Source organism: Micromys minutus (genome assembly GCF_963924665.1).
Source record: "Micromys minutus genome assembly, chromosome: 1".
Taxonomy (NCBI): domain Eukaryota; kingdom Metazoa; phylum Chordata; class Mammalia; order Rodentia; family Muridae; genus Micromys; species Micromys minutus.
The window spans coordinates 62,357,154-62,429,242 of NC_137969.1; the positions used below are offsets into that span (position 1 = coordinate 62,357,154).

The following is a 72,089-nucleotide window of genomic DNA, read 5'->3' on the forward strand; positions in this document are numbered from 1 at the left end:
GTTGCCTTGGCCATGCGTTGTATCATAGAATCGTAACTGACAGCCCTTTCTGTATCTTCAGCACGTTTCCCTCAAAAAATTTCTAGAACTTTCTTTGTAGGTCATGCTGGCCTCAAACTCAGAGATCTACCTGCCTCTGCCTCCTAAGCACTGGGATTAAAGGTGTGCACTACCCGCACATGCAACTCTCTAAACAACCTTGTAAATTACTCTTTGAATTTCCCTTAAAAACAAACACCAATAACAACTGAAGCGCCTACATTTAGCCGATGCAAAAAACTCCTATGCACAATTCTCCCATGAAAAAGCCAAGAAGCCCATACTCACCCTTGGGTCTTATTTTGTTCTTTCTCTGAGCACCTCTCTATTAACCACTGTCCTTAAGAGTGTTAAAACTATCTTTTAATACATTCCAATTCTGCTTCATACTGGTTTGTTCTGAAATTATTGTCTGCCACAAAGCCACGAATCTTGTTTTTTCCTGAAAAGACTTTTCTAAGAGGAAAAGTTCATAGGCTGTAGACCGAGTTCCACACTATCCTGAGTTTACAGTGTGAGATTCCGTCTCAAAACAGGAAAAAAAAAAAAAAAAAAAAAACAAAATCCGCGAACACGTGTGGTTCCCAGCCTGGACTGTGACAAACCCAAACTTTTTTGTTTTGAGACAGCCTCTTACTGCTTGTCGCTGCTGCCTTTGAACTCTTCAGCAATCTCCCTTGCCCCGACTTTCCGAATAATGAAATTTCAAGTCCCACCCCAACCCCGCTGTCCCTGTCTTGGCATCAAGTTTAATGCTTCCTTGTGAGAGTCTGCGCAGCCTCAAAGAATGGAGTCCGTGTCTGTTTGCTCAGTTGGGAACCAATAAAGTTGAATGTCTTCAAAGTGGGCCTAACCGCTTAGGCACTGCTGAGCAATCCTGAAAAAGAACCAGACTAGAAACTCCCGCTCACTTCCAGGTCTTCCCGAACTCCTTCGAAGCACGGACCTCCTTATTGGCGGAGCTTTCCTGCTGAGGCAAAGTTGTGGAGGGCACTTCCGGTGCCGAGGGACCACGTGTGGGCGGAGCTTCCGGTGCGGCCGAGAAGGCGGCCGTGCCAATCTTCCCGGGTAAAGTGACGCACCTGTGCCTGGCAGCAGCAGCATGAAACCCAGACCCGCGGTTTTCGTAGACAGGAAACTGAAGCAACGGGTCATTCAGGTGCGTGTGTGTCTGAAAACACTGCGTCTCCATTTTCACGTGGCTGCGTGACCTGGCGCCTCAGGGTGCCGCTAGGTTCCGGCATGGTCTGTGGATGTTTTCACTGTGGAGGCCACAGCAGCTCAACAGCTTTTATTTTCATAACTAGGAAGCACGGTGTGGTGGATGCCTTCAGTGGAGCAGTCAGAATATGAATTAAAGGGAAGGAGAGATTTAGATTTTCTTTTTCCGTCGTCTTACTGTGTAGCCCTGCCTAGCCTGGAACTCGCAGTATGGACCAGGCTAGTTTTGAGTTCAGAGACCCATCTATCTGCCTCTGCTTCAGTGCTGGGTTAAAGGCTCCACCAACCAAGCCCCCCTCCCACCCGCCCCGGGCAAGGCATTGGTATTTGTTCCCCATTTTTCACTGGTGGGGTTGCAGAATGTTCCAAATTGGAGTTTTCAAGAACTTAGCTTGTTTTTCCGTTACCTGCCGCCCTTGGGTCTTTTGGGGGGTCCGAAAGTTCTCTAAATTCTCAATCCCCTGTGCTTCTGTCTCCTTTTTTTTTTTCCATTCTTCTCTCTTACCTCCATATTTTTTACTGGATCTCATTCACCCTAACACCTTTGAGTATGAGCTATATACTCTGTGACCCAAATTTGTATTTGCTTGGTTTTGTTGTTGGTTTTGTTTTCTTTTTGTTTTCCGAGTCAGTTTCTCTGTGTTGCCCAAGCTATTGTGGGACTCACTGTAGAACAGTTTGGCCTCTGCCTTCCTTTGCCTTCCTAGTTTTGGAATTAAAGGTGTGGGCCACCACCAACCGGCCTTAGAGTTATTCTTTACCCAAAGAATGTACTCACCTATTTTTGTTACTGTGTTGAGGCAGGGTCTCTTGGATTCTTTATATCCAGCTTCCTAGTTACCTCTCCTCTGTTCAATGACTAGTAGCTATCTCCAGCCCCAAATTTTGCCTTCTTTTTAAAAAGACAAAGTCTTTTTATTTTATTAGCATTATATTTTATATGCTTTGATGCTTTACTTGCATGTACGTCTGTGTGAGGGTGTCAGATCCACTGGAGCTGGAGCTATGGACAGTTGTAAGCTGCCATAAGGGTGCTGGGAATTTACACCATCTTCCATCCAATTGTTAAAGCGTAAAAAGCTTGATTGTGTTGGGGTCCAGGAGTCACCCCACAAACTACACAAACACCACTCTCAGTCAGTTAGAGAGGTTTATTGAACATGGTCCTGGCTGTCCTGAAAATCTTTTTGTAGACCAAACAGCCTCAGACTCAGAGGTCTGACTTCACTGCCTTTGCTTCCTGAGTGCTTGGACGAAAGGTGTGTGCTGCCCTACCCAGGCCTGGCAGATGTGTCATTAAAAAAAGTGATGTTCATGATAGGCTTTTTTATTTTGTGGCATACTTTATTACTGAAGAATTTATATTGAAGTATGTGTTGGAATAACTTAACCTCTTATTTCCTGATTGAAATGTCTAAGTTAATTGTCATATTTTCTCTTTTAGTACCTCACTAGTAATAGATGTGGCAAATATGTGGACACTGGAATCTTAGCATCCGACTTGCAAAAAATGTACAGGTAAAGAAGTGTACTCCTAAATCATTTTTTTAGAGCTTCCCTTTACTTTTAAATATTCCATCTTCCTTAATTTTTAGTTGATGTCAATGGCTGCTGGCATTATCTTACCAATTCATAAACCTGGATCTTAAGTCAGTTATACAAACATCTATAATCACCTATTATATACAGTGTTAAGAGGTATATATATACATATATATATACATATATATGTATATATATACACACACACACACATATATATATATAGGAGTATACCTTAGCTGTCTCCAGACACATCAGAAGAGGGCATCAGATCTCATTACAGATGGTTGTGAGTCACCACATGGTTGCTGGGAATTGAACTCAGGACCTCTGGAAGAGCAGTCAGTGCTCCTAACTGCTCAGCCATCTCTTTAGCCCAGGAAATGGCTTATTTTTATCCTTTAATACCTCTTCGATTGGCCAGGAGATAGAGCTACTGCTGTAGTACTTCCTTTTCTGTTTCATCAGAAAATTAAAAAATCAAGCATTTCTTCCTTAATATTCAGACTCTTTCAAGGAATGTGAGTCAGGCCTGGTAGCCATATCTAATCCCATCACCTAGAAAACTGAGGAAGATTTCAGGTTGAATAAAAAACAATAGTGAAATCTCTCAATTTGTAAAGTAATTGTATTCAGTTCTGAGCTTTCTTTCTTCCTTCTTGTTTTTTGAAATAGAATCTCACTGTGTTGCCTTAACTAAGCTGGGACTCACTTTGTAGACCTGCCTGGCTTTCATTCTTACTGATCTGCCTGCTTCTGCCTCCAGCTTTTTGTGTTGTTGTTAAGAGCAGGTCTCAAACTGCCCAAGTTGTCCTTCAAACTTGTAGCGCCCAGGGAGACTTGGAATGGTCTTGACTTTATCTCAGGTGCTGGAATTACAGGCATATGTCACCGTGCCTGATTTTTTTTTTTTTTTTTTTTTTTTTAATGTTTGAAATTGAACTCACTAGGCAAGCAAGCATTCTCCCAACTAAACTACATCTCTAATCCTCAACTGCTTCCCTGTAGAAGCGTAGAAGTTTCATGTTTTCCTGTGTCTAGCAGGCTTCTTAATAGTGACCAAGATTAATTCTGGTGAGATGTATTGAGGATTTATTTTGTTGATACACTTTTATTATAGTTGAGGCACATAACGGCCTCAGACTTGCTCTCTGTACTCAAGATTGGCAACATGTGTCTGGTGCACTCTTGGTTGCAGAGAGAGCATCAGATATCATATAAAGAAAGGACAGGTAGTTGTGAGCTGCCGTGAGGGTGCTGGAGACAAAATCTGGGTCCTCTGCAAGAACAGCCTGTGGTTTTTAACTGCACAGTCATTTCTCAGCCCCCAAATGCTATGCTTTTTTTAATTTATATATAGTCTTAGGTCTTTAAAAAATTAGATTTGTCATTGTGTTTAGTCTTACTTTGATAGTTGTGTAATTGGAGTTTAAGGGTAAAAACCTGCCTTCAGCCAGTCCTGCATGCTAGGCTCTTCCTAGTCCACACCAGATAAAGATGGGGAATAAGAGAAGTAAAGAAAGGAGACTTAATTAGCACACTGAGAAGAGGAACAAACAAAAGGGTCCAGTGCCCCTGTTTGTCTTCAGGATACTGAATGAAGCGTTAGGACAGTAGAGCAAGATATATGAATAATTAAGCAATTCTAGTCAGGATGTCACTAGTTAATCATTATCTCAATTCTTGCTCCATGAGTGTCTGAAATTGGCTCTGTCATCTTTTGAAGGAATTAATCTGGTTCCTGTTAGATGATTACTCTCCAGAGTATAGTCTGAACCATCATAAATAATTATTTTTATTTGGGGTTTAGTTTGTGCTGCCAGCCTTTGCCATTCCTGGAATCAAAGATGATTATAGATTAAAAACACCATTTTGTGTTTTAGCCTTGTATATGCTTTTCTCAGGGAGTGGCACTATTTGGAGGTTTGGCCTTGTTGGAGTAGATGTGTCACTGTGGGTCTGGGCTTTAAGACCCTCATCCTAGCTTCCTGGAAGTTAGTATTCTGCTAGCAACCTTCAGATGAAGATGTAGATCTCTCAGCTCTGCCTGCACCATGTTTGCCTGGAAGCTGCTGTGTTCCCACCTTAATGATGGTGGACTGACCCTCTAGACTTGTAAGCCAGCCCCAATTAAATGTTGTTTTTATAAGACTTACCTTGGTCATGGTGTCTGTTCACAGCAGAAAAACCCTAACAAAGACATAGAGGCCTGAGAAAGATCACTGTATCACTGATGTTTAGACAGACACTCCTTGAGTGATTATTGTCCTCATGGTAGGAGTTTGTCTGATACAAGTAAACCTAAGAGCAGAAATGCCAGCTTTTATCATACTCTTAGTTAATAATGTGGGTCAGAGTCTCAACGCCTTTAAGCCAAAACAGCATTTTAAGCTACCAGTGTGCTCTTGGTGTGTGTGTGTGTGTGTGTGTGTGTGTGTGTGTGTGTGTGTGTGTGTGCGTGCATCTACCAAATCATGTACATCTACCAAATCATGCATGTGCAAGTCAGAGGACAGTTTGGTGAAGTTGTCTCCTTCCACTTTTACGTGGGTTTCAGAGATTAGACTCGGTGGTTGGGCTTGCTTGGCAAACAGCTCTACCCGCTGCACATCTCACTGCCTTCGGTTATACTTGTGGCTGTGTTTTGTGTTTTTTAGTCAATCATTTTCTAATTCGTCTTTTCTTTGTAACACAGTCTTCAAACTCATTTCTCCTGCTTTAGCTTCCAGAGTACAGGAGGTGTGTTCTGTCAGGCTTGATTTTTTTAATGTTCTTTAGCTGTTTTGACTGAGTTAACTAAGCATAGTTTAGGAAAGAATTATTCTTGAGTTGGTAATGTTGTCTAGTTGGGGGCATGACTGTTCAGGATAAACAAAGCCTGGGTCCTGTCCATAACACCACAGCTTTAAAAAAATGAGGCTGATGGTGAATGCCTGTAATTCCAGTGTCCAGGGGGTGACAGCAGAAACTCAAGTTGATAGCAAGTCAGGGGCCAATCTTGGCTAAATAAGCTTGTCCATTTAGGAGAGGTTAGGGTTAGTGAGGTGAGTGTGATTTCGTGTAGGCGATTCTTGCTGGTTAACTTTACTTACTTGTCTTGGATGTTGTGCTCTGTTGTTTTTTCACTTGAATATGACTGGTTAATAATGATGTCACAGCTTCGTGGTGTCCATTTAACATAATTAAGTACTGTTTTGTTTTTTTCTCCCAGTTTGTGTGTACATGTTCACATGTGTCATGTGTGCGCACATCTTGGCATTCCTCTGCCTTGTTCAAGTCGAGCTGTCTTTTTTTGTTGTTGTTCATTTGCACTTTGTCACTCCCCACCTCCAAGTCTTATCCTATCCCATACTGTGTTTTCCTCTTGCAACCTCCCACCCCCACAGTTTCTCTGTAGTCCTTGCTGTCCTGGAACTCTGTAGACCAGGCTGTCCTACTCAGAGATCTGCCTGCCTCTGTCTCCTGAGTAATGGGTTTAAAGGCGGGCACCACCACACCTAGCTTTGTTTTTATCTTTTAAATGTATTTATCTTATGTGTTGTATGTACTTGTGTGTATTTTAGTTTATGTCTATGTACCACATGTGTGGTGTTAGGCACCAAGTGTGTGATGTCAGATCTCTTGGAACTGAATAGATAGTTGTGAGGTGCCACGTGGGTGCTGGAATTTGAACCTAGGTCCTGTGGAAGCACAGACAATGCTATAAAACTGCTGAGACATCTCTCCAACACTACGTTCTTTTATTTTTATACTCCAGGCTACCTGGCCTCCAGTTTCTGGGAATCGAGTCACTACCTTGTCTTCCTTTCCCTGTCTTGAAGTCTGACTCAGGACCTCACACTTGCACAACACCTACTTTATCTGCTGATCCATCTTCTTAGCCCAAAGTATCTCATCTTTAGCATACAAACTATATTTGAACTCAAATTTAATAAAGAAGAAATGTGAAATAAATCTAGGTAAGGAGTATTTAAGAAGTTAGCTGACCTATTTCCTTCTAAAATGTCAGTGTCAGATAGACATAGTGGCCTACGCCTATAATCTCAGCACTTTCTTGGAATCATGAATTTGAGTCTAGCCTGAACTGCTTAGCAACATTGTCTCAAACATCAAAAACAAAACAAAAAAGTCAGTGTAACTGGGCTATAGAACCATTTAATCCTAGCACTCTAGAAGCAGATACATTTCTTAGCAAATTTCAGGTTAGCCAGTGTTAGAAGATTCTGTCTTGAGTCTGAGACTAGGTGCCCCATCTTGGTCTGAGAGTAGCACATGACAGTTTGCCAATATAACCAGTAATATTTAGTAGAAAATATTTGTGAAAACTGCTAAAATTATTTTTTTTCCAGTGTAGATTATGGCCGAAGAAAAAGAAATGCTTTTAGAATTCAAGTAGAAAAAGGTGAGTCTTTCATTGAGCACAATTATCCACAGTCAAAGAAATGATTGTTTTAACTCTTGGCATTTTATTGTTTACTTGTTTCAGTATTTAACATAATTAGTAGTGAGAAAGAACTTAAGAATCTTAAAGAACTAGAAGATGGACATCTGGCAAAAAGAGCAAGACAAGATGAAGAGGATGAGTAAGTACTGCAGAGCAAGCATCTTTCCTAAACTTCCACATTCATACTTAGAAAACGTTGTGCTGAACATTTCCTACCTCACATTCTGTTTCTTTCAGCCATATTGATTGTTCTGTGGCCCCTAAAGCATTTTATCAGTGCTCTTCAGTAACTTGAGTATTCATTTCTTTTTCACAAATCCTACTCAGCCATGTGAAAAAGTCAGCGAAGATGTCCATCTTTCTTGCTCCTTCTTAGCCCCCTTTCGAGTGTCTTCTTAGGATCTGTTATAGAGATTTACTGTAATCTTTTTATTATGTGGCACTGAAATTATGTACTATATTGTATTACCAAATGTACTTGTCTCATCTTTCTCAATCTTTGCTTTAATATAATACGAGATATATTAAAAGATGGCCGTACATTTTGATGTTTAAATATATTATGGGTGAAACACTCATGTTAAGTGTGAAAACATTTCTAGAGCTGGAGCAATAACTCAGTTCTTCCAGAGGAAGCACATCCCAGTACCTACATGGCACCTCAGGCATCCATACCTGCCTGGCCTCTTGCTGCTCTGCACACACGGTGCTTATGCATACATTCAGGCAAAACACCTATACACATTAAAAGCAACAAAATACTTAATAAGTCATTCCTTTTTATTTGGTAGATAAAAAAGCTGACACTTTGAGGCATTGAGCACAGGTTTTATCTGGTTAAAATGGATTTCTAGTTTAGTTTTTTAAATTATTTATTTATTTTAATATATATTAGTACACTGTAGATATCTTCAGACACACGAGAAGAGGGTTGTCAGCCACCATGTGGTTGCTGGGAATTGAGCTCAGGACCTCTGGAAGAGCAGTCAGTTCTCTGAACTGCTGAGCCATCTCTCTCCAGCCCTCTAGTTTAGTTCTGAGTGTACAGGAGCTCTCTGTGTAGTCCTGGCTATCCTTGAAACTATGTAGAGACCAGGGAGGCCTCAATTCATAGAGATCAGCCTTCTTCTGCTTCCCAGGTGCTGAGAACAAGGCTTATACAACCATGCCTGGCTGTTGAAAATAGATTTTCAAAATCCAACTTCTTTGATGATAATACCTTTTTTTCTTAAGATTTATTTTTACTATTTACTCTGCTTTTTAATTTCAAAAACTTTAATGCAATGTTTTTTAATCATATTTTTCCCTTTCTCCAGTTTTTCCTAGATTCTCCCTACCTCCTTACCACTCAGCTTCATGTTTCTTTTCTTTCTCCCTCCGAAACATAAAATGAAAAAAAAAAATTAAAAGCCACAAAGAAACCTTGGGGTTCGTTTTGTTTTAGCCACCTGACTAGTCCTAAACATGGGGCTTTCTTTGGAATATGGTTAATCTGCCCAGTGGTACTCCACTGGAGAATTTTTTTTTTCCTCCAAAGAGAGAAGATGTTTTCTTTTTTCTAGTAGATACCAACTGGAATTAATGGCTCTTGTTCAGGTCCCCATTTTAGTGGTGGGATTTGGTCTGGTTTGAACCTGTGCAGGTCTTGTGCGTGTTGCCATAGTCTCTGTGAGTTCATATGTGCATCAGTCCTGTTGTGTTTGGAAGACACTTTTTACTTGGAGTCATCCCCTACCTCTGGCTCTTGGAGTCTTTCTGCCTCCCCTTCTATATAGATTGCTGAGTCTTGAGGGAGAGATTTGGTGGAGACAATGCATTTGAAACTGAGTGCTCCAAAGTCTATCACACTGCACATGATGCTTTTATGAGTCTCAGATTGATTCCCATTTACTATAGGAAGGAGCTTCTCTGATGATGGCTGAGTACACTGAGTACACTGACCTGAGGGGTTTTCTTTCTTTTTTTTAAATTATTTATAGTAGTGAGTGTGCCTGTGTTAATGAATGCCATATGAGTGTGGGTGCTCGAGGAGGTGTGAGCTGGAGTTAGAGGTCATTGTGATAGGAACCAAGTCTGCTCTTATGTAAGAGCACTGAGTTCTATTAGCTGTTGCAGTATCTATCTAGCTCTCAACCCTTGGATTCATAACCAATGTTTTACCTTAATAATATTGACTTCTTTGGTATAGTAATTTTTTAGGTTGTTAGAGAAAGGACTTCAAAACAATTTTTTCTTTCTTTGTCTCTCTCTTTTTTTTTTTAATTTTGAGGTACACTGAAAGCTATTCTGATGATGATTCAAACATGGAAGATTATCCAGATCCACAGGTAAGACAAACATTCAACAAACCCACTTCGATGTCTTTCTTCTTTTTTTTTTTAAATTTTATTTATTTTACATATATGAGTACACTGTAGCTGTCTTCAAACACACCAGAAGAGGGCATCTGATTCCATTACAGATGGTTGTGAGCCACCATGTGGTTGCTGGAAATTGAACTCAGGACCTCGGAAAGAGTAATTGGTGTTCTTAACTTCTGAGCCATCTCTCCAGCTCTGATTTCTTTCCCTTTAAAAGAATTACTTGTTTTTATTTTATATGTATGACTATTTTACCTGCATGTATATCTGTGCACCATGTGGACATCTGGTGCCTGAGGTCAGAAGAGGGCATGCCCTTGAACTGGGGTTGGGAGCTACCATGTGGGTCCTAGAAACTGAGCTTCAGTTTTCTGTAAGAGAAGCCAGCGTTCTTAATTGCTGAGCCATCTCCTCAGCCCCAATTTTTTCTTACTCTTTAAGATCCTCTTTTAGGGAAAAAAAGCAAAAAAAATAGAAGAACCTCGTCCATTTGTATCAGTACATAATTGAATGCTTCCTATGCAAACCATTGATGATTTAATCATTCTTCCAGTACTGACATTTGTATAATTAGCAGGAAAAATAATGGCCAAAACTTAAGACCAATTAGAACATTAAGGGAGATAATAATAATAAAAAAACCTCAACAGGTTTGTGTGGAACTTTAATATCAGCACTTGGGAGGCAGAAGCGGGAGGATCTCTGAGTACTAGGCCAACCTGTTCTATGTAGCAAGTTCTAGGTCAGCCATTCCTATGTAATGGATTTGTTTCAAAAACAAAAAAATAAGGAAATGGTCATACTTTCTGCCAGAGAGGCAGCATTACTAATGACAGGCCTAACTAAACAGATACATCAAAAATGTGCCAGGTAGTTTATAAGTAGCTTCTTAGTTTTTCCTCCTTGGTAAATGAGGCTTTGAATTATTAACAAAGTGATTACAGTACTCTATTATATTTGATCCAGTATTAAATTGGGATAGTAGTGACTCACTGATAACCAGTTCATTTTCATACCTCTTGATTTTATTTGATGACCATGTATGGTGGCCTGGTTCTCTGTTAGCCAAGAGTGGTTATAGTAGTTTCAGATGGTAAAAGTTTGTTTGGGGGTTATCTAACTGACAACCTATGTATTCTGAATATAAATGTGAGATAAGCTGTTTAAAGGGAAATGCACAAAGCTTTTGCATTTAGGTACTGGAGCTTTAAGACTTCTTGAGTAACTTACACTGAAACCATGTTTCTGTCAGTCAGCAAATCACATGAACAGTTCCCTGCTCTCTTTGTATCGGAAAGGGAACTCTGATTCTGTTTCAAGCACTTCTAAGTTGGAACAGAGAGAAGCTGCCACGTCAACACCATTGCTGACTTGTAAAACAAACGCCATGCCATTGAAGACCCCTGCCCGAGAATCTGAGGGAGGATGGTTCATTGACAAAACCCCAGGTGGAAAGAAAGAAAGTCTTTCCTTGGATCTATCGGATGACCAAAGCAACTACAAAAAGCAGGATTCTGAGATTCAGGTATTTTACACTGAAAGTTCCGTGTAGTTGGGGTGTATTGCAATCATCACTGAATGTAGTATCAAGTAGATACTTATACTCTGTTTTTAAAACATCACAAATACACAGAAAACGTCATCACTGTTGACACTTCTGTCATCATTACCGTAGTCCAGCATCTTTACTGCCTTAACTGTTGAGTAGATTTCCAGGAGGGATCTGTATCTTGTTCCTCTCGTTTTTCACATGTGGATACCTTTTCCTGACTTACTGCATCACTGCCATTCCTGTCAGACTTACAGGCAGTGGGACATGCCTGAGAAACAGTTTAAAGGAGGAAGGACCTATTGGCTGACTTAGTGCTGCTCCTTGCCCTGAGAAGTGGTGGTGAAAAGAGCTTCTTAGAGCAGAGATACTCACCTCAACAAACCAGAAAATGGTGAGAAGGGACCATAGTTTAGGATTTGCTTCAGTAACATCTGCTACTCTTTAGTGACCCTTTCCTGCTATTTTGATTACATCCCCTAATAACTGTTCAGCTATGAATTCATAAGTGGATCAGTCCATTGATGAATCTAGTACCCTCATGATCCAGTCATCACCTGGGGACCAATCTTCCACATATGAGCTGAGGGGTACTTCATATCCAAACCACAATACCACCCAAATATTTCAGTTCTTTGGTGGCTTCATTTAGTCACACATCAAAAGCCTGCTGGTTCTTGGTGTCATTGTTTGCCCTCCTCCACCTCCCTATACACACAGTTCCTCACTGACAGTAAGTTCTTTATATCTAGAACACTAAGCTAGCTAGCTAGTCTGTCTTTGCTTCCCCCCCCCCCAACAGTTCTAGTTAGAACACTTTCTCCAGACTCCTTTACATCCCTTTCTTTTGTAATCTTTTTAGAGACCATTTTGCACCCTGCTGTTTCCCTAGGTCTTCTCTCACCTTCTTGTTTTTGTGGTCACCCAGCTTTTTGGGAATCGTTTCTCTGTCTCAAAACTAACTGTTTCCTTCATTAAAATGGAAGCACCAGGAGAGCCAGCACTTTGTTTTGTTGAGTAGTGTGTTCCTGGCTGAAGGTGTCTAGCACAGTGTTGAATTTGTAGTGCCAGATGAACTTGTGGAGACACAGTGACTTAGGAGTTTAAGAACTATCCTCTTTGGGGATAGAATTAATAGATTCAGTCCTTGAGGAAGGAAGCTGTTAAAACAGCTTTGTGTCCAGTTTAGAATAATACCTTAAGAAACAAAATGTATAGAACACGCAAATACCTATAAAAAACAGATTTTTAAAAAAACTTTTAAAATTGAACCTAGGTGTTTGCTGCAAAACAGTAGTCTCTGTACTTGAGATTACAGTATAAATATAGAGGCAGGGGCTTAGGGACTCAAGGTTATCTACTTCTGTTAGCAAGTCTAAGGCTGCTTGAGCTGTATGGGACCCTGTCTCAAGTCAAAAATGGTTAATTTAGTAAAGTGCTCATCGTGCAGTCATAGAGACATGGAGTTTACTTTCTACAACTCCTACAGGAGCTGGGTGCCATACCACATGTCTTTCTTTATACCCAGCACTGGGAAATCGAGGCAGGAAGGACTCTAGCCAAACGGGCCAGCTACAGGCTAATGAGAGATCCTGTCTCAAAAAATAAGGTGGAGTGAGGTTCAGTGGCTGGCACACATCTTTAATCTCAGCAGAAGCCAGTGGGTTTCTATGAGGTCAAGGCTCACATAGTCTACATGGAGATTTCCCAGACAGCCAGTTCTTCATAGAGAGATTCTGCCTCAAAAAATAAAGAAGTGGGAAACAATTGAAGAAGACACTAGATGTTGACCGTTGGTCTGATCCCTGGTTTCAGAGTGAATTCCAGGATAACCAGGGCTACCCAGAGAAATGCTGTTATTACAATAGAATAAACCTAAAACATATGGAGATGGGGCTGTCTGTGATCTCAAAATATCTCACTAAATGTGAGCCTTTCTGGTTCTGCTGTGCTGGCTAACCAGCAAGCTAGAGGCATCCTCTTGTCTTAGCCTTGCTAGCACTGGCATTGCAGACCCACCCCATTGCACACAGCTTATCTGTAGGTGGGGAGGGGTCTGAATTCAGACCTCATGATTTTATGATACTTTACAGACTGAGACCTGTTTATTTTCATTTTGGGTTTTGAAATAGGGTTTTTTGTAGCCTAGTCTAACTTTGAAGTTGTTATGTAGATAAAAATGCTCTTAATTTCTCATTCTTTTGTTTTTTACTCCAAGGTGTTGGGGTTACAGGTTTTCCTTTTACACTGTTAGTGGGCCATTCCCCCCAATATCTTGGCTTTAAGCTGTAAGTATTCAACTATCAAGAGCATTATAATTGATAAGAACCTGATGTTTATTGCACTAAGCCTTTAGAATAGATTAGCTGGCAGAGCAGAGAAAAAAAAGTTATCAAATAAACAATTTAAGCTTCTAAGTCTCTGAAAGAAGGCAGCATGTTTGAGCAAAGAGATTGCGAGCAGCCAGCAGTGCTGTAGCGCAAATGGATATGGCTATGTTTGAAACCGTCTGGTAGCATTTTGATTTGAAGTATAGAATTTTTGTATTTTCTCCTCAGAATTTAAAAGATTCTTCTCTTCTGGAAAGTGATAAGAAAAGGAAAAGTAGGGCGAAAGGCAAAGGAAACAGGAGAAAGACAGAGGATCTTCAAGAAGTAGATGGAGAAGTAGAAGCTATTCTGCAAAAGAAAGGTGAGCTGTAGATAGCAGTGGTGTGTTTGCTTTGAGAGAGGGGGTCACTATTTTGAGTTGTTTTGTTTGAGAACTATCTGTGTGTGGAAAAACCTAGTTGAAAAGCATTTTTTATCTAATGGTGCTTTAGTTGTATGTTCGTCTAATCACTAATCTTTTCACGTTTTTTGTTTTTTGACAGCTAAAGCAAGGAGTACAGAGTTGCAGATTTCCAGTGTGAAGTTTGAAGATGTTGGAGGCAACGATGCGACATTAAAAGTCAGTACCAAGTGAGGAATGGCATACATGAGATGTGTATATTGGTAAACATTTACACTAACAAAGCCTGCCTATCTTTAATTTTAACTAAAACAATTATTTTATGCATTTGGTGTTCTGCTTGCATGTATGTTTGTGTACCCGTTGCATGCCTGGTGCCCTCAGAGATTAGAAAGGGTTGTCAGATTCACTGGAACTGGTGTTAACAGATGGTTGTGAGCCACTATGTAAATGTTAGGAGATGGACCCAGAGTCTCTGCAAGAGCAGCCAGTACTCTCCACCCATAGCCACCTCTCCAGTCCTTTGGTTTCTAATGTGAAGTAAGTACAGATAGAAAGACTGGGAAGGTGAGGTGAGCAAACCTAACCCTTTAGGGTACCAAGAGAAAATGAAGCTTTCTGCCTTCACATCTTTAGTTCTAGTTTATGTGAAGTCTGTGCTTTATAAGTTACAGTGTTCTGACAGCACTGTCATTAATGACATTAATGATGATGATAGCAGCTTTCTGGTGTCTTCTCTGTTACAGTCACTGTTAGTTACTTTTTGTGGCACTTTATAAAAGATATTTTTATAGCTTAGGAAACAGAAGCAAGGAGATGTCATGGAAGTTATTTACATAGTAACAACACTGGGATTCGGCTAAATTTGAAGCCTAAAGCCTGTTGGTCTTCTGTCTAGTATATTTTGGTGTTCCAAAAAAGAGGGGTGTTTCATTCTACTTTGACTCTTTCTTTCTTGGGCTGAAGAAGACATCTTTTATGCTTATTCCTTGACAGGAAGTCTGCAAGATGCTCATACACATGCGTCATCCAGAGGTATACCAGCACCTTGGTGTTGTGCCCCCTCGTGGAGTTCTCCTGCATGGGCCACCAGGCTGTGGGAAGACATTACTTGCACATGCAATAGCTGGGGTGAGGATAGCTGCTGCAGGATTTCTGTTTGTTGTTGTTGTTTGTTTGCTTGTTTTTCTCTTTGGTCACTTCCAGTTAGATTTGGTATCTCTTTAGGAAGCAAATTTAATTAGTAAGAGATTCCCCTTCTTCTTCCTCTCCCTCTTTCTTCTCCCCCATTATCTTCCTCATTGTCTTTTTGTTGTTTTGGGACAAGGGTTTTTGTTTGAACCTGCATCACACTTGATTTGGCTAGACCTACCTAGCAAACTCCAGGGGCCATCTTTCACCCTGCCATGCTGGGGTTACAGATGTGGAGCTCACTGCCTGGCTTTACATCAGTACTGTGTAGTTCCAGACACAGGTTCTCATGCTGCCAAGCACATTGTACAGACTGAGCTGTCCCAGCCCAACCTTTTCCTTCATTTACCTTTTCATGCTGCTGCTTATGCTGGTTTGTTGTTGTTTTTAATGAATGCAATTATTGTGTCTGTGACAAAAACTGAGTAGGAAGCAAAACAGCATAACTGTAAAAACTAAACATTAAAATCAGCAAAATAATGGTTTTTCTCTTGGAGCTAAATTTATTTAAAATTTCCACTGTTTTAATGCCCTTCTAAAATAGTTTTTTAAAAATCAGTTAGGCTTGTAGTGCACACCTGAAAGTTCATTATTGCTTGGACTAAGGCAGGATTGTAAGTTTAAAGCTATTCTGGGCTTTAAACTTTGTGTATTTCTTCTTGTATCAACCACGCCTACCTCTGTACCCACAAACACAAAAGACACTCATTTTGTAAAATAAAGAGCTAATAGTTCTGATTTTGTCCTATCAATGTTTTTGCAAGCTTATTCCATGATAAAGTGCAGAGTAGTCCAAGGAACTTTAACTAGCAGAATAGCTAGTTATTCTAGTCATTAATAGAACTGATTAACTTTTGGCAACCTGACTTTCCTTTTGTAAAAATGTTTTGTGGTAAAAATTTAAAAATAATTTTGTCTTATGACCACTGCATAGCAGGCCATAAATACTGCAGTTGTATTTTTGTGCTTGAGTAAATCACTGGGTTTCTTTAAAAGGCAGGGTCTCACCCTGTTTGCCCAGCCAACCTTGAACTCAAAGCTTTCATCTCCCAAGTGCTGATATTATAGGTATAAGCCATTACAATCAGTGAATAAATCCAGAAGCATGCTTGTATGTTTGTTTGAGACAGGGTTTTTTCCTGTAGCCCTGGCTGTCCTGGAACTCACTCTTTAGACTATGCCAGCCTCAAACTCAGATCCGACTGCCTCTGCCTCCCAAGTGTGGCAGGGAGGGGATCTAAGTTGTGTGCCACTACCACTCGGCTGATTTTCTTTTCTTTCTTTGAAAGATTACTCACTGTACTATATTTGTGAATATTTTGCATGTGTGTCTGTCACCATGTGCATATCTGGTGTTTATTGAAGTCAGAAGAGAGGATAGGATTCCCTGGAGCTGGAGTTATGGACCATTCTAAGCTGCCATGTAGCTGCTCTTAACGGCTGAGGCATCTCTCTGTATTTTTAGGTAGTGTTTGTCATTGGACTCACATATAGAGATGCAATTTTATAGGAACTTGTAGAGGCTAGAAAGATGGCTCAGTGGATAAACGTGCTTTCCACCATGCTTGATGACCCTAGGTTGAGACAGGAAACAAGCAAGGTGGAAAGAGAGACCCAACTTTGACAGGTTGTCCTCTGTTTGTACACAGTGGTATAACCATGTCTGCATACATACATGAGTGGATGCACAATAAACAATAAATGTTTTTTAAAAACTTAAAAAACAATCTTCCTAATTTTGGTGGGACAGATTGGATAAGAAGAATGTGGGGAAATTAAATTTTATTTAACCTTTGGTCATTCTTTTCTGTATTGTGCACAGGAACTCGACTTGCCGATTCTGAAAGTGGCTGCTCCAGAGATTGTGTCAGGAGTTTCTGGAGAGTCTGAGCAAAAACTTAGAGATTTATTTGACCAGGCTGTGGTGAGTCAGCGATTGCTTATGCCAGCTTGTTACCCGCTGCAAGCTTTCAGTAGAGGCTGCTTTTCTGATGCTAGAATTTTTATCTCGCCTACTGACTTTCCTTTTATAAAAATGTTTTGTGGTAAAAATTTAAAGTGAATTTAATGGTATAGACTCTTGGCTATGTAATTTTTCATATGAATTAAAGTGTAGAGGTGACAAGCATATACTCACAAGCTTTGGTCTGTTGCACCGAGAGTTCAGTGTTCAGAACATTCTGTCCTGAAGATACTTCCTTCACTTTGTTTCCCTGGCTTATGTCTGACTGAACAGCTCGCAGACACCTTAAAAATTATTATACTGAGGAGTATGCAAGCTCTGTAAGACTCAGTATAAATGCTATTTATATGACTATAGAGAGATTATACCTGACTATAGGTTCTGTTATAAAATTTATAAAATTTTTAACTAGATATTGGGATCCACTTAAAGTTATTGTCTTCAGCATACTATGGTAGCTAAATGTCTGCCGCCTTATTGAGAAAGATGAAGACCAGTTTAGTGTTGTCACATAACGTGATGGGAAGAGATTTTTTACCCTCTATTTTGTAGCAGTAACCTGGGATGATAAAATACCCAATTTTCATAGGGTCACTGAGCATTTAAATCAGAAGATTCTTTTTTTTTCCCCCAGATGGTATGTTGCTATGTTGTCTAGTCTGCCTTAAATTTCTGACCAACCAACTTTCTAGCCTCAGTCTCTCAATGCTGTGATTATAAGTATGTACCACCATGCCCAATTTAACCTTTAACATTGTGTGTAGTACGTAGCAAGAGTCCTGTTAATCATGACATTTGCACTTGAGCACACATGAATCATCACTGTGACCAAAACTAAAAAATGAGGAAAAGTTTTTGTGTCACGTTTTCTTCCTTACCCACCCCTTTCAGACAGGGTTTTATGTAACCCAGTCTGGACTTTTTGTATTGCTGAGGATGACTTTGAACTGCTGATCCTCCTATTTCTTTCCAAGTGTTGAAATTCCAGTTGTGTATCACCACTTGGGGTTTAATTTTATATCTTTATTTACATCTAAAGCACACAGTTGCTCATAAACATAACCAGTGTAACTACCCGAAACTGATGTGAAATTAGAAATGTATTTTAGCATCAATATTAATAAGTAACTATACACGTATAAGTATACGTTATAAGAGCAATTGAGTAATGTTTGAAAGAAAGTCTCACTGTTTAACCCTTGCTAGTCTAGAACACATTGTGTGGATCAGGCTGATCTGAAACTTATGAGTCTACCTCTGCCATGCTGTGTTGTGTCACTATGCCCAGCAAGAAGAATACTTTTAAGATGGGGAGAAGTAGAGGCCAGCGGCTAGGTTGTTACGTCACTGACAGTGAGAGGCGTGGATGGTACCAGGACGGTTGAGAGGACAGATGTAACTGGTGCAGACAGTTACATATCTTCGCTGCTTTTCTGTGGCTGTGAGAAGACACCATTACCAAGGCAACTTACAGAAGAAAGTTTATTTGGGGCCTAAAATATCAGAGGGTTAAAGTTCATGCCTGTCATGCAGCAGGTTGGTAGGCCTGGCTCTGGAGCAGGAGCCGAGAGCTTGCATCTTAATCTGCAAGCATGACGTAGAGAAAGAAAGCTAACTGAGAATGACTAAGGCTTTCGATACTTCAAAATTTGCCACAGTTGACACACTCTAATAAGGCCACACTTCGTAATCCTCAAGCAGTTCTACCAACTGGGGACCAAGTATTCACATATATGAGCCTGAGTGTGTTTGTGGGGAGTTGGGCACCGGGGACTTTCTCATTCAGACCACTGTGAAAACGTTTGTATGTATGGTAAACACAGCAAACATGGATGCAAAAATAAGTGGCATATTTAGGTCATGAATTCTTATCACATCTCCCTGTAAAGCAATATTGAGCAAGTACAGTGCCTGATGCAGATGTTGAGTAAGCATGTGGTTTCGAACCCTCATTATCTGCCACTCACTCCCCAGTCCAAGTGGATGAGGGAACCTTGTCAAGCAAGGTAGTTGTTTTCTAAAGTTAGCCCTCCCATAGACTAAGTTCTGATTATCATCACTTATTTTGTTCCATTGAGTATTCTAGGTCACTGACAAAAATATCAGGGTTACTTTCTGAGACTCTTAATCTACCTATGATCTAGAAATCATAGGTGCTCTAAAGGCAGACATTGTCAAAGATTGGCAAAGAAATCCAGTAATGATGGGCCAAGTATGTATTACTTGGTGTCATTTTGAACTGACAGTGTGTGACTTTTAGCAGAGTAAATGTTACTATTTTAACTATGGAGTGACTAAGAAAGATTGAGATTGTAAGCCTAGGTTTTTGTTTTTCACTTAATCATTATTGTGTGTGTGCACGCGCATGTAACATTAGTTAATTTTAGTTAGAGTTTCAGTCTATATTCTAGGCTGCCCTCAGACTCTTAGCAATCCTCCTGCCTTAGTCAGTGCTGGGATTACCAGCACAAAGCACTAATTTGCCCATTTTATCCATTTTAAGGAGTACCATTCAGTAACATTAAAGACTTTTTTTTGTAAGTTTATTACATTTATTTATGAGGTGAAGTGTGTGTGAAGAGAGGCACATACATGTGTTGAAGCACATGTAGCAAGTAGAAGTTGGGAGGACAACTCCTACCTTGTGGACACCAGGGATCGCACTCTGGTCATCCTTAGTGGCAAGCACCCTTCTTTACCCACTGGGATATCTCATCAGCCCTAGACTTACCATTTTTGTGTGACAGTCACCACCACCCACCTCTAGGACTCTTGAATCTTCTCCAGTCGAAACTGTAGCTGACACACAGGAATTCTCCCTTCTACCCTCCTCCAGTCACTAGCAACCATTATTCTCTATGGCCCAGTGGATTTAACTAGAATAAGTAGCTAATCTTTTTTAGCATATTCTGTCTAAACTCTATTATGTAATTTATTTATTTTTTACATATTAAATAAAGATCTAGGGGCTAGAGAGATAATTCAGGGTCACGGGCATTTATTGCTCTTTTAGAGCCCTAGGTTTTGTTTCTAGCATCCACACGGTTGTTCGAGACCATCTTTAACTCCAGTTCTAGGGTATCGCACGCACTCTTCTTGCCTCTGCTAACACCAGGTGTCCACAAAACACTCAAACACTTTAAAATATTTTTTAAATAACCTACATTTTTAAAACCTGAGAAAACAAAAACACCCACAAAGATCTAATCATGTGTTAACTGATACAGTGAAACTTGCACACGCGCATGCACACATACATACATACACACACAGAGTTGTGAAGGTAGGTAGTGGTGATTACACAATAGTGTAAATGCATGGAACGGCACTGAATTATACTTAAAACTAGATAAAATGGTAAGTTTCATAGAAAAATTTTTTAAAAACAAAAAGCAAAACTTGTGCTTCTTAAGATCTTCTTATAGCTGAATGAAAAATTTGGACATTTTTGAATTAGAGAAAAATTCATGCCATTTGAACAAATTTGGATTTTTCTAGTTTGAAACTTATTTTTATTTTGGCTTTGTGAAATGTGATCTTGCCTAGCCAGTCTGGCTTGGAACTAGAAATGTTGCCTAGAATGTCATTGAAGTGTTGATCTTTCCAAGTGCCAGAATTCTGAGTGCAAGCTACTATGCTTAGTTGAGAACTTTTATATTCTGTAGCATACAAATATTCCTAACTATAGAACAATTTCAGAAGATTATTTCATGAACAACAATCCATTCTGTTTAAGCCTCTGGTTCTCTGAGATCATTCAGAAGCGTTATTGTGAACAATCAGAAGCATTATTGTCAACTGCCTTGTTCCTGGCTATTCTTTTGGTGACTAAACCTTTTAGTTTTAAAAATAGAAAGAAAAAATAAATGTTATACACCAATATAGGGAATTTATTTTATAGTTATATATGTATGTATATTTTGGTATTTTTATTCCTAGTCAAATGCACCGTGTATTGTTTTCATTGATGAAATTGATGCAATTACCCCCAAAAGAGAAGTTGCTTCAAAAGATATGGAACGAAGAATCGTAGCTCAGCTTCTAACCTGCATGGATGGTAAATAATGAGTTCCTTTTCAGATAATAGATAGTTTAAAGTAAGTCATACATATGTATGTATGAACCACTTATACAGTAAATCCTATAAAACAGGATCTTTTTTTGGTAAAAGGTTTTTCATTCATTTCAAATTGTGCTGTGTGTGTGTGTGTGTGTGTGTGTGTGTGTGTGTGTGTATACATGTGTATGTGGGAAGGGAGGCCAGAGATGAATCTCAGATAGCATTGACTTGGCTTGGTGCTTACTTACTAAATATGTTAGGTTAGCTGACCAGTGAGCCTCAGGGATCTGCCTGTCTCCACTTCCCCAGCACTGGGATTACAAGTCTGCCATGCTGAATGCATTGGTATTGTTGTTGTTGTTGTTATTGTTGTTTTATTGTGGGTTCTGGGATTAAAATCAGGACCTCACACTTGTATATCAAACACTTTTCTACCTGAGCTGTGTCCTATGTTATAATAATTAAATATGTGTGTAGTCATATATTAGTTTACTTTTGTTGTGTGTTTTTCAGGGTTGCATAGTACTTACTGTTGGCCTTTAGGAAATGTTGAAATTTAATGCGATTATATTTACCTTTTAAGAAAATATTTTTACTTGTAGCCTGATATGGTGCCTTTAATCCCAGCACTCAGAAGGCAGAGGTAGACAGTGAGTTCAGGTCTAGCCTGATCTACATAGTGAGCTCCAGGCCAGCCAGAGCTACAAAGTGAATTTCTGTCTCTATCCCCCTTCCCCCCAAGAAATTATTTTAAGTATGTGTATGTGTGTGGGTGGGGTATATGAATGCAGGGTCTGCGGAGGCCTTAAGATCCCTCATGATTACAGGTCATTTTGAGCCTTTAGGCCTGGGTATTTGAAATCAAAGAAGGGTACTCTGTACTAATAATATGAGCTCTTAACTGCTGAGTTTACCTCTGTTTTACTGTTAATAATATTCTTAAAATTTACTATGCAGACTTAACATTTAGCATTTCCATTATATGGAAACATTTCTATCAGTGTTTTCCCTGTAGAGTTTGAGGCCAACCTGGGCTGTATAGTGAGTTATAGGCCAGCCAGAATATGTCATGAAACCAAAAACAAAAGAGAGAGAGAGAGAGAGAGAGAGAGAGAGAGAGAGAGAGAGAGAGAGAGAGAGAGAGAGAAAGAACTAGCACATGTTGTATTGTCATATTCCTGTAATGTATTATCCAGATACATAGGCTGGAACAGGATAATTAACATAAATTATAGCTAGACTGGGTTACATAGTGAATTTCAGGCCCAGCCTGGTCCACAGAGTGAGAACTTGTCTCAAAATAAAAAAAGCAAAGTTAATTTGAAATATTATATAACTCTCTACAGACACACAACACACACACATGTATGGCAAGTTTCTTACAGCTCCCAATTGTAAACTACTTGTATTTAACCTTTTGTGCCAGGGATTGAACCTGAGTCCTAATGTGAGCTCTGCAAGCTGTCTGTTACTGGATCACACCCCCAGTGCCCTATCCTATTTCGTTTTTACCTCTTTTTTTCTGTCGTGTTTTGAGGCCTATATTCTAGAAAAGCTTTTCATAGATTCTTCCTACCAGATAATATGCCTATTATTTACATTGTACTTAGCATTTGAATACCATGTTATTCCTATGAGGCAGTATAACCTAGACGCCTGTTTAATTCTAGTTCAGCTGATAGAACATTTACATTTACAAAAGATAAAACTAACAGAATATTTGTGAAAGACTCTGTATTCTGCTCATTTCTTTTTTTTAATTAAACAACTTTATTTTAAAAAACAAATGTACAGATTTTAAAAGCATATTTGCATAAAACCATATGAATATATTTTTGTCAGTACTTGATTTTTTTTTTAGAGGTTTGGTAGTATGCATTGAAATCTTACTAGCTACAATGAGCATAAAGTGCATGTAAAACAAAATGTAACATGGAAATAGTCAAAGTTTTCTTGGTGTGTAAAGATTAAACATAATGACCAAGAATTGCCACAAGGCTACATTCTTAGCTCTTGAATTATTAATGATTTAAGATCTAGGTGTACCCCACTCTGAGAGGGTACGATATACTTTTTTTTTTCTAAGAAGGACTGAGGCTTCCACTTTTTGGCCTTTCTCTTTTTGAGCTTCATATGGTCTGTGAGTTGTTTCTTGGGTATTCAGAGCTTTCTGGGGTTAGTATCCAGTTATCAGTGACTGCATATTATGTCTGTTCTTTTGTGACTGGGTTACCTCACTAAAGATGATATTCTCTAGATACATCTATTTTCCTAGGAATTTCTTAAAGTCATTGTTTCTAATAGCCGAGTAGTACTCCATTGTGTAAATGTACCACAATTTCTGTATCCATTCGTCTACTGAAAGACATCTGGGTTCTTTCCAGCTTCTGGCTATTATAAATAAGGCTGCTATGAACATGGTGGAGCATGTGTCCTTATTTTATGTTGGAGCATCTTTGGGGTATATGCCCAGAAGTGGAATAACTGAGTTTTTCTGCTCATTTCTAAAACTATTTCTAAAGTAAGCAGTAAGCCAGGACCTCTGGAAGAGCAGTCAGTGCTGTTAGCCGCTGAGCCATCTCTGCAGTACTTGGGCTGTTCTTTTCTCCCACTGTGGGCCGTTCACATTGTCTGGGCACGCCTTGCATGTGCCCTTGTGCGTTGTCCCTCATGATGCTGCTCTCTGTAGAATTTGGCTAACTTTTGCCTCTGCTCTCGGAAACCATGTTAACTAACCCTTTAGGTTTCTTGAGTGCTTTCTCCTGTAAAGCCACCGTTGTTCCCTCTCTTGCTCTGTTACAGTACTTAGTTTATCCTAATTGTTATTAAATGTCTTGAAATATGTCTTACACTATGTTTCTTTATTTATACAATTTATTCCTCAGTAGATTGTAAATTGCTGATAAGAAAATCAGTCTTCATCTTTACACTTATTATGTAAACAATAAATGTTTGTAAATATTTATATATAAAATCCAACAAATTTTCTTCAGCTTTTAAATCATTTGTGTAAACATTGTTATTCTCAAATGTCAGCTATCTTGTTCTCTATCTTCTACATCTGGTTCTTAGATCTGAATAACGTGGCAACTACAGCTCGGGTCCTAGTTATTGGAGCTACTAACCGGCCAGACTCATTGGATCCTGCTTTGAGACGTGCAGGAAGGTTTGACCGAGAAATTTGCTTGGGTATCCCAGATGAAGTATCCAGAGAAAGGTATGTTCTTATAGAATGATGTTGTTTGTGTACCATTGTGTGAGCTAATAGCATGTTTTGAAAATAAGTGCTAAGAAATACCATGTATTTGATATTTGCTCTGTCTCTTGTTTTATCATCGGTGTGTGTGTGTGTGTGTGTGTGTGTTGGTGTATGTGTTGGTGTGTTTGGAATTGAACAAAAGACCTCAAATATGTTGGTAAACAACTTACCCTGACCTCTTTCCCTTTTCTTTTTCAAATGGATTTGGAAAGGAAACTATAAAACAGTATTTAAAAAAATAACTCAGTAGGACATTTGTTTTAGTTTGTTCAGTGATGATAACCATTGTTGATTGATAACTGACTGTCTGATACTCTTAACGCATTCTGTGTTGATTGGCTTATCAGCTTAAGGGACAGTGTCTGTCCATGTGGAGTAGTATTGTGCCATCTAGTCCATATTCTAGTTAAGTCTGAGTACCAATGCACTAGTCTGCCAAGGCTGAGGGTCTCTTAGTGATCCGTGTAGGAAGAGCACAGAGCTGTGTACTCAGAACATCTTAGGATATAGTAGAGGGGAAATCTCGTGAATTAATGTTGTGAACTACCACATTTTTAATCTTTTTGAGATGGTTGTGATACTAACATAACATAATCACTAGGCACTAGGATGAGTGATGAATAATGAAAGGAAACAATTGCCTTAGAGGGAGGGAAGAGGTGATGTTGGGTGGAGGGTATGGTCAGCACTGTGTGTGAAAGGTTCAGCTTTAGTCCTGTGCCATCACTTTCTTCCCAGTGTTTGATGTCACCTCATTTTTCTAAAAAAAAGAAAAAAAAAGAAAGAAAGAAAAAGAAATGACCATTATTTGACATTAGTTATGAAGTATAGAGCAGCTTAGCGAAGTGGTCCATGTCTGCAGTCTTAGCTGCAGTGCAGAAGTTACCCCAGCTTTGCCTCATGTGTCATTGTGCCAAGCTTTAGCTTTACATAAAGACAACTTAAAAGGTAACTTTATATTTATCTGTACATTTTTTTAAAGGATTATTTATTTTGTCTTCAGACACACAAGAAGAGGGCATCAGATTCCATTACAGGTGGTTGTAAGAATTGAACTCAGGATCTCTAGAAGAGCAGTTAGAGCTCTTAACCACTGAGCCATTTCTCCAGCCTCCTTATGTGTAAAATATTAATAATGCTTTAACTTTTAAGACTTGTGAAGATTAAGTTAATGCAACTTAGCACTGTGCTGGGTTGCACCCAGAGTCTTGCACTGTGCTAGACGAGTAACTTCTTTTTCACTGAACTTTGCCCCAGCCCTAGAAAAGAAGTTTTAAGATAACTAGATAGTTTATTTTTTCTTAAAAATCTTATTTTAGAAAGAATTCATTTAATGTGTATGAGTGTTTTGCCTGCACGTATGTCTGTGCATCATCTGCATGCCTGATACCCGTGGAGATCAGAAGAAGATAATAGATCCACTGGAGTGTGGAGTAAGAATTGCCGTTGGATGCTGGGAATCAAACCCGGGCTGTCTGCAAAATATAGTTAAGTGCTTTAAAGCACTGAGCCGTCTCTCCATAGTTACCCCTATCTCTGCTTTTGCTTTACAAGACATTTCTGTCATACATGAAAAAGACCTTTTTAAAAAAGATTTATTTATTATTTATTACATAGAAGTACACTGTAGCTGTCTTTAGACACACCAGAAGAGGGCATCAGATCCCTTTACAGATGGTTGTGAGCCACCATGTGGTTGCTGGGAGTTGAACTCAGGACCTCTGGAAGAGCAGTCAGTGTTCCTAACCACTGAGCCGTATCTCCAACCCAAAAAGGCCTATTTTAATTAAGTTATTTGAGAAGTTCATTCATGGGTACTAACCAAAATACACTTTGTTTTGATCATATTTACCTCCCACTCCTAGCTCAGACTCTGCATATAAACCCCTTACTGCCCCATTTCCTTCCAAGTTCATGTTCTCTGTTTTGTTTTTTTTCGTATTTAAATAATCCAGAGTCTGTGCTTCCCATGTATTCAAGCATTGGGACCATTCACTAGAGCAGTGTCAACCTAGTATTGGCCATACATACCCTTAAAAGAAAGCCAACTCCTTCCTTCAAGAACCTATCAATTGTCAGCACTTTCCCATCATTGTTACAAAACAAACCACCTTAAAACTCCATGCCCTAAAACAATTCACTTTATTGTTACTCATCATTTCTGTGAATTAACAGTTTAGAAAGGTCTGAGTGAGCCAGGTGGTTCTGTCTCTTGGTGCCATGTAGCTTCAGTAGCTGAAGTAAGAACACAAGGCAGGAGGTTGGCTTAGGTTATATGTGTGTGGGGGGGGGTGTAATTCATTTCCTTCTTGTCTTCTTCAATTTTTCTTGTCTGAGCTTCTTTCTTTACTCCTAATTCTTTTTATTTACTCTCTAGTTATGAAGAGAGCAGTTTTGCTGGACCACATACCCCAACTGTGATTGGCTGTTCTTTCTTCCTATGAGGGGCCTAAAAATAATGTAAATATCTGGTTATGTTCCAGAGAATCCAAAACTGAGCCCAAATCTACCTTTTTTCTTTATTAGCTGTTTGTCTTAGGTCTTACTAGAGTGGTGGAAGGCTGGCTAGCACACTCTAGGCTCCATTTTTTCCATCTGTGTCCACTGAGAAAGTTTTTCTGATAAAGCATTGTCCTACCAACTCTGAGGTGTATTGTCTTTTTAGACTCTCCTTTTAATAGAATCTTTATTTTTTTTCTGGCTCATTTGTCCAGATCTTATTTTTCAGTTATTAGAAGTGATATATAAGGATCAAATAACAGCTCTTTGGTGCCTAAAAGTGTCTTTATCTCTATGCCAGTCTTTAAGAAACAAAACAACAAAGGTATGGATAATGATAGAAATAGAGGCAGTTTGTTAAGCAGGAAAGAGGTAATCCCAAGAGAGGAAGTGGCTGTTGCTTTGGAAACCATGCCCTTCTGACATCCCATGCTGCCACAGTTAAAAGTGAAAGCAAAGCTCCTTGTCAGCATTAACTCTAGGTAAGGTGACTTTATTTTGGAAGTTTGTCACTTTTTATTTCCTAAGGGTGTGTGTGTGTGTGTGTGTGTATGTGTGTGTGTGTGTGTGTGTGTGTGTGTGTGTGTGTGTGTGTGTGTGTGTTTTGGTCCTTATTGTATTATGTATCTGAGAAACTGGAAGGTAAATGCAAAATAGCAGTACTTGCATGTAGTTAAGTCTGATTGAGAGCGATTAGGGTTTTTGTCATTTCTTCCTCCTCTTTCTTCTTCCATCCCTTCTTTTCACTTTTTTTTATAGGTTAAGTGTGTGTGCATGTGTGTGCGTGTGTGTGCGTGTGCGTGCTCGAGCGTGAGTGTGCCTGTCTGTGTGTATCTGTGTGTTGAGTCTGTTTGGAGTTTTCAGAAGTGGATCTTGAGATAATACTGTGGTGCTGTAGTAGAAGTCTGTCTGACAAGCTGAGCAGGCGGAAGAATTACGTACACTACATATATAGACAGCTAAACCTTGGTTGGTTTCTTCAGAGAGTACATTCCTGGAGTTCTGGTTGACAGGGTGGAGTACATGCCCACCCCACATGTTCTTACTATATTACACAGATTTTTCAGGTGTTTTTTGTTTGGTTTGGTTTGATTTGGTTTGGGTTTTGATGCTATGCTTCTGGCTCAACATCTTTTAATAACTTCAATTTTACGCCTTTGATTCTTTGATGCTCCAGCAAAAAAAATTACCGTGCTTTTCATTATTATATCTCTTTGGGAAGAAGAGCTGTTATTATTTTGTGTTCTACTGGATTGTTTACACTTCCCATTCATCCTCTTTCTTCATAAATTGTGAAAGGATCACATATAATCACATGCTTATTAATATATACTGCATACACAAGTGCATACTTGTTAAATGAATAGTTAAGAATATAGCATAATTGGAAGGGGGCAGACAGACACCTGTAAGTTTAAGCCTAGTCTGAGCTAGTTCTAGGTCAACCAGGCTTAGAGTGAGACCCTGTCTCCAAGTACACAGGCAAAGACAAGAACAATAAATTCTGTAGATATATCACCATTAATACTGTTAACATGCTACCACTCAGTGATGATCTCTTTCTTTCTAAAAAGTGTGTGGTTCAAGAGTATTGAGGGCAAGAATAACTGTATAATGGAAAACTTACATATTGCCTTAAACAGAATCAGCAGCCAGCTCCAAGTCCACAGTGCCGCATTGTCAGTATATCCTCCATGTCATATGTTGAGAGTGACACAGCCTCTGTGGTCTTCCTACCCATTCTGGACATGAGAAAAAATACCAGACAAACCCCAGTTGGGAGCATCTTGTAAAAAAACTGGACCAGACCTAAAAACTGTTCTCAATAGCATGAAATGAGCTGGGATATACAGAGTTCTCTGCACTGACTTTGCAGCATTCTGTAGAACTAAGATTGTTCTAAAAATAAAAGGATGTATGTTTTAATCTCAGAACTTGGGAGGCAGAGGCAGGTGGATCTCTGAAGTCCAAGAACAGCCAGGGCTTTGTAGAAAAACCATGTCTCAAAAAAAGAAGACGTGTTTTTTAGAGCGTTCGTTAAAATTTTAGGTAGGACAAAGAGTAGTAGTTGTGGTTGCCTATAATCTGATCACCTAGGAGGTGACAGCAGGTAGATGGCAGGTGAAGAATTCAAGGCTAACCTGAGCTATATAATAAGTACGGAGCCAGCCTGCATTATATGAAATCCTGTCTCCAAAAACTACAACAAAGCCAAACCTGTTAAAACTTACCCATTATCTAACAAATGAATTGTTAATACTTGTACTGTTTATTCTGGGAACTCCTAATAGTTTGCATCTTCATAAGACTTTTCAAAAAGTCAATCAGTTAGTTTACATGGAAAGACCCAAATTGGATAACCTTTTTTTTTTTTTTTGCAAGTAAAATATACATATATTAGGATTCTCAAAAATGTTCTTTTTTTGACATGTATGAATGCCTTTTTGTATATAATTCACCTGAAGCCTATAGGCGTAGGAAATGGTTGTCCCTTAAAGACTTTAAAACTAAAGTCTAATTCCATTTGAATGTCATCTTTAAAAAATTGAAAAAACACAGATTAAAAGCTGGGTATGGTATCATGTACTGAATGTAGTTTCTTACACTTAGGAAACTGAGTCAGAGAGATCAGTTGAGCCAAGAACTTAGAATTAGCCAGGGCAACATATGAGGACCTGCATCTCTTAAAATAAATGGCACTGACACATACCATATTGTCATTTGGGCTTAATGAAATGTTTTACATGTATGTATAGAGTCTGAACACCAGGGAATGATGGGAAGTGGAACAGTAGCTATCCTGATATAAAATGTTAGCTGATTATGGCGACACAGATCTGTAATCCTAGTACTTGGTAAGTAGAAGCAGGAGGATCAAGAGTTCCAGGCCATCCTCCACTACATACAGAGACCATCTTGAGCTGCATTAAACCCTGCCTCAAAATCCAATATTGGATGTTTGAGGTACCTAGATGAATATTAGTGTGAACCCTTCGTTTTGTATAAGGAATATGTGTTTGTATAAGTTAACTTGTAGAGCTGGACATGATAGAACATGACATTGATTCCAGTTTTTGGATGACAGGCAGTCTGAGTTCAAGGTCACCCTGCTCTACATATCAAGTTGCAGGCCAGCAAGGGCTACATACTAAGACCCTGTTTCAAGGGGGGTTGGGGAGACAACAGACTCTTAGTGCTGAATACTATGAAGTGTGGTTTGAGTGTGGTTTTTCTTTCTGGTAAGTACATATTTTATTTGCTCTGTAAGTATATCCCGCCTCTACAATATTGCAAAACACTTAAAAGTGGATAAAAGAATCCAACAAACCTGTGCTTATAGTTTTTATACTGCACAGCATAGTTCCTAATAAACATATTTAGCATAAGCTTTTCTGGAATAACTAAAGTTGGGCATGTAGTTGTAGTGATGAGCATTTATTGATTGGTTTGTTTCATCTTATATAGCATTCATTATGATACCATTAGTACGAATTCATGTATACGCTTTCAAGTATCAATCGAGGTAGGAATTTACTTTTACTAATAGTCACCGAGTCTGAATTTTTTAAACTGTTTTTTCTGCAGAATTCTCCGAACTTTGTGCCGAAAACTGAGACTTCCAGAAACTTTTAATTTTTGTCACTTAGCACACCTGACACCAGGCTTTGTTGGTGCTGATCTGATGGCCCTTTGTCGAGAGGCGGCCATGTGTGCGGTCAATAGGGTCTTGATGAAACAACAGGCTCAGCAGAAGAAAAAACCTGAGACTGAAGGTTTGTCCTCTGAAGGAGAGCAGGAGCAAAGGCTGGGAGCTGAGTCCCCTTCTGAAACACAGGTGCTCTTCAGTGTTCTTTCTCTTGCCTGTGTCCATGCCATGGCGTGACTGAGATTTAGTCCTTTACAGAAAAAGTTTTCCTGCCAAGGCATTGACATTTATGTGACATTTTTGGTTAAGTTGTGGTAAGTCATAAATTAAAGCTCATTGTAACATACAGCATTATGTAATTTGGGTAGGAGGTTTCCTTACTTTGTTTTATCAAAGACACTAAGTTTAAGGAGTTGTACTTTCTCAGACCTGCCTAGTCTCTGCTTTGCAAAGCAGGTACTAAATCCAGGTCTTTTGCTTTAAACCAGTTGGGTTTTTTTTTCTTTATTTGAAACCATTAACTTGATTGGTTTGTTTGTTTTTGTTTTGAGGTAGGGTTGTTTTTTGTTTGTTTGTTTGATTTTTGACTAACTTCAAGCTTCAGCTTCGGACGTACAGATTATAGGCATGAGCCCTCATGGCAACAGTGCAGGGTTTTGGCCTGGTTTGATCGGTTGACTCAAAAACTCAGTTTGGTAAATTAAGTAAGTCTCACAGAATTGCTAGAAATAATTCAGTTTCCCAATTTTCAGTTAGATAACTGTATTATCGTAAACAGACTAGCAAATGGGATAAACTTCATAATCAGTGTGAGATGCATTGTGGAATTTACTACATTATTCTAAGTAGAGCTGTATTTTATTTCTCTTTTAGATTTTATTGTTTTATATGTATGAGTGTTTTACCTCTATATGTATATGTGTAGGCATGTATTCTTGTTGTTCATGGAAGTCAGAGGGGAGCTTTTAGTTGGTTGTGAGTTACTTGTGGGTGCTGAGAATCTATCCCAGGTCCTCCATGAGAGCAGTAGGAACTCACAGAACCAATTCTCTAGCCCTAAAGCTGTGTTTTAAAATTTATTTATTCAATTTAACTTTTATCTGAACTGAGCTTAAACATTGGGCTTGCATTAATCCGGGTTTGGCTTGGTTTTTTGGTTTTGTTTTTTTGTTTTGGGGTTTTTTTATTAATAAATATCGATTAGGAATTATTCTAAGTACTAGATACAGGAATGAAAAAACGAGGCTCTGCATTTAAACATCTTAGAGTGAGACTGTAAGGAGAAATAAAAAAAGAGCTCTATAAATATCAGAATTTCTCAAATAATAATACATTCACAAGGTATGGTATTGTTTTGATTTAAATTTATTTTCTGTGTACTTGTGTTTGCCTGAGTATATATCTGTACACTGCATGCATGTTTGCTATCTGAGGAGACCAGAATTAGATCTGTTGTAATTGGAGTTACACATAGTTATGAGTTGCCATTTGATTGCTGGGAATTGAACCTGGGTCCTCTGGACTCCTGGGCAATGCTTACCATCTCTTTAGTTTATTTTCTTGGCAGTTTTAATGGCAGTTTGCTACATAATCTCTCCTATCTTCATAGTTTGTCCAAGTCCAATACAGGTTTTTTTTTTTTTTTTTAAATCTTTGTTACTAGTATTAACTTTTCTAGAAAAGCACACAGTAACAGTATCTATCTATATGTATAGATGTTGGTTTCAGAACGCTTAAAGAGATAAAACGGGCTGGAGAGATGGCTCACTGGTAAGAGCTGCTAGTACTCCCAGAGAATTTGGGTACAGATTCCAGCACTCACATTGGCAACCCTCAGCTGTCTATAACTTCAGTCCTTGAAAATCTAACCCCCTATTGTAGCCTCTGCAGGCATCAGACACACATGTGGAACACACATACATGTAGGCAGAACACCTATTCACATGAATTAATTAAAGAAATGTTATCAGGTGGTGGTAGTGCATGCCTCTGATCCTCAGGAGACAGATGCAGGTGGATCTCTCTAAGTTCAAATGGTCTACAGATCAAGTTCCAGGACAGCCAGGGCTACATAGAGAAACCCTGTGTTAGGGAGAGTGTGTATATATGTTTCTGTACCTTAATGTTCTTTACAAAGCAAGAAATCTGCCTTTGAATTTCAAGATTCATTGAACTAGGAAGGTTCCCCACTGTGGATTTGGTTAAGGTGTTAGTTAAAATAAATTTACATTGTTGCCAGAGTAACTTTATCTTAAGTCAGCTGCTTTATGAGTCTTTAGAAATAAAATGGAATTGAGGAAATGGATATTGACCAACTGCCTATGTTTATCTAACCCCATCTTAAAATTTAGAAGTATATTTAATATCAAATCAGTCTGTCCCCCCCCCCCCCCGACTCTATCATGCTGGCCTCAAACTTACATATTAGCTGTGGGTGACTGAGTGGCATCGGCCACTAATAATGACCTAGAAACTACTTTATATTTCTTGATTGTAATTGATTTTTCTTTATTTCACCAAATATATGGTCTACTCAGAAAGGAATATATCTTGTGAAGAGATGGGTTATTACAAAGCATAGTTCATTAAATTCACTATAACCTAAGAGAATCTTGGAATACTGATTTAAATTATGTGTTAACTTTGTGGTTCACATTGTTTTTCTTTAACTGTTCTCTTTAAAGGATGAATTACAAAGGCTGTTGGGGTTGCTAAGAGACCAAGATCCCCTCTCAGAGGAACAGATGCAAGGACTATGCATTGAATTAAATGATTTCATTGTTGCTCTAGCAGAAGTCCAGCCTTCTGCCAAAAGGGAAGGCTTTGTAACGGTCCCTAATGTGACATGGGCTGATGTTGGTGCCCTGGAAGATATTAGAGACGAGCTCATAATGGCAATACTGGTAGGTATACCAGCTGTCACTGCCATTGGTCAGGAGTTAAGATCTAAAAGAAAACTTGCACGCATGTCTACCTGATTATGTCATTAAAAAAATGCAGACTTGTGTATGAGCGTTTGCCTGCATGTATGTATATGTATCATGTACTTGTCTAGTACTGGTGGAGGTCTGAAGGCATCACTCCTCTGGAACTGGCATTATAGATTATTGAGAACCACTTTTTGTTGATGCTGGGAAATGAACCTAGGTTCTCTGCAAAACATTGAGCCATAGCCCCCAAATACATGTTTTAAAATACAGCTTTGCTAAGATACAGTTCAGATATTATAATAGGAAATTCAGTTTGTCATCTTTTTTTATGTCTTAGCTGTCCCAACAATGAGGTTGTGTTTGGTTACTACATAGTGAGTTCAAGAAAAACAAATTCAGGTTTCACTCAAGACCAATGTGTGTAAAAGCCACCTTCTTATCTTGGTCACAGTCAAGAGGGTCGAGGCAATTTTAATGCCCATAAAACTTTGGATTGATTTTACTTTACTTTTACTTTTCTGCTTACTGACCATTTTAGGTTGTGATCCATTTCGGAGGTACATACTACAAAATGTGAGAGCACACTGGGATTGCACAGAGCAAGCTTGTGTGGCATTAACCACATGTCGGGCCTGCTGCCTCTGCTTTCCCTAGTTGGTTTCCCTGAGAAAGTTGTCAACTGGACTTTCATAACTTGGAAATTTGATTGATTTTATAAAACTTGATTTTAATATATCAAAATAGTTTATTTTGGCCTGGGGGAATAGTTCAGTGGGTAAACCATTTGTCATGCAAGGGTAAGGATCTGAGTTTGTGTCCCCAGAAGCCATGTTAAACCAGATGCACTAGTGAATGTTTGTAAGTACAACGCTCTCAAGAGGGAGACTAGAGGCAGAGACAGCAAGGGTTCCTGGAATCTTGTGGGCCAGCCTGCTTGGTATACACAATAGAAAAGGCAAAGACCCTGCCTCAAAAAAGTTGGAAGGCCAGGGCCAGAGATTGTCTTCTATCTATGCATACACTGGCATGCACATTTTAATGATAAATGATAAAATACTACATTCTTTTAACTATCTAAAATGCTCTCATACATTTACATGTATGTATAAATTCCTTCAGAACAGTGTCTGGCTTGATGTGCTAGTACATGCCTTTAGTCTTTGTTCTTAGGAGACAGAGACAGAACTCGAGGCCAGCCTGGTCTACATATTGGGATAGAGGCTAACTAGAACAGACGAAAAAGATGAGCCTTTTCATGTACTGTGTACCTGATTTCTAAAACGAAAATTGACCAGCCATCGCCATTTTTAGCTTTGTGGTCAGGATTGACTATCAAGTTGAAATGCATTTGAACATTAAGTGTACAGTGAGTGCCTGTAATGGATCACAGTTGACATTGTTTCTTCTAGGCCCCTGTTCGCAACCCAGACCAGTTCAAAGCTCTTGGTTTGGGAGCTCCAGCTGGTGTCCTCCTAGCTGGCCCTCCTGGGTGTGGGAAAACTCTGCTAGCAAAGGTACGACACAAGTCTACAGCATGGGTTATGTTTCTTGCCTTCAATAGGATAATGAAGGTTTAAATAACAAGAAATAGATCTTTAGTATACACTCTGCTAGAAATCAATTATAACAAACTGAATTTTTTTAAAATAACATTTTCTACACTGTCTTTTAGAACAAAATGGTTTTAATTGGTTATGTCTCCTTCATTCCTGAGAAAGAAGCTCAGGGTCATTCTAACCTTTGAATTGTCTAAGTGTTGTTATTTAACTTTAGTTTGTAGCTGATCTTCTTTCTTGCTTTTGTTTAATTATTATAACGAGTATTTTCTCCTATGTTCTTTATGATATATAGAAGAAACATTCTACAATAGAAAATATAAATTACCAAAAGGGAAAACCGTTTCTAATCCTACTATGCTTTCTACTCCACTGTTCTGTTTGGTAGTCAGTCCCAGGTATCTTTCTTTTTTGCATATCAAGATATAATATAGGCAAGATAATTTGTTAATGAGCTTGGTGTGATCATATACAGACATATTTTGGCTCATGATTTCTGAGACTTTAGTCCAGTAACTGGTAGCTCCATGTTTCTTTGCCTGTTTGAAGGGTAACAAAGGAAAGAAGCTCACCTCATGGCAGTTAGGAAGCAGAGAGAGAAAAGGCTAGGAAGAGAACGGGGACAAGATAAATCTTTCCAGAATGTGCCCCTGATGACTTTCATTCTCAAGCATCCCTCTACCTCTTAGTAATGAGATCGAATCCCACCCCTATCTTCTATGCCCCAGACAAGGTTTCTCTGTAGCCTTGGCTGTCCTGGAACTCTCTCCTGGAAACAAGCAGTTCTCTTACAGAAATCTGCCTGCCTCTGCCTCGCAGATTAAAGGCATGTACTACCATCACTCCAGGAGATTGAATTATTATTTTTATTAATTAATTTATTTACTTTATATTTTAGTCATAGCTTCCCCTCCCTTCTCTCTTCATAGTCCATCCCTTCCCTTTCCCCACACTCCTGAGAAAAAAGGAGGCCTCTCATGGATATCAACCCATCTTGGCAAATCAAATTCCAGGAAGACTAGGCACATTTTAGGAGATCCAGTTGTTAATGTATTAATTAATCTGTCATTTAGCTCAAATCTCTTAGGATCTAATTTCTTCTCAAAACTCTGTTAGCAGAAATTCAAGCCTTTAACCATGCAAACCTTTGGGAGATGTTTCATAATCTAAACCATAACAATAATAAATGTATGTATTCTAAAAATGTAAAATTTTATTTTTAAAATAATTAATTTTAATTACAGGGAGTAGTGCCTTCCTTAGTATTCTATGTTGGTCTGGAACTCACGTAATACAGGCTAACCTAAGACTCTCACAGATCATCCTTCTATTTCAGCCTCCTGAGCACAGGGATTATAAATTTGTACTATTTTACCTGGCTTCAGATAAAAGGTTTTTAAACACACTTTAGTATTGGTCGTACCATATGTGTGCCTGGGGCACAGAGAGATCAAAAGACAACAGCAGAAACCCTGGGGCTGAAGTTTTACAGAGGGTTATTTACTGCCATTTCGGTGTCATTTGGAATCAGGTTCTCTGGAAAAGCAGACAGTGTTTTTACCACTGAACCATCACTCTAGTCCCAAAAACAATATTTTTAATACCTTGGGCTGAAGAGATGGCCAGCAAGCAGGTTAAGGCATTTACCACCAAACCTCATGGCCAGAGTTCAATCCCAGGACCCACATTGTGGAAGTAAAGAACTGACTCTTCCAGAGGAGCCCTGTAAAGCATGTGCACACCTACACATATACATATGTACACATAAGTAAATGTAAGAAAAGTGTTCTAAGATTTTTAATGCATGTACTTTAATTTGCCATACAGATCTTTTATAGTTTGTGGTAATATAGATATGGTTTGTTGTACATTCCTGTAATCCCAGTACTTTGGGAGCTAGAGGCAGGAGGATCAAGAGTTTAATGTTATCCTCTGCTACACGATGAGTTTGAGGCTAGCCTAGACCACATGAAACCTTTGTCTCAAAAAAAAAAAAAAATCTAAGTAAACAATCCCATTATATTCACCAGTAATTTTATTAGAATAGTTCTAAATCACTTTTCTGCAAATAGAACGCATTTTTAAAGTCTATCCAAGTGGCTTTCTAAGGTTCGTGCCTATAGTAGAGTGAGTATTCATCTCATAACTTAAATTTGCAATTACCATTTAAAATTGCTTTTTTATGTTTAGATAGGGCCTCATTTCATTTGACTAGAGCTCATTGTTAGACCAGAGTGGCCTTGAACTCTCAGAGGCCTGTCTCCTAATTGCTATGCCACATTTGTCTTAAAATTTCTTTTCATATTTGACCACCCAATATATATGTATATATTTGTATGTATGTGTGTGTGCATATGTGTAGTACAAAAGGGTTTTTTCCTGTTTGTTTTATATCTTTTTATTTCTTCTGGCTAGGCTGTGGCTAATGAGGCTGGACTAAATTTTATATCTGTCAAAGGCCCCGAATTATTGAATATGGTAAGTTGTGTGGCATCGGCCATTATTTTAGTTAAGATAAAATGTGTCGATTCTAATTATAGGACTCTGCTCTCAGATCTTTGAACAACTGTGATATTTTGACAAAATCTTTTATAGAATTAGAAGATTGAGCTTGCTATAACATACAGGGTTTGTAAATGCTTTCTTGAGTAAATCTATTAAACTATGAACTTGAGTTTCTGCTTTAAAATAGAAATGGTTTATTACAGTTATTAACATTGAAATGTGTTCTCTGCTATTTGTCAGACATTCTAAATGTATTCTTGAAGAGCCTGTGAAGTGTGTGTGTGTGTGTGTGTGTGTGTGTGTGTGTGTGTGTGTGTGTGTGTATACACCAATTCATGTGTACAGATGCACATGTGTATGGAAGTCAGGGGGACTCTCTTGGGTGTTGTTCTTCAGAACCTGCCTACCTTGTGTTCTGAGATAGAGTCTCTTATTGGGACCTAGGTTTTGTGAGACTATACTGTTGGACAGTGAACCCCAGGAAGATGCCTTCTCTGTTCTCTAGTGCCCAGCTTTGTCAGTGTGTTCCAGGAATTGAACCTGAGTTCTCATGCATGCAGGGAAGAAGCACTTATCAACTGGTCTATCTCAGCTCTGGCATGCCTCCTCCTTAGCCATACACTAAATAAATAAATGAGAAAATTAAATATCTACAAAGTAGAGTATGCTTGTGTTGTATGTATTGGAGGGTGCACAGGTATGTGGGTACATAGGTGTGTGGGGAGACTAGAGGTACACTTTGAGTGATATTCCTCAGGTTCTGTCTACCTTGTTTTATTGAGACAGGGTCTCTGAGTAAGCAGACTGGAGCTTGCTGATTGGTCCAGATTAGCTGATAAGCAAGCCCCAAGGATCTTTCTGTATCTACCTGTCAAGGTTGGGATTATAAATTCTAGCCACCTAATTTTTTTGGTTTTTGTCTTTTTCATGTGGGTCCTGGGAATTGAATTGAGTTCTTCATGCATGCACAGTTAGCCATTTATCTCCCCATCCCAAACCTTGCTCTTACTTAGTGTTAATGATTCTTGGGACTTGTATATACTGGACATTGATGTACGACTTGGGCTATACTCTCAGCCCTAACAGAATTTTTTATGTGTAGCTAAAGGGGAAAAACTTAGGATTATCCTGATTACTCAGTCCTGATATATTGCTACTTATGGATAGCTATGTTTCCTTTCCTGAACTTAATGTTTATATTTAAATGTAGATTTTAGCATGGAGTAAGCCATTATGAATCTGTGAGATGTCTTGCCTATTCACCAGGACTCCACTGTTGCTGTGTAAAAAAGTTTTTTCCTATTTTAGCAAGAATATTTGTTTATATATGAGAGTAGGTATCAATTTGATTTGTGTGTTTTAACAATATTGTTAGATGTGTAACAATTATTCCTGGATATTTTATAATGTAAGAAATAGAAAATTGGTTTTAGACTACAATAGAATTAGGGGATTTAAAAAAAAAAAAACTAGAGATTTTATATTCTTTGTCTTTGTAAAAAAACAAAATCACAAACAGCCGATTTGATTAAGTATGTAATTGGCTGTCTGTTTTTTAAGACCAGGCTTTGATGTGAACTCAGAGCTGGTTTGAAATTGGTGATTATCCTGTCTCAACCTCTCAAATACTGAGATACGAGAGTATTTGTATACATGTCCAGTACAATTGGCTATTTTTATAGGTGAAATTATTTAATATTAGCAGTTGCATATGGTTTAACACTTTCAGAATTCTTGGCATCTATATGACTTCAATTTTTAAATTACTTTTTAAATTAAAATATAATTACAACATTTGCTCCCTTCCCTTTTTTCTGTCCAACCATCCCGCTTGCACTCTTAAAACTCATGGCCAAGAACAATTGTTACATGTACAATAATATTATTAAAACACACAAATCATGTAAAAATTTAACATTCCTAAGTATTATAAATATATAGGATCTACATGATGTAAAACTGCGTTTACTGTCACTTGGTACTCATCCCCGAGACTGAACGTTCTTCCATCTTACCTGCTTTGTGTGTTTAGTATGTTGGTGAGAGTGAACGTGCTGTGCGGCAGGTTTTTCAGCGAGCCAAGAACTCGGCACCCTGCGTGATATTTTTTGATGAGGTAGATGCTTTATGTCCTCGGAGATCAGACCGAGAAGTAAGTATCCAAACTCTTTCTAGTTATATGTGGATGCATGCTTATAGTTCATATGAGTCACATTTATGTAAAAGTTAAAATCTCTTTCTCCTGATTGCACTGCTTGCAAGTTGCTGACACTAACACGCTGCCTGCTTCATCATGTTATCATTTTAATCTCTAGAGTTCTCTCAAAAGTACTTGGATAGCTTAGACTTGTGCTCTGCATACAAGGATGGATATGTTATCTTGAGGATTTTATCTCTACCTGTGTATACAAGCCTAGCTAAAGCAGAATTTACTTAATAATGGCTTATTTTAGACATTCATATTTCTTCTAGGTGTTTCTTTTTACAAACAGAACATTTGGATCTGATGTTTGTGCACATATTCAAATAGTTGGAATAGAATTTGGGAAGTATGAATCATGTCTAAAGATACATACATAGACTTAGATATTGAAATATAGCTAATACTCTGTCATATTTCAGATAACATGTTGGTTGCATAATACCCAGGAACAATGTTAACATTTTCCTTACCTTTGCAACTAAGGGTAATATCCATCTTTACTGACAAAGTATTTTGTGCAACAAGTGAGTCATCTCTCTAGCCTCACAGTTTCTTTTTGAAAATAGTAATCCTTTTTCTTTTCAAGACAGAGTTTCTTTGTATAGCCCTGCTTTTCCTGGAACTCACTGTGTAGACTAGACTGGTTTTGAACTCAGAGATTCACCTGCCTCTGCCTCCCAGCTGCTGGGAGTAAAGGTGTGCACAACACTATCTCACAAAAACCAGTAATTCTTAATGTTACTGAGTCTGGATTATGAGTTTGTTAATGTCTTAATTATTAGTGCTATGCCACCAGAGAGTGATAATTAGGCTTCACAAATGCATCCATCTGAAAGAATCAGTGTGTTAAAGCACATTGCTGTATCTATGCAAAAATTTATGGTGAATGAAGAAAGTCAATCAATAGTAAAAAATTCATAGTAGCACTGTCTCATTTCCTTTATTGTCTGTGTATTTTATTTCATGTTTCCATATCTCTATCCCTAAACCATTCACTTGGCTATAGTTCTAAATACCCATTCTTACTTGTACCATTGTGTCTATTTGAGTATTGCATTGAAAGATGTGGGATACTCAACAAAGGCAGAAATCTAGAGCTTGGAAGCTGAGTCTAGAGTTGCTCAAATGGTGGTTCATGGTAGCTATTAAATAATACAGAATAAACAAACAAACAAACAAACAAATAAACAAATCAGAAGCATACGATTTACACAGATGACCTCTTCAAAGCTTCAATCTTTCTCATTCTTGTGGGGAATAATAACAGCTTGTCTGGGGAAATGCACTGGCTATTTTATTTTGCACAGTATCTATCTATAGTGACAGTGACTCTTAACAAGTAATCATTGGTGTCCATCTGCCTGCCTGCCTTTTTCTCCCTCTCTTCCATACAGTGTTCCTCTTTTGCTCTTTCTTTCTTCTATTGCTCAAATTGATCCTATACTCCTATATTTAGGAGTATATATTCTTGTCTCAGCCTCTGGGTACCTGGGACTTTTGGTTCATGCTACTGCTCAGTTTCTGACCTTTCTTCGACAGAAGCTCTGGTTCAAGAGAGGAAGTGTGTTTAGTCATGTAGAAGAAAATGGACTGCTTTCCTTATGTCGAAGGTGATGGAACTAGATTTTTTTTTTTTTTTAAGACAGGTGCTAGTGTTCGTGTGGTGAATCAGCTGCTAACAGAGATGGATGGTTTAGAAACACGCCAGCAAGTTTTTATTTTGGCTGCTACTAATAGACCAGGTAAGAAAGAAGAACATTACGAAAATAAATTTATAAGGTGAAGTAAAACCATAGGTCTTGTTTATGCTACATCAAAAACGCTGGGGTTCGAGAGATGGCTCAGCAGTTAAGAACACTTGCTGTTCTCCCATAGGACCTTGTTTGGCTCACAGTACCCACAGGGCAGCTCACAACTGTTTGTTCCCGGGAATCCACTGAAATCTTTTTTAAAAAATTTTTAAAATGCTTTATTTTCTTATTGTTATAAAATTATTTATCTCTAATTGACTTTTCTGCTGGTTGTTTTTGTTGTCAATTTGACACAACCTATAGTCACCTAGGAAGATGGAACTTCATTTGAATAATTAGTTGCTCAAATAAGACTAGCCTTTGGCCATGTCTCTAAGAGATTATCTTGCATGTTAAGTGACATGAGAGGGCCCAGCCTACTAAAGGCTGCATAAGCAAGTTGAGGACTAGAGAGATAAGGATTCCAATGTTAAAGGCATTTGATGCTCTTGCAGAAAACTCAAGTTCAGTTCCCAGCACTCACATCTGCTCACAATCATCTATAACTTCAGTTCTGGAGGGTCCTATTCCCTCTTTCCGTCTCTAGGCACCATAGTCACACAGTGGGCATCTCTGTATGCAGGCAAAACCCTCATAAATTATATAAAATGAAAATAAATCTTTAAAGAAAGAGAAAGCTGGTTGAATATAAGCCAGTGAACACGTCATTAGCAGTGTTAAATATAAGACAAATAAATACTTTTCTCCCTCACGATGCATTTGGGTTGTTTATTTTAATTTTTTGTTAGTCTTGAAGTTGATCACAGCAATAGAGAGCAGCTAGAACAATTCTATTGAATTGTCAGAGAACTTGTACTACACTCAGTTTTGTTTCTGGTTTGTCTGTTTTTAGAGACAGGATATTACTATGTGCAGGTCTTGAACTATCTGTCTTTCTACTCAGCTTCCTGAGTGCTGGCATTATAGCCATGGACCACCATGCCTGGCTTAATGCACACTTTTGACCCTAAAAGTAATCTCAGAGATTATGTCATGGTTTCTCTCAAGTTCATAGGAAACAAGAAGTGCTCTTTGTTATTTCTGAAATTTTAAGATAAAAATTTAAAAGATTTTATGCTGATGCCATGCCCTGTTATTGGCCTATAACTATGATTTTAAAATTGTTTTCCAGCTTAAGCATTCTATGATGGATTTGGATAAAAAGCTACAGACTTCCAAAGTGCTCAAGATAGCTTTTCTATTTTCCTCTAATTTTTGTTCATTTTTAAAATCCTTTGCCCTCTTTGCAACCCAAACTTTCTTAGATAGTCTAGCGTGGTGTTTAGTAACTGTCTGCTAGACAAGAGACGTTGTCAAATTCTCAGGAGGCAGAGTGATAGGCACTTGTGAGCCACCTAACATGGATATAAGCTCAAGTCCTCTGGAAGAGCCTCAAGTGCTTTTAACAATTGAGTCATCCCCCAGCCCTGTAACTATGGTGCTTTGGGTTTGGTTCTTTGTTTGTTTGTTTTCTGAGATAAGATATCACACAGTGCCCTGGAAGGCCTGGTATATACATATTTCTGCCTCAACCTCTAAGTCCTGTGATTACAGAGACAGAGAGAGTCCTCAGTTGGCTCCTTGAATGGATTTCTCAGTCTAACTGGCATAAATTTTTGTTTGGAGGATGTTACTATAGAACTGCCTACCTACGGTGCTGCCCATTATTTCATTCATACCCATTTATCCTCCCGAGAGGTTCTTAACTCTCGTGTGTCAATCATCTGAAAATTCTTTGTTCTTCAGTTTTTTGTTTAGTTGTAAAACACAGTATTCTGTTTAATATTCTGCACTGAGTTGAACAATGATGTTAGTTTACCTTTGTTTGCCCTTGCGCATTTGTGTTTCATCTTCTGCTCTATTGAGTCTCATCCACTCGGTTTTCCCTTATAACTTAGACTGCTGTGTTTGTTTACTGCATATATTTGCAGATAGATTGTTGGGATCTTCTTCAGCTGTACTCATGACTATTTGGCTGTTCTATTTTATTATATCATGTGACTTGTTTTGATGTCTATAATTTTCTCCCTCGTTTATTTTTAACTTAAAAAAAAAATTTTGGCAGTGCTAGGAGTTGAACCCAGGGTCTTAAACATTCTGAATAAGTACTCTATCAATAACTGAGCTACAACCCCCAACACACACATTTGTGCTGTTTTAATTCATTAGGTTTTGCCTGTATGTATGTATCTGCACTGTGAAAATGAAATGATAGCAGATTTATATCAAAAGACCATAAAGGCTGGAGAGATGTCTCAGAAGTTAAGAACACCGATTGCTCTTCCAGAGGTCCTGAGTTCAAATCTCAGCAACCACATGGAGGCTCACAACCATCTGTAGTGGGATCTGGTGTCCTCTTATGGAGTGTCTGCAGAAAGTGACAGTGTACTCACATACATAAATAAATAAATCTTTTTTAAAAAGGCTGGAGAGAAGTGGTATAATACTTATCAATAGCTAAAAGACTGTCTCCATCAGACATGTATTTCAGAATATATTTATTCTCAGGTGAAGAACTGAGAAAATCTGCCATGAGCCGAGCTAAGAATAGCTAAAGGAAGGCTGAGGATATTTACTTAGTTGTAGAGCACATGCATGAGGGCTCTGTAACAAAGAAGTAGAGAGAATTAAATGTAAGTGGATACAGTAACTTTCTCTTGTGTGTTTATGTGTATGCTCGAGGGTGGATGCATGGGTGTGTGTTTCAATTTGCTTGTGTAAATGCCAATTTTAGCCATTGGTAATTCTCACATCTGTTGTATTAGTATAAAGACTGTTGAAAAGATGTGGCTTACCAACGGGTTCCTGGAGGAAAAGTCAGACAGTTTTATGGTGAGCCTCAGTGTTGTGGCAGTATTATAGATCAGCACTGTGTCCTCACTAAGAGCCAGGAACACAAAAGAACATGACAGTTTCTGAGAAGATTCATGGGAGGATTGGGTGCTCTTGGGAAATTTCAACGGATACATGGATAAAGGACAGGAAAGGCACCACTGGGAAAAGGTCGTTGGGGCAGGACGTAGTACCTCAGATTGAGGGTCTGGAAGAGCTTAGGCAGAGTGAGAGCTCCATTGTCACATGGATGTATTCTGATAAGTAGAGCTTTGATTTGTGTAGGAGTGTGTGCGTGAAACCTGCATGTGGATGTGCATGCTTGTGTGTGGAGGTCAGCAGGCATCTTCCTCAATCTTCACCTTGGTTTTTGACACAGGATTCCTCACTGAACCAGGAGCTCACTATGGCTAGATGAGCTGACCAGCAAGCCCTAGGGATCTTATCTCTGCTGTAGGCACTTTTTATGTGACTTCTGGGGAATTGAATTTTGTCCTCGTGCCTGCATTGTGAACACTTTACCAGCTAAACTGTTTCCCAGCCCCAGAGCATCTTACTTCAGTATACCCTGTCGACCACTATTTTTAGTTTGAGTTTTTGTTTTCAAAAAGAATCTTTGCTGTCTTTTTCTAATTTACATCTTTTTTTTTTTCTCTAGATATCATTGACCCTGCCATTCTTCGCCCAGGCCGGCTGGACAAAACACTCTTTGTGGGTTTGCCACCCCCAGCAGATCGTGTTGCCATACTAAAGACCATTACAAAAGTGAGTAGAAGAAATGACTTTTTTGTGTGTGTTTATATTGTTTAAAAATGTCCTTGTTTTATGTATGTGTGTATGTGTGCCATGTGCACTACATGTATGCAGTTGCCCAATAACGTGAGAAGGAATCAGGTCCTCTGTCCTGAAGTGACTCAGAGATGTGAGCCTCATGTGGATACTCAGAACCTAACCCAGGTGTTCTGCAAGAGCAGAAAGTGCACTTAACCACCCAGCCTTCTCTCTAGCCCTGCTCACACCACTTTTTAAAGTTATACCAGTAATTTAGGTTAGCTGATTATTCTTTTTCTAGAGCTTAAATGTTTACCAGGCCTTCATCTCCTAAAATGGGCACTAAGCACATGGTCCATTCTCTTTTTCTTACTCAAAATGAAGGTAAACCAAATGAAGGATTGGAGTTAGTGTTCAACAAGTGCTATTACATGTTCTTGTAATTATGTTCCCTATGTCTTTAAATACTTGATCATCAGATCATCTTGTCTGAAATAAAGGACAAAGTTTTAGAATGTAAAGAAGTAGATACAGAGTCATTGGGAACATTCAGAAACACTGAGATTTGACATCTAGGTAATAAATTCTGTTTTCTGAATTAGCATAGTTAGCTTTGTTGTTACTGTTACCGTTTTTGAGATAAAAGTCTCACTATAGCCTGGACTGACCTGGACTTGCTGCATAGATCTGGCTACCTTTGCCTCCTACATGCTAGGATTAAAGGTCACCATGTGGTACCATGGCCTTCATAGTTAACTTTTTGTTGTTTTGTTTTGTTATTTTTGTTTTTCCAAGAAAAGGTTTCTCTGTGTAGTACTGACTATCCTGGAACTCAAAATGTAGACCAGTCTGGCCCCAGACTCAGAGATCTGCCTGCCTCTGCTTCCAGAGTGCTGGGATAAAGGCATGTGCCATCACTGCCCAACTAGAAGTCATGACTTTTAAAGCCAGCCTGAAAAGGTATCACTGTGTAATCCAGGCTGTGTTTGAAGTTGTCACACCTCCACTTCTACATTCTAAATGCAGGGTTACACATGTGAGCTATCACACCAGCCATACTTCATTCTGGACACTTAAATTTAATTAGTGAAATAATTAGTGCTTTTGTGTCCACTGCCCAGTGTTTTTTCCTTGTGTATCAGTTTTATCACACAAGCATTCTCTTCAGTAGTCAGTGTTCAGAGTGTGTTTTAGTAGATATAGTTCTCAAAGTAGCACCTTTGCTGGGTTTTGTTTGTTTTGTTTTTTTCCCCCAAATACATTTTCTAGTTTCCTTTTTTTTGTTTGATCTATGACTGTTTCATTATTGGGTTTATTCTATTTCTTGGTAGTTTATTCCACTCTATTCCTGAGTTATTTTCAATTTAAGAATTCTTGCTTATTGTTTTTATAGTTCAATGATAGGATAGCTGGGACTAACTTCCTATGTTGTGCAGTCTCTCCACTGGTCTTTGTAGCAATTGCAGTGTGGCTTGTTTGTTCTGGTTTTTGACAATCCCGTGTAGTGTCAAAGTTTACTATGTAGTGCATGGTCTATAATTCCTGATCCTCCTGCCTCTATCCCCACAAGTTCTTAGATGTGATAGGTATAGAAAGTTGATAGTTGGTCCACACAAAGGATGTGTTGAATGATGTCTTAACCAATATCCTACTAACATCACAGTAAAAAGCCCCTTGGAATGAGCCAGAGCAAGTCAGATTGTCTCATGTAGCTGCAGGACAGAACTCAAGCTTAGTTCCTTAAGTCCAGTGTTAGGAAAGGTCAGAGAAGTGCATTCTGTGCAGATCCCAGGCTTGTGAGTACCAGCTTGACAAGGATAGAGTATCGGTATTGAGAATCATACAGAAGTTATCAGGTAATAGCTGGTGATTGAGCTTTTGATATAGAAACTAGAAGGTTTAAGGTGAAAGTCTAATAACATATATAATATATGTGGGAGGTTCTGTGTGCTGTTGACGTTGAGGTTGAAAGCCCTCCTAGCAGCTCCTGTACACGAATATATACAGGTCCAATAGTTGCCTTCCTGCTCCCTTTCAGTCACTTCTCACCACTGCATCCTTCCAGGGTTCATAACTGTCCAGGCTGCACTGAGAGATTTAATGATCATGCAGTCTGGCTTTATGATTGTTTTTGCTATATGCAGAATTTAGTCACTGGATAAAGGTGTATTAAATAGGCACCAGAACTGATTCATTGGCCCAGTGGTAGATGGGTTTGATATTTTTCCTGACAGAGCCCATAGTTTCTGCATGTTTTGAATAGGCCCTGCTGGGGCACATACAGTTTCTTTGTGGATCTGGGTAGAATGATAGATAATTGCACAAGGTGGCTGTCTGCTGAATCCCATATTGATAGTACCCTGCAGTGTTGCAATTTGATACTAGGATTAACTAATTGTCATGTTTATTCATTTGCAAACTTCTTAAAATAGTTGTTTCATAATGGCACACACCTCAAAGGAAAGAAGAAAGAATGCATATGTAAGTTCTGCATCAGGACAATAATATTCTGGTACCTACCATCTAACTGTCATAACATTTTAAGTAAGAAAAGCTATAGTGGAGAATGGTAAGATGGCTCAGAGAATAAAGGCACCTGCCTCTAAGCCTAAAGACCTTAGGTTCAGCCCTCAGAACCTACATGATGGAAGGAAGGAATCAACTGAAAATTTTCTCCAGGTTCCTCTGGCATGCTATGGCATATGTATATCCATATATGTGTATAACTCGTTTTTAACTGTAAAATTTTATTTTGGGGATTTTAAAGATTCATGTATATGAATTAAACACATATGCTGTATCGACAGAGACCAGAAGAGAGTCAGATTTCCCAGGATATTGGGTACTAGAATCTGTGGGTACTAGAAGTCTGACCTGAGTTCTCTTAGAAGAGCAACCAGGGCTCTAACCACTAACCAGCCTCTGTAGAAATATTTTTTAAGAACTGTGCAGTGTTTGCTTCTGTCATGTAATCCACTTAGACTATTACTAAGCACGGTTCCTGTATGTATTGCTTATTTTCAATGTTGACATTCTAAGGCTGTTCTGAGCCTTGCCATTTTCTAGCATCAGTAATTATGAGCTGGGAGGAATTAACGCAACAGGTTCCAATATTGGGTGTTAGAAGAGGGAATGAAAAATATTGCTTTTGGAATTGATCCTAATTCTTAATTATCAGCCATTCTTTTTCATTAAGAACCAGCGACACAGATACATTTAAGTCTTTAATGCCGCAAACAAATCTCACATTTCTCCCTTACACAGAATGGCACCAAACCTCCCTTGGATGAAGATGTAAATTTGGAAGCTATTGCTAATGACCTTCGTTGTAATTGCTATACGTGAGTATTTAAGTCTCTGCTCTCTTAAACCTCTGGAGTATAGTTTCTTCATCAGCAGGAAAGGAAAAGAAGCCTATTTCTCGGATTGTTGGAAGCTAATGATGTTTTCTATGTGGCACCTTACCCAGTGCCTGGCTGGTTCTTGCTGCTTTCTTCTCAGACAGCTTGCCTGCCCATTTGGAGACTGAATTCCTGGCATAGATTGTCCCTTTTGTCACTCAAGTTTCCCTAACCAGATTGTTAGACTTCACTCTAAGTTCTACTTTCAGAATACATAAAGGATGTGTTTCTCACTGGACATCAAATTCCTTAGTTATATCTGCAAAACAGAAGTTAATATGCAAGTCTGTGTGCTCCCCGCATTCATATGCCATTGGCAGTCTGCAACAGCAGCAGGACAGCTCATATTTCTGCCTTGGGTTTTGATGTTTATTCTTGTTGTAGTATAGCTGAGATGCCCCAGCCTCTGTAATTTTAAAAGCCCTATAGTTCGACCCCAATACCTCTGGTGCTTGGTATATGCCTTTAGACTAAGACCAAATAATAAGGAGCGCTCCACAAGAAAGATGAGTGAGTGAGAATTTTTATCATTAAGGGCTTCAGGGCTGTTGCTCAACACTGTAAGCTTGCTTCTGAGAGCTAGTCTTGAATAGGCTCTTTATTATTTGATATTTGAAAATGAGGCTTTAGTTCCAAAATTTACTGTTTCTTAGAGAATCTTTGTGGATCATGTTAAAGCTCCAGTATAGGAGCACCCAGTCAACACAGATGTTTAATTAACCTCTTAGGATTGTGCTGACCCAGCCTGCTATTGTTACTTGAAATAAATTACACAGACTGAGCTTGGGTGTGTATTTATGTCTGTTCACTCAGCTTTGTATGTGTAAAGTTTCTACTAATTAGAGTGTGTGTGGGGGGGTGAGTGTGTGTGAGCATATACACATGCACGTTCATGCAGGTGTGTGCAGGTACCTGAAAGATCAGGATAGACTGTGTAAGGTGCTTAGGTATTGTTCCCCAGAAGCTACTTGTGTTTTTTGTTTTTTGTTTGTTTTGTTTTTTGCAGTTTCTGTTTTGTTGTTTTAAATCCTGAAGCTCATGTCTATTAGACTAGGCTGACTCATTTATTAGTGAACTCCAGGGATCTGCTTATCTTAGACCAGGTTATTCTTTTTTTTTTTCCCTTTTTCCTCCTCTTCCTTCTCCTTCTCCTCCCCCCACCCCTTCCTTCTCTTTTAATGTGGTTTCTAGGAATTGAATTCAGGTCATTATACCCTAGACTGGATGTTTTATATCAACAGTAGTATATCTATGTCTAAAAGGAAGGACATTTTTATTTTTCATTGTATCACACCTTCCTTAAGTCCCCTTCTTCTAAAGGTTGATGATGTTTTAAGTCAAAGCTAAAAGCTGTTCCTTACTGCTCCTAGTTCCACCTTCATTCATTGCTCTTATTCTTCTTAAAATTAACCATCTTTTTGGCTTTTAGAATACCTAGGAATACATAAAAACACTTCTTTCATTTTAGGGGTGCAGACCTTTCTGCTTTGGTCCGAGAAGCTTGTCTCTGTGCCCTGAGACAAGAAATAACAGGACAGAAGAGTGGAATTGGAACAGGTATGAGGCTCTCCAGGATTTCTCCGCTCCAGTTTATCATTCTGGATATTTTAAAACACTGCTTTAAAGTAGTGTTTCTCCAGCATTCTTTCAAACAATGTGCAATGAGGATTCCTTTGTTTTGATGAGACCTTTAGCAGTTTAAAGAAATACATAGTTTTCTGTATATCAAGACTTTGTTCCTTTGAAATATAAAATCAGATGGCACTATGGTCACTGGTGGAGCATTTTCTTAGCATGTGCAAGGTTCAGGATTCTTTCCCCAGCACTACAACACCAGAAAAACAAAGACAAAAATCCATGTTTTGTGTTTTTGTTTTGTTTTTTTTAATGGATGATATGGAGCTTTTTCAATATGTCTGCTGTTCATCTCACATTTTGACAGTTTTTTTGATGTCACTGTTTGGGTATTGTGTAGCCAGAACAGATTAATTTATGACCTATATTCCAGCCATGCCAAGTACAGAGTAGCCTTACTTTGCGTAGGTGTCTGAGGTGCTGCATACTGTACAGCTGTACTCGTGTTCAAACTTCAAGTGTGCACTGGTCTCCTTTTAATTATATGCATGTGGGTATGTTTGTGGAAAGTTGGGTGGAGGAGAAACGTGCACACGAATGCAGGTGCCTTCAGAGAGTACGAGGGCGTTAGGATCCTCTGGGGCTGGAGTTACAGGGGCTTGTAAACCCCCTGACATGGATACTGGGATCTGAACTCAGGTCCTCTGCAAGAGCAGGATGCACTCTTAGCACCAAGCCATCTCTACTGCCCAATTCTATGACTCAAAGCTGAGTATCATTACATTTGACTAGCATAGATTTATTGGCACTCATGCATACATTTATTAGAAAGACTTTTTTTTTCTTTTCCTGGATGTTAAGATTCAGTTATAGAAACTTTCTTTTAAAATAAACTTTGTTCTAATCCTTTGGGACATTAATGATAATAAGCAAACTTAGAAAATTTTATTAACAAAACTTGAGAGCCATGTTTGGTTTCGTACTTGCAATCCTATGCTTAAGAAACCAAAAGGGTCTTTAGTTGTTGAGTCACATAATGAGTGTGTCATGTCCTTCTGCCTCCATGACAATCAGATCCGCCATCATGAATGCTACTTTATAAGCTGAATCTGACCACTCTCTTAGAGTATGTTTGCCGACTAAAAATTAACAGGTATTTCCCATATATTGGAGTTACTGCTTATTTGCCTGGTATATTTTTTATATACATATATAAATATCAAATGCTGCCGTCTGCTTTGCTGTGGCTTTCGTTTTTTAGCTCTCTGACCTTTAGAGACTTTGCACTAGCTAATACCTTACCTAAACCATAGGAAGCACTGCTGTCCAATTTCTCAGTGACATGTTCAACAAACACCATGTATTATTTTACTGTAGGTAAATATATTTTCCTGATATCGGTTTAATGTGTACATGTGCTTGAATAGGTTCTGTCTGATCACCCCTCTCAGTTTTCTTGTGTAACTATACTGAGATGTGTATTTTTGCATTTCCTTCACAGGTGAGCTTAAGGTCAGTCATAAGCACTTTGAAGAAGCTTTCAGGAAAGTGAAACCATCCATATCAACAAAGGTGAGAAACATTGCTTGGTGTCTAGAAAAGAGGTGGAAAACGAAATCAGTTCATAAGAACTCAGAAATGTTATCATTTTATTTTCTTTTTATTTTTTAACTCATGAGACTCCTGCCTCAGCCTTCTAAGTTTCAGCATTACAGATATATGCTACAGTACTCTTTACTGGCATATTTAACAGTAGGTCAAAATGTTAAATGTTCACATAATAGAATGGTATAGCTACTCGAAAGATGAGAAAGCATCTCTCATATATTATTAAATAAAAAGCATATGGATTGTGTTAGAGTGTAGGCATGAGCCACCACCCCTAGTACAGTTGGGTTTTAAAAATAAATTCACTTTTATTCATTGTTTGTGTGTGGTGAGGAGCACATTTGGACCATAACACGTAAACATAGATCAGAAGATAATGTGGGAGTTGTATTATGTAGAGGGTAAGGATTGAACTGCTGGCCCTAAGATGGGTAAAGCAGAACACATTGTAAGTTTTTCTTTGGGATAAATAGGTAGGAGTGGAATTGCCATGTGACACCAGAAAGGTTCATGTGTCAGCGAGCGTACACTACATACCTGCTACATTGACAGACTTTGAAAGACTGACCACAGCAAGGGAGGTGAGGATGTGAGATGCTCAAAGTCTCAGACATTGTGCTGTACAGAGTGGAACAGTCCCATGGGAGCCATCTTGACAGTTCCTTACAATGTTAAGACAATTTAGAGAGCTTTTCTTTAGTCTCCTGTTTCCCTCGGGACTCAGGGTTGCTCACAGGTGCACATGCCTCTTGACCTGTGTGCCAACTTCCCTGGATGAAGATGGAAATCATGGCATATCCTAGAAGAAAGGAACATGTACAGACTCTAGATGCAGGAGCAATGCAGCAGTTAGGGCTGTTATAGCAAAGGGCCGTAGGCAGACACCTTACACAACAGAGAGATGTCTAAGACCAAGATGTGGTCTTGTCAGAGTTCTGCGGTCTCTGTCCCTGCAGGTGTCCTCTCTGTCTGTCTCCACATGTCCGTCTACTTGTGCTTTCTGTGTTCAGGCTTCCTCTTGTACAGCAACCCCCATCATTTGGGACCAAGGCCCACCTTCACCTCTCACCTCTGCAGAAGCCCCGTCTCCAAGGCAACCACACTCTGAGTTCCTAGGGGTTGGGGCTTCAACGTAGGAATTAGCAGGTTATGCCTTTCGTCCCATAATCAATCGATTAGCTCATGTGGTATTTTTTATCTTCACAGGATCAAATGATGTATGAAGCTCTGCAGAGGTCCCTCAGTCGGTGACGTTTGCAATACCTGTCATGGAGGTGTCTAGTGTGTGGACCTCACCATAAATCACACTCGCTCTGAAGGGTCTACTTTCAGCTTGCCACACAATCTCAGTGTAAGCGTTTTATTTTCAAATTGATGAGGCCCAAGAAGAAAATGGTGTTTCCTATCTGTGGAAAAAACTTTCTACCTCCTTTTTAAAAAAGAGAAAAAAGAATTGATAAAATCTTATTCCAATAAAATTTTATTTTGAATTATCTTGATCATGCACAAAAATTGTAAAAAGCAGTTTTCTTGGGCTAGAGAAATGGCTCAGTGGTTAAGAGCATTGCAGTGCTCTTCCAGAGGTTCTGAGTTCAAGTCCCAGCAACCACATGGTGGCTCACAACCATCTGTAATGGGATCCAGTGCCACTTTCTGATGTGTCTGAAGACAGCTACAGTACTCACATACATAAAATAAATAAATTTAAGAAAGAAACAAAAACCAGTTTCCTTGAGAATTGATCACCTTACATCCCATCACCTCATATTCACATTCATATCAGTTTTCTGTAAACCAGGATATTTCTCTACATAACCAGCCATCAAAAACACTGGCACATTGCTACTGTCCGTCTCTCTCAGCTTTTCTGATGTCATTTATAGGAAAGGGATCTGGTCTAAGTTGGCTATTCCAGTGTGTTAAGTCTTCCTTAGAATTTTCACAAGTTTTTGTTGTTGTTGAGTTTTGGATTTTGTCTGGGGATAGTTTGTATGTACCTCTGACTGGCCTGGAATATATTGTATGGAGTCTGCTGGCCTCAGACTCCCAGAATTCTTTGTGCCTCTGCTTCCCAAGTGCTGAGATTAAAGGTGTGTGCCCCGCCCCCCATATTCAGCTTGTTTGAAATCTTGGCTCAGTGATTGAATTGGCTTAATTTTATCTTTTTGAAGATACGGTAGTAAAGTTGCTCTCTGCGTCCTCTCAGGCGGTAATGCAGCTCACTGGTTCTTAAGATGGTCACTGCAGCCACTGATTCAAGTGGTTCTAACAGGCTTCCTACACTACAGTTACTCCTTTTTAATTCACATCTGTGTGGGGGAAAATAATTTTACGTCTCATATATGTGTTCCACCCTCACCAGATCCAGAGAATAATTTTTCTCAGTGTTTTATTCATTATCATGGTTAGATGTTCAGATTGTCTCAGATTATGTCTTTGGTGCATTTCTATGCTGATGTTTTATGAGAGATTTTATGTTATGGTTATTTCATCTAACCATTTAAGTATTGCTGTTCTTGTATAAACAGATCTGGTTATTTTATTTTTTTCCTAAGTTTTTATTCTATCTTCTTCAGCAAAGTGTTTAAGGTTTCTTTTAAGAATTTAAGAATGATGGAGCTGGAGAAATGGCTTAGTAATTATGAGTACATACTGCTCTTTCAGAGGACCAAAGTTTAATTCCCAACATCCACATAGGCAGCTCAAAACTGCCTGTACTCCTACTACAAGGGATCCTGTACTTCTGGCTTCCACAGGGACATGTGCTCACACGCTTGTAACCAAACAAGCACGCACACACACACACACACACACACACACTTTTTAAAAATTGAACATTTTATAAAAACAAATGAAATTGTTAATAGGCTGGTGAGATGATTCAGCAGGTAAAGGCACTTGGTACCAAGCTTCACAACCTGATCTTGATCCTGGGGACTCACATGGTGGAAAGAAAGAACTGACTCCTAAAAGTTGTACTCTGACCCTGTGTGTGTGTGGGAGGGGGTGTCTGTGTGTCTGTCTCTCTCTCATACACACATGCATACACTAAATTGAAAAAATACAACTGAAATAAAATCAACATTACAGTTACAAAAGTCAGCATGGCTCCTTTTTCCTGAGAGTTTAGATGAGATATGATTGGAGAATTAGAAATAATGCTAGGAAACCTTAAATAGTGAATCTGAGCAGTTGAGCCTGATGCTGCACTTGTCGTATGCCAAGTGAAAACACCATCTGCCGTATCAGATCTTCACAACTGAATGTTGGGTCTGAGAGCATTTATTTCTGGTGGCCTGGACATAAAATACAGGTTGTGTCTGCTGTGGTACAAGTTAAACAGAAGTCAGTTCCTGGGCAGAAAATAGATTACAACATTTCTATAAATAACACCTTTGAACATCGACTGTAGACTGCTTGACGCTCTTATGTGTTCTTATGTGGTGCTCCCAACTCAATAGGATCTTTTGACAAACACATTTTATAGAAATACAGATTGAGAGCTTGCTAATACTGACAAGAGGAATAGATGTTGGAAGCTTCATAAATTAGCACTAGGAGTGCTGTTAATATCTTATTTGGGAATGTTTCTTCACCAAGTTTTTCATGACTGGCTCACCTATGTCCTTTTGTACTAGAACCCTTGAGGTTCTTTATAGTGGTAAATGTGCCCAAAATAGACTCACAGCTTGTTTTCCTAATTACTGAGTTGTGTTTTCATTGAATGGGCTTATTTGAGTTGAAGAGGATATTGCAACAAATTGGTTGTTTGGGTTGAAAAGGATATTGCAACACTTTACTTCCAACTTAATAAGAAATTTACCTAGGGATTGGAGAGAGAGCATAGTGGTTAAGAGTTCAGTTCCCAGCAACCACACGGTGGCTCATAACCATCTATAATGGGATCTGATGCCCTCTTCTGGTGTACATGAAGACAGACAGTGTACTCACATACGTAAAATCTTAAGAAAGAAAATCCCTGTGTGGGAGTGCCCAGAAGTAGTGTTCAGATGGGGAAATTTCAGGTTACTTTGCTGTCCTGTCAGTGATCTTGCCCTATTTTGTCAGGGTACTCTTTCAGCCAGCCCAAAGCCCATTCTGCTGAGTGTGGTGGCACATTCAGGATTTTCTGTGACTAATGTCATTAAAGCTTTTGTCTTTATAAATGCTGTATCCATGAGCTTTGAGGCAAAACTTCTTTGTGACGAGAGCCTGCTCTTAAATAAAGAATTCTTATTTGGCCTTATATACTATATTAGTGGTCTGGAACTTTCTTACTTGGACTGTAATATATACTGCACTAATAGAAGCCCATAGCACCAGAACACACCAGTTGGAATAAAAACATTCAGAAATGGTTACCATTTCAGATTGATTTATCTCAGGTATCCTGACCACTGCGAATGTCACACATTCAATAAAACTTTTCTCAAGAGTAGGGATTGTGAGGTGATGGGAGTCTCAAGTAACAAGTCTTAACCTCCCTAAGGTTTGGGTTATAGACCATGAGGTAAGGAAGCATGTGGTAGTCTAGAGTGGTACCTAGGTCTGTATCCCAGCTTGGCTGGGACTGGAGGATCTACTTATCCAATGTTAGCTTGAATCATATAGGGAGTGTAGCACTTCCTGGGCTACATAGTGAGACTGCCCCTAAGCAAGGAAAAATAAAACCCAAATAATGTAAGACTAAATGAAAAGATAAAGGGTTTTTCTAAAGAAATGGCTTTAGAGTTGAAAATGTAGCATGGCAAAGGTCTTGACTTCACAAAACCTGATCAACTATACACAAAGGGAGCTAAAGAGGCCCTGGATTCCCTTTAAATAAACAACTTGGTTCTTGAGTGATGTGTTATATTTGCCTAACCTCCATTTTAATGATTTGCCCACTCAGGGTACACCTTGTATTTAAGAATCTAAGGACCTTCTCTCTCATTCGAAGACATAGGCTAAGTGGGTTAATTTCATACTTACTGTATGCCAAGCCTGACATCATGGTTTAGACAGTGTATTAGGGTTCTGTAGAGTCGCAGAACTTATGGAATGTCTTTCTTTATTAAAGGGAATTGTAATGACTTACAGTCTACAGTTTAACTAACCCAGTAATGGGAAACTGAGAATGGGAAATCCAGGAATATAGTAAACCCTAGCAGTAGCAGACGGTATGGCCCAGATTAAAGATGTACCACCATGCCTGAATTTAGAACGTGTTCTGTCCCAAGCTGGCCTTGAGCTCCGGCCTTGAACTCAGAGATCTGTTTGCCTCAGTCTCCTGAGATTGAAGGTGTGTACCATCTTGCCTGGGTCTAAACTTTTCCTGGCCACTCTGCCTGAAGATCTGGATCAAAAGCGTGTCATCCCATGTCAAGATCCTGGTAAGAAACTCGTGTCTTCTAGCCTCAAGATCTGGACCACAGGTGTGTCTTCCATTTCTGGATTGTAGTTCTTTCCATATGTAGTCAAGTTGACAACCAGGAAGAGCCTTCACAGACAGCATCACTAGTTCGAGCTGGGCATTGCTCCTTGTGCAGTTAGTTCACTGAAGTTTCAAAACCTTAAAAGGAGCTTTTCTGAATTAAAAAGATGGTTGAAGACACCCAGGCATGAGTGTACAGGAATCTGAGGTAGGCAGACACTGAAGTATCTGCAAAGAAGGCAGGAAGCTTTAGGAAGCAGAACAGTAAAAACATTTATTCTTGAAGTCTCCACCCCAAGTGTGGCATGCTCAGCTGCAGATGAGGAAAGTAGAGAGAACCACTAAAAGGCAAGGAGAAAGCCTCAGAAAATTAAGAGAATAAGGGCACTGGAGAGAGACGTGGTACAAATGACATGACATGAAGGATTGGGGAACAAACGTCTCCTGGAGTGAAATTATCTGTTTGTGTCACGTGATGCAAGACCCACGAGAGGACACATGATGTTCGGAGAGAGTATAAGGAGGACTCAGCACATTTGGGCACTTGCATAAGCTAGCTGTGCAACTTTGTTGGTCTCATGACTTAGCTGGTCACTTCTTGAGAGAAGCACAGCAGAGAACTTATGGCATTCTGGTTGGTCCCAGTCACTCCACTCACTGACACATGCCTTTGGCAGAGGCCTGGTAGTTTCTGCTGGATTATGCCACCACTGCTGATTGGTGTTTAGTGACACTTTTGAACTGGACTGTTGGTATCCTGACAAACAGAGATCAGAATAGCCCCAAAGAACTACTTCTAAACAGATTCCCTTGTCCTATTTCAGCTTTTCTCCTCTACCTTTGGATGGTGGGCTAGAAAGGGGGTCCAAGTATTTGAGAACCCTTATTAAAGTAGGTTTTGAAGTCTACATACTCCCCCAAATTTCATAACAGATTCAGAAAGCATAACAGGTCTCCTCACTGAACAGATTTGCTGTCTAACTAGACAGAGATCCTGGGGTTTATAAAACATAGGTGCTGACTGGGCACAGTGATACTCCCCACACTAGGGTTTAAGGTTAGCCTGGTGTATTCGTTGAGTACCAACTCAGTCTCAGATGTAGAATGGGCCTGTGTCTAAAAAACATTAAATGTACAAACCAAATATTTTTGTGTTTGGAAAATCATCTCTGCATTGGATCAGTGTGCTACAGGAAATCTGCAGCTTGCAGTTCTACAGATTAAGAAAGATTCCTTCCTTGCAGTGCCTACTTTGGAAACTGAGCAAGTGTATCAGATGATTAAGTGCTTCAGAGTTAGCCTGAAGAAAAGGTGTGGATCAGCACCATGGAGAGCTCCATGCTTTGGCCCTGTCTTCCCTATATGCTGGAGTGGAGCTCATGTCCCCCATCTTGGAGCCAAATAAAGAAGCAAGCTACCAGAGCTCCTGTGGAGGAAGAAGAAACAGCAACAATAGATTCCAAGTGGTGAAGTGTCAGAGATGCTGTGTCCTGCCTCAACCACAGAAGCTTGAAGATGCTCTGTGCCCTTGGGTTTGACAATAGTCCTTTAAGATCCCTAGAGCTGGAAAGCGCTCAGTGCCTGGCCCATGAACTACAGCCTATGGTTTCAGGAGACAAATGAAGATATTGACATAGCCAAATGCTATAAGGACCCGTTCTCATGATAATACACCAACTCAAAATAGAGAAGGAAAACACAAAATAGAGATTGACCGTGCTACCACAGGCAAGTAACAACTCTAGGCGATGGAGAACTACATATTTTTACATTTATTTCTTGCTTCTGTTGTTGTGGGGTTTTGCTTTGTTTTTAATTTTGTTTCATTTTTTTTAGACAGGGTCTTTTATGTAGATCTGGTTATCCTGACTCTGTATAGACCAGACTGTCTTCAAACTCCATGAGATCTGTCTATCTCTGCCTCCCAAGTACTGGGATTAAAGTTGTGGGCCACTGTGCCCCTTTAAACTAATATATTTGTTTTTATTTTTACTATAAATCCTTCCCTATTTTTTCTCTCAGCATTGTCTTCTGTGACTAAGACATTTTCTTGAGAGAAAGGTCTCGTGTTCATAATGGCCTCTTTCAGTGCAGTAGAAAATGACTTTGCAATTCCTGATCTTCCTCCCCTACCTGAATGAGGGTTGCAGGCATGTACCGCCATGATTGTTTTTAGGTGGTATTCTAGATTAGATCCAGGGTTCCATTGACCCTACCATATAAATCACATCTCCAGCCCTGATAATAGGACTTGCTGGCTAGTCTTATATCAACTTGACACACAAACAAGTTATCTGAAAGGAAAGAACCTCAACTGAGAAACTATCTCCCTAAGATCTGTGTGTAAGGCATTTTTTAAATTAGTGATTGATGGGGAAGGGCTCAGCCCATTGTGGATGCTACCATCCCTTTGCCAGTGGTCCTGAGTTCTATAGGAAAGCAGACTGAGCAAGCCATGAGAAACAAGCCAGTAAGCCACATCCGTAGCCTCTGCATCAGCTCCTTCCTCTAGGTTCCAGCCTTGAGATCCTGTCCTGATTTCCTTTGATGGTGAACAGTGCTGAAATAAACCCTGTCCTTCCCAACTTGCTTTTGGTTATAGACTTTAATTGAAACAATAAAAACCCTAATCAAGACAAATACTGTTTAAGCCAAAGATTAAACCAGATAAAGCAATTAAAATGTATACATACAGGAAAGCAAGAGGCTACCAGGACCCAATGGGGATGAGATTAGCTGAAATGCCCAACACGGGAGGGAGAACCTGAAGAGACCACATCCAGAGGTTAGGCAAGGCCCCTGGTAGAAGATGGGGCCACCCACTCATCTCCAAATTTTTAACCCAGAATTGTTCCTGTCTAAAGGTAATACAGGGACAGAGTTGGAGCAGAGAATGAAGGAAAGGCCATCCAGAGACTGTCCTACCTGGGGATCCAGCCCATCTACAGACACCAAACATAGACACTATTGCTGATGTCAAGAATTGCTTGCTGACAGGAGCCTGGTATGGCTGTCTCCAGAGAAGCTCTGCCAGAGCCTGACAAATATAGATACCAATGCTGTCAGCCAGCTATTGGACTGGGCACAGGGACCTCTGGAGGAGTTAAGGGAAAGGACAGAAGGAGCCGAAGGGGTTTGCATGGCTCCCGCAGCATAAGTAGTAGAGCATGGCTTTATCTGGCATCGGTGGAAGGAGAGGCTCTTGGTCCTGTGAAGGCTCAATACCCCAGTGTAGGGGAATGCCAGGGTGGTGAGGTGGGAGTGGGTGAGTGGAGAGCATCCTCATAGAAGTGGGGGGAGGGGGTGGGACAGAGCATTTTCGGAGGGGAAACCAGGAAAGGAGATAACATTTGAAATGTAAAGAAAATATTTAATGAAATGTATTTTATTACATGTTTTCTCCAACCCCCTTCCCTTTTTAACTTCTCTTGATATCTAAATCTGTAGACCATTTTTGTCCTTTCTCATATTCTTCATTCCTTTCTTCTCAGTTGTCAGCAGAGGACACTAAATGAGGACAGAGAAGTTCAGTGAAGTAAAAAGGGATAATAAAGATCAGAAATTAATGAAATGGAAATGAAAAGAATAAGATATGGCTGGAGAGATGGCTCAGTGGTTAAGAGCATTGACTACTCTTCCAGAGGTCCTGAGTTCAAATCCCACCAACCACGCGGTGGCTCACAACCATCTGTAATGGGATCTGATGACCTCTTTTGGTGTGTCCGAAGGCAGCTACACTGTATTCATACATAAAATAAATCTTTTTTTTAAGAAAGAAAAGAACAAGATAATCAGTGAAACAGTCGATTTGTTGAAAAGGTAAATAAGACTGACAAGCCCTTAACCAAACAAAAGACAGAGAGCCAAATCAAGAAGATTAGAAATGGAAAGGAAGACATTACTTTATAACTGACAAACTATGAAACTCAGAGGACCAATAAGAATACCTTGAAAATATATATTGCAATACATGGTAAAATCTAGAGGAAGTGGATAAATGTGTAGAAATGAACTACCAAAAATAAGTCACAGGTGTATAAGCAACTGAAACAAATTATAATGGGCAATAAAATTGAAGCAGTAATAAAAAGACACCTAAAATAACACTTCCCCCTTCCTCAGCCTCAGACCTGATTGGGGTCACTGTTAAAATCTATCATTTTAAGAAGAATTAATACTAATCTTCAAATTATCCCATAGCACTCAGTGGAAAGAAATACTACCCAACTCACTTTGTGAAGCTAGTATCTCTCTGACACCAAAACTGGAGAGCACAGGCAAAAAGAAGATTGTAGTGATCCTGATAAATATTGTCATTTTATTGTTGTGAAGAGACTCTTCTAAAGAAAAACATTTGCTTGGGGCTGGCTTACAGCTTCAGAGATTGAGTCCATGGCAGAAAACATGGCAGTATTCAGGCTAACATGGTGCTGGAGAAGGAGCTGAGAGTTCAACATCTTGATCTACAGGCAGCAGAAGAGACTCTGAAACATAAGGTGGAGCTTGAACATACACCTCAAAGCCTACTCACACAGTTAAACACTTCCAACAAGTCCACACCTACTCCACCAATGCCACAGCTTCTAATAGTGCCACTCCCTGTGAGCCAAACATTACATGAGTCCATGGGGGCCATGGGTATACAAACTGCCACTAATATGGATGTAAGACTTATCAGTAAGTCAGGCATGTGGCACATGCCTTTAAATCTAGCATTTGGCAGGCAGAGGAAGAGGACTGTGTGTTTGAAGCCAGCCTGGTTTACAGAGTTAGTTCCAGGTCATCCAGAGCTGAGAGGGAAACCTTGGTCAAAAAACACGAACCAGAATAAAATTTGCAAAATATCTCAACAAAATGACTGCAATCTGAAGCCAACAACACATTAAAAAGATTATTCACTATGGCCAAATTGGCTTCATTACAGGAATGCCAGGACAATCAACATATGCAAATTAAAATTAAATATTCAACATTAAAAATTGGAGGAAAGTCTAATGGTCATCTAAATAGACATAGGAAAGGCCTTTATCAAAGCTGAACATACCCTTCATGATTTCTAACCCCAAAACTTGGAATAGAAGGAATATACCTCAACACACCAAATACACAGTAAATGCAGAGGAAACCCCCAGAATATATTTTTCTCTAAAATCAGGAATAAGACGTGTCTGGTCTTTTCTCTCCACTTTCATTTAACATAGTTTTATAACTCTCAGCTAAAGCAAAAAATAAAAATGAGGTTAAAATAGAGGGAAACATAGGCAATACACTTAAAGTTATAGGCATTGTGAGTTATTTCCAAATAGGATATTAATAATTCAGAAAATAATAAGCATTCGTTGACAAATGGGATTGAATAAGCTTTAAAAGCGTCTGCACAGCATAGGAAACAACTGAATGAGGAGATAGCCTGTAGAATGGGAGGAAAACAACTGTATAGCTGATAGGGGATTAATATCTACTTAAAAATTTAAAAATCAAGATTTTTTTCTACAAAGAATCCAGTTGATTAATGGACTAGAAAAATGGATAGACAGTTCTTGAAAGATGAAGTACAAATGGCTGAAAATCATATGAATGAAGAATAGCATGAGGAAATTGTAAATCAGGGCTACACTGATATCCCATCTCACCCCTAGTTAAAATACCTCTTTAAGAAAGCAGCAAAGGCTGGAGAGGTGGCTCCGTGGTTAAGAGCACTTGCTGCTCTTACAGAGGATAGCCGTCCAGTTCCCAGTGCCCGTAACTCCAGCTCCAGAGAATCTGACCCACTCTTCTAGCACCCTGGGCACCAACATATATGTGTGTTCGTAATGAAAATTAGTGTGGCTTAAAAAAAAAACCCTAAACCTAAATATGGCACTCACACAGTTTCCACCTATACATACAATCGAAAATATAGTACACCGATAATTAAACTAGAACAAATACCACTCCTGGGAATATACCGAAAAGACTCTAAGTCAATGTGCACAGATACTTGTTTATTCATTTGATTAAGGTACTGGTATTAACACTAGGGCCTTGAGGATGTTTGGCAACAACTCTACCATTGAACTATATTCCCAGCCTTAGAAAGCCTGTTTTTGTTTTTGTTTTGTTTTTTTTTTTTTGTTTAATTTTTTGTTTTTGTTGTTTTGTTTTTGCCTAGACCGTCCTTGAGTTCCCTCTGTAGCCCAGGAAATCTTAAATATGAGAGCATCCTGTCTTAGACTCTAAACAGTTTGGATAATAGACTTGACCCGTGAAGACCAGCTTACTTACACGTGTTTATTGCCGTGAGGTCTATAGCTAAGTCATTGGAGAATGCCTTGCAATGGACAGCAGATGTCCTCTTCCTCCTTCATACCTGCTAAGTGAAACGGTGTCTGCAGTGGTACCAAGGCTGCTGAGCTGCTGGCAGCAGAAAGCAACAGGACAAACCACTCTTGCTGAGAACCTCTAGAACTCTGACCCATATTCTGCATGTCCTCTGCAAGTTAATGATATTTCTTTTTTGTTGAGTCTGAGGCTGGAGGGATACCAATTCCAGGCCAGCTTGGGCTAAGTAATAAGACCCTGTCAAGAAAATAGATACAGAAAAAAAAAAGACCCAAAATGAATTAATAAATAAAGACAAACAAACACAAGAGCAGAGTAGGGCTGGGGAAATGACTAGAAGGCAGACAAAAGTAGGAAAGGGAAGCATCTAAGGAGCTTTACTAGATAAAGGCTTTTGGCTTTTAGGAGGTGATTCCTCCTGTGACTCAGACCTCATCCTTTAAGGTCTGAGTGGGTGGTTTCAAACTTGAGGAGAGGGTGGTTTCAAATTGCCTGAGCTACCTGACATTTCCTGGAAATAATATTCGATGCTGTTATCTGCTGAACCACAGCTAGAGGGTCACCAGCTACAGGCAGACGTGCTACGGGTGTCCTGCTAGTGACCACATACCAAGGAACTAAACCTGGTGAAGCCAAAGGCATAGTCCATGCTTTCCCAGTCTGAGAATGACAAGCCAGGTGCCAAACAGTGACTAATATTCCCCAGTCTGTCCTCTGACCTCAGTAGTCAAGAACACAGCTCTCTCTACTGGAGTCACCTGTCATAGAGAGGAGGGTGGGAGCAGAGAGATAAGAGGACGGTGATTGTAAGATTTGATAATAAGTGCCTGCAGAGGCCAGAAGAGGTTGTTGGATCGCCGGAACTGGTGTTATAGAGAATCAGGAGCTTCCGTGTGGCTGCTCGGAATTAAACTCTGATCCTCTGAAAAAGCAGTCAGTAGTCTTAACCCCTTACTCATCTCTTCTACTGCAATCTTATGCCCTTTAATTTTTCTTTGTTTGTTTGCTTGTTTATTTGTTTACTTTGAGACATGGCTTCTCTGTGTAGCCCTGGGTGTTCTGAAACTAGATTTGTACACCAAAGGGGCTATAAATTCAGAGATCTACCTGCCTCTGCCACCCAAGTGTTAGGATTAAAGGTGCACACTACTGTGTTCAACTGCCTTTTAATTGTTTATGATAGTGGTGCTTCCTTAAAGGTTTTGGGGAGGGGTGTCTCATCTTAGCCTACTCTGTAGATATGCGCAAGTTCTCTTGACTATCCATGTGACTTTCTAGGTCTCTCTCCCAGGCATATTAAGTCCCCTGGTCCCCTTTCATACTGAACCAGTGGAACCCTAATTAGTCCCCTAAGACTTGAGCTAGAGAATAATGTGGGAGAGGTGGTGTGGCACCAGTGGGGTGGCACAGTTTCTGGTCAGGTCCCTCCTCTCCTGTCTATCCACTCAGGATAGTGATCCTTAGTGTAAAACCCATTGGCATGGGTCTCTGCCTGATGACTTTCTCTGTCCCTTCCACATCACAGGAATTCAAGTGTCCAAGATCAACCTTTAGTGAAGAGGGGCCGAAGCTGACCAACAAGCAACTCTGTTTCCTTACTGCTCAGAGAGACTTTAAAAAATGTAATACGAAGAGAAAGGAGAAGATACAGTGGCTGTACAATTCCAAGAAGAGCTGAAAGATTACCACTGGTGAGACTGTACTTGAATTGTCTCAGGAGGCAGGGTGGGTTTAGCTTCCCTTGCCCTGCCCGCTGAGTGGCCCTGCTCCTTCATGCCTGGCTGCTCTATGATTCCTTTGCACACACCTCCCTGACTTTTCTGACCGCCTTCCACACTCTCCCCTTCCCCAAAGGTAACAGTCCAGAGAAGCCACTTGCACCCCGATTCTTGTCTCAGGGTTGGTTTTAGTGAAATGGAAAAATCAAGCAATTGCATGGGAAAGGCGTTTAAAGTGAAGGCCTGAGCTGAGAGCTGACTGTGGGGAGTGGAGGAGGCTCTAACCGTGGCAGTCTTGAGCATGGAAGGAAAGTGCTAAAGCACAGAACAGTGGCCAGGGAGGCGAGGACACAGCATGTAATACAGGCATGAACCAGATACGGCAAGGCTGCCCATCGCTAAGATGTGCGACATGGATGTATGTGCTGTACCTGATCTCCCTTTCTTCTCACTTTCCTTACTTTTATGAACCCACGCTGGAGGCAGAAATGGCTCGCTGCGTCCCCTGGAGTATAAGGAGATTACAGGAGAGTGAAGGAAGCAACCATCCCCACGGATGGTTATCTTCCTGGTTACTGAAGTTCTGTCTCAGCTTCTAGACACTCGCTTCCAATGTAAGAAGTCAGATCCCAACCCTTTCTTTCATATATAGGCAGTTTGTGGATGTATAACTGAAGAGTTATTATCACAGACAGTGGAGGATCCTTAAACTTAGAATGAGGTGGCTCAGAACTGGTTCCGGTTCCCCCACCACATTAAGAGGAAGTTGGCCAACTTGAAAGAAGTTGGTCATAATGTTGGATCCTTGTTTTTTCTTTCCTTTTAATGAGGACCAGACTATCCACCTTCCAGTGAGTGCACTAAAAAGAGATGATGTCAAATTGAGGCAGGATGGTCATTTTCCTGAGGCGTGGATGCACTGCCCACTGAGCTTTTGAAAACAGAGACAATAGGACTGGGGAGACGGTCCAGAGGGTGAAGTGCCTGGGGAGCAAGCGTGTAGATCCATGTTTGAAGCCCCAGAAACTACATAAAGCTGAGTGCAGAAGAGGGTGCCTAGTGATCCTTTTTCCCAGCTTCCCTCAGACCATACTTAAGACTGTAGGTGTATGCACCACAGCCTAGGAGTTTTTCTAGTCTTTCTTTATGAGAAAAAAAATATAAAGTTAAGTTTCCCCAAGAACTAATGTAACAATATAACACAGAGAAAAGACAGTTGAATACCAAAAAACAAACAAACAAACAAACAAAAAGACCCAAAGAACAAACCAGTATGTACATTTTGATTGGCAGCACAGTTTGTTGGCAGTTTTATTAAAATAAAACCTAATGTTATAAATCATGTAGTAAAGAAGCCGTTTCATGATGTGCTTACAAAGGTATAGACATAGATGAAGATACCACAAGAAATGATAATTCACTATCAATAAGCAAGCACCCTGTAGGCAGAGCTGAGCACTGTAACAGTCAGGTTGACTGAAAACCAGAGTGAATTCTTGATATCAAGGAGATCTGAGTTTGAACTGTAGCAAGACAGCTTCTGGCCATCACTGATCCCAAGTTTAACTGGACAAAGCTTCAGGCTGGGATGATAGCTCATTGGCAGAGGTCTTGATAAGCTTGTATGGTGCTCTAAGTTCAATCACCAGTGCGAGAAACAGAATGAGGCAGATATTTCCACATTGGGAAGGTTTTCCTTTGGCCCTGATGATGTTTATTTACTCAGGACCTCATTCCCTTTCGGAGGCCTCCTTATCCTGGAGTAGGGGCTCATTGTGTCGTCCATCACGAAGTCATACAGCACCTTCACCCAGGAGGTATGGTGTGGGAGCTTGTCATAGTACTCGGCTGCGATCTTCCTCACCTGGAAAGGAAGACACAGAGAGGCCGCAGGATGACGGGTGAGTGTCCGACACAGGCAGAGGGACAAAATCCAACCAAAGGGCAATGTCTCTGCTCATGAATAAGGACAACCTATAGATTACACACTTCTTAGATGCCTCTATCATAATCCACATTGAATTTAGAGCCTAGCCAACAGGAATCAGTTTGGCTTTCCAGCTGGAACACAAAGCCACTGGAATTCTAAAATTGTAAATGACAGAGCCAGTTCAAAGTTAAGATCCTGAAAAAGCACTCCAGACATTCTTGAGGGTTGGGAGTATATTATCAACCAGGAGAAAATAAATTTGCTATTTTTTATATTTTAAGGGCATTAAATTAAAAGTTCACACATTCCTTACTACTTGGAATTATCCTAGAGAATTTATTAGCCTCATGTCCAGTGCAGTTCAAATGCTGACATTATAAATCCCTGGGTGTCTATTGTCTTTACAATGTTGTGAACAACTGAAAAAATAGATTTGTTTTGCGAACAACAAATCTCAGTAAAAATAAGTCCCAACAATCAGGAGTCAGAGGCAAGTAGATCTCTTGAGTTAGAGGCCATCTGGTCTACAGACTGAGCTTCAGGCCAGACAAGGATTTCATAATTCAGTGTATCACAGAGGAAAGAAACAAAAGCTATATTCTGTTCAGAGTAGACTGCCACCAGGAACCAGAGGCTAGCGTCATGTCACACCAGCTCAAGGTTGTGTTCATTCAACTACAGGCTTTGTTCACACAAACCTTTATTCTGATCACGTAAGGTTTATCAAAAAGTTGAAAGAATAGTCAGATTAATCTTCAGACACTTTATCAGTGACTGCAATAGAGCTACTCCTCCGTAATGTTCTGTTTAAAATGAATGACACCTTTGCTCTCCTTGCTAAACGTGTTGAAAGTTGCAGATGCAATTCCTAGTTCCCTGTGTCATCTCTCGGCATTTTACTACTCGCTGTTTTATAAAGCCCAGCACTGTCACACGGCAGCCACACCACACAGCTTTGTTTTGATGGGAGAGTTTCTGCCTGGGGAGTACTGCATTTGTCCCTGTCCACTCTGTAGATTATTTTAGCAGGTCGCCTCACCTGTGTCTCATACAAGGGTGGACAGATTATAGGAGCCTGGGCTAGGGGAAGGATTGCTGCAAAATAGTATCTTCTTGATTGATTCAGTCAAAAATCAAGCACAGATACGTGAGAGGCTCATGAAGCCCCACACCTAGCTGAGGAGCTTTGGCCCTTAAGGGCTTTCAGAGTAGGGAGTAGAAACGTAAGGTAGTTTCGATTAGTTTCCCATGCTCTGTTAATGACCTTCTGCCCATAAAAACATGGAGAGAATTGATTAGACTGAGTGGACTATGAAAAGAAGACATGAATTGGAAGGAGAATTTGGCAGGGGAAGAGTCTGGTAAAAGTCGGGATGCATGTTATCAAAATAACATACACCTTAACAGAGCCCATCGGCTCAAAATGCAGCTGATGTTCACTTTACAAAGGTATTTGATTTTTAATTGAGCTATTTTATCAAGTAATAAGTTTGTGCATCTCGTAACACTTCCGAAGTCTAAGTGTAACCACCAAGCGTAAGGATCCAGGAGAGTGAAGGTGAGTAAAATTAGGCTGTCAGACGCTGGATCTACACTATGCTTTCCTTTTTACTTTCAAGCGAATTTTTTGTTTGATAAAACATACCAGTTTCTTTTCATGGACAAGGGAAGACTAACTTAGGTCCATCATAAATGAAAACAGTAAATCAGAACTTCTCTTACCTGTGGAAGGCGGCTTCCGGGGACATTGGGGAAGTCATGGTGTTCATTGTGATAGCCTCCATTGAACATGAAAAGGTTGAAAGGCCCATAATATGAGTTTGTGTCTTGCCCCTTTAAGAACATGTAGTGGTCAGCTATAAAATGCCCAGAAATTGGATTCAAACCCAAGCCAAATAGAGAGGCTGCCAACATGTAGACTAAAGATTTAATTCCCCAAATGTAGTAAACTATAATGTTAAATGTGATTTGGGTCACAATATTGATAGTTTCCAGATAAGTAACTGGTTTGGGGTTGATGAAATAAGGCCGAAAAAAAATAAAAAAAGGTTGAAAAACAACCCAGATTAGCTTCCTGAAAGTGGTGCAGAAGAACCAGCCCTCAAAGTCAGAGGGAGCATCCACATCAATGCCAGCAGCTCCAAGGTATCGATGGTGATCTATGTGATACATTTTATAGGAAATCGAATATGGAATTCCAAAGGGGAGGTTAGCAAATATTCCAAACCAGCGGTTCCACAGGGCCCTGTGGTGGCCAAAGGGGAAGTTGTGGGAAATCTCATGGATAGCCATAGTCATTGAGTGGTTCATGGAGCTGCCAAAGACAAAGGCCCAAAATAGGATCCATTTCCACTCCAAGTCTTTGACTAAGTAAAATGAAGCCAACTGGACAAGAAGCATCATGGTTATGATCCAGATCAGGTTAGGGTCGGGTTTCATCAAGGATTTTATCTCTGGATACTTTGCTGTAAGAAAAGAAAATACAACAAGGATTGTAAGTCGAGAAAATAAACTATAATTACATACAATCATAATGAATACACCTTAGAAATTATAGTGAGGTCTGGAGAGACAGAGCTCAGTGGATAAGCTGCCTGTGTGGAAGTCCAAGGACCTGAGTTTGATCTCCAGAACCCAAGCCAAAGAGCCATGTGTGCTAGCAAGATCTTATAATCTCCAAGCTAAGAAGACAGAGCAGGTGGATCCTTAAGGCTACATTTAGTAAAGTTTTCTAGCCCAATATTTTACCTTCTACAAGGGTAAAATAAATATCACATCTTTTGTTAAAGGACAAGGTCACCTAAATTCAAGAATATTTAGAGGAGGCTGAAGAGATGGCTCAGCGGCTTACAACTTAACAGACTGCTCTTCCAGAGGCCCGGAGTTCAATTCCGAGAACCCACATGGTGGCTCACAACCACCTGTAATGAGATCTGAAGCCCTCTTCTGATATGTCTGAAGACAGCTACAGTGCACTCACATACATTAAATAAATAAATAAATAAATAAATAAATAAATAAAATCTAAACATACCAAGAAACCATATATTAAAAAAAAAGAAAAAGAAAAAAATTTAGCTATACTTTAAAAAGTATAATGAATGTAGATTTTTAACAAAGCTCTGGCTGTTTCCCATACATGGACTGAATAATGTAAGAGGGTGCTAGATCCCCTCAAATAACAGTTATAGACAGTTGTGAGCTGTCATGGGGGTGCTGGGAATTGAACCCTGGTCCTTTGGAAGAACAGCCAGTGCTCTTAACTACTGAGCCATATCTCCAGCCCTCAAGTCACCGTTTTATGAATATATATTTTATGAATATATTAACTGTACATATTAATGAGATTCAATGTGCTTTTTTTCATGCACATGCAGCCCAGGCAGATCAAACCCCCTCTCTCACCTTTCCTCCACACACTTCCCAACCTCCAGTAATTGTGACTCCACTTTCTAGTCAGCTTCCTCTGGCTTCTACATGTGAAGGAGAAGATGTGGTACTTCTCTTCCTGTGTCGCTTTACATTTGACACAGTGGCCTCTAGTTGAGCACATGATCTACTGAGCACAGCATGTGTATGGTTCTGTATGCAAAGGTCAATGTTGGGACTTGCTCCTCCGTCACGGTCCACCTCAGATTTTACAGGTTTTTTTTTTTTTTTAATTATTTATTTTATGTGTATAAGTGTTTTAACTACACACACACAAACACACACATATATACGTTCCACGTGTATGCATGGTGTACAGGGATGTCAGAAGAGGACATCAGATCTGGCCTGGGTCTTCTGTAAGCGCAGTAAAGTACTCTTAACCACTGAGACGTCTCTCTAGGACTCCACCTTGTATTTTGAGACAGAGCCTCCCATAGAACATGAAGCTCCCTGATTTGATTAGGCTTACTGGCCAAAAAGTCCTAGAGATCCTCCTGTCTCTGTGACCCATGCTCCAGAATGACTGACACAAGGATCTGAACCCAGGTTCTCATGCCTCCATGACAATCCTTACTGATTTCTGAGATCTCTCTCCTGCTCCTTTGGTTCTCACTTGTTGCAGTAGTTGAGTGATACATTGTTGCAGTAGTTGAATGATACATTGTTGCAGTAGTTGAGTGATACGTTGTTGCGTGTGTCCTGCTCTCTTTATCCTTGCCGCTTGTTGATGAGCACCTCAGCTGATTCCATAACTTAGCTATTGGGAATGCCATAATACATTTGAACATCAGCTATCTCTTTTATGTGCCAATTTGTATTCATTTTAGAGACACGGGAAGAGAGAGAAATGATAGGATGAAAACTTAGTTTTTGGCGTTTTGGGGGAGATAATAGAATTTTTAAGAATTTGTTTGAGAAAGATTCATACTGTTCTCTATAAGTATATGGCTTGTGCCCCGAGTAGCAGTGTTTAAGAATGTGGGGAGATACAGAGAAGCTAAGGATTTTTAATTAAAATTTTAAAGTTATTTTATTTAAGCTAGACATGGTAGCGCATGTCTTTAATCCCAGCACTATGGAGACAGAAGCAGGAAGATCTCTGTGAGCTCATAGACAGCCTGGTTTACAAAACCGAATTCCAGGACAGCCAGGGCCACACAGAGAAATCCTGTCAGGGGATGGGGGGCAGAAGAGATTGTAAATGTTCTGTGTGCATGTGCGTGTGTGTGTGTGTGTGTGTGTGTGTGTGTTTGTGTGTGTGTTTGTGTGTGTGTGTACCAACTGGAAGCCTAGTATCCAGAGGCCAGAGGAGGGTGTTGGATGCCCTGGCACAGGAATGACAAACATATGTGAGTCACCATGTCAGTGGTGTGAAGCAAATCTGGAGCCTCTACAAGAGCAATATGTCCATTTCACCTATTCACTCCTAAAACTTTGTAGGAACAGTAAGTTCCTTCTTACTTCTCCCTGAATGCAGAGCAAGTCTGAGTCCTTTCCTTACTCAGTGTGATGCTGGCTGTGGCCTCGCATGGGCTGTGCGAGCGTCCAACCATCCAGCTACAGCCCCAGCCTCATTGTCGTACATGGTCTGCCAAGCATTT

At 39.6% G+C, this 72,089-nt stretch overlaps 2 protein-coding genes across 2 annotated transcripts in view; one reads left to right on the plus strand and one right to left on the minus strand.

The window, feature by feature from the left end:
- Positions 1-1,063: 1,063 nt before the first annotated feature.
- On the plus strand, positions 1,064-53,293 carry NVL (nuclear VCP like). Its single transcript, XM_080940768.1, has 23 exons — positions 1,064-1,198; positions 2,705-2,778; positions 7,152-7,204; positions 7,289-7,385; positions 9,516-9,573; positions 10,859-11,131; positions 13,714-13,846; positions 14,028-14,104; positions 14,882-15,016; positions 16,899-17,000; positions 20,979-21,096; positions 24,172-24,316; positions 30,443-30,692; positions 33,188-33,406; positions 34,843-34,947; positions 37,405-37,467; positions 39,527-39,646; positions 41,340-41,439; positions 44,978-45,084; positions 48,355-48,431; positions 49,960-50,048; positions 51,568-51,638; positions 52,881-53,293. The coding sequence occupies exons 1-23, from the start codon at positions 1,142-1,144 to the stop codon at positions 52,923-52,925; spliced, it is 2,568 nt and encodes an 855-aa protein (XP_080796894.1). The 5' UTR covers positions 1,064-1,141; the 3' UTR covers positions 52,926-53,293.
- Positions 53,294-66,840: 13,547 nt separating this feature from the next.
- Positions 66,841-72,089, minus strand: part of LOC308427267 (sphingolipid delta(4)-desaturase DES1-like) — a gene marked incomplete at both ends in the record, with an annotated part of 7,422 nt that continues 2,173 nt past the window's right edge. Inside the window, 2 exons of the mRNA XM_080925359.1 lie at positions 66,841-66,990; positions 68,779-69,521. Of these exons, the coding sequence (XP_080781485.1) occupies positions 66,841-66,990; positions 68,779-69,521 (893 nt within the window). The remainder of the gene's footprint in view (positions 66,991-68,778; positions 69,522-72,089) is intronic.

Excerpts from the sequence above, each read along its gene's own strand:
- NVL (XM_080940768.1), top strand. The coding sequence starts at position 1,142 with ATGAAACCCAGACCCGCGGTTTTCGTAGACAGGAAACTGAAGCAACGG. Across the intron at positions 21,097-24,171 it reads GCTTCTAACCTGCATGGATG|ATCTGAATAACGTGGCAACT; the intron begins GTAAATAATGAG and ends TCTGGTTCTTAG. Across the intron at positions 45,085-48,354 it reads TACTAAAGACCATTACAAAA|AATGGCACCAAACCTCCCTT; the intron begins GTGAGTAGAAGA and ends TCCCTTACACAG.